Source organism: Orcinus orca, chromosome 20 (assembly GCF_937001465.1).
Source record: "Orcinus orca chromosome 20, mOrcOrc1.1, whole genome shotgun sequence".
NCBI classification, from domain to species: Eukaryota; Metazoa; Chordata; class Mammalia; order Artiodactyla; family Delphinidae; genus Orcinus; species Orcinus orca.
This window is the reverse complement of record NC_064578.1, coordinates 16,696,480-16,768,568: the sequence shown is the minus strand read 5'-3', so window position 1 is coordinate 16,768,568 and position 72,089 is coordinate 16,696,480. Positions and strand designations below refer to the sequence as shown.

Sequence of the window (72,089 nt, the reverse complement as noted above, 5' to 3'; positions counted from 1 at the left end):
CTCAGAGGTATGTGTTTATCTTTTGCTTTATTTGACATTGTTTTGGCCTTAAGCAAACAGAGGACATTTGCTTTTGTGATTCACTTGCTTATATAAAGGAAAAAGAACCACCTGCCTTTTTTTTTTTTAAAGAAAGACATCTTTAATAATTCTGTTTTAGGATTTCTTCAAGGTATGACATATACCCTAGATTAAAGGCATTCGTATAGTCAGCATGAATCTAGCCTCAGTTCATATTAATGCCTGTAAGAGTCGATTCTGTGCCAACACCGTTTCTAGGGATGGAATTAACAGCAAGGTGCAACAGCTCACAGATGTCAGAATAATAACTCACTATCTGAATGTCAAGAGTTGGTGGGAACCATATATGCTTGGGGATTTTAAATGTCCCGAAGGGTTTGTAGAAACTTGGGTCAGTCTAAATTTGACTTTGTTCCCCTATCCCCAGGTTGTTTTCATTGGGAAATTTGAGCTACAAGTTCTATTCTGTGTTTAAGTGGTTATTCCTTGCAGTATAGCGAATCGGAAGTAGGTATGTGGGAATATAGTTGAAGAAGACTGCAGCCTGCCCCGAGGTAAAGATGTTTAGATAGACTGAAATAGAGTGAGAATGGAGGGTTCTTTGGCACCCTTCCAAAGGCTCCCCTTCTAGTTTTAAACTCTCTGAGGTATTTGGAAGGAAAGCAGTATTAAAATTTACGTATTAAATAAACACTTTGCATTCTGTAATGATTCCTGAATTTTTGATTTATATTAATCAGGCCTGGTTAATATTTTTTCCCATCCATAGACTGAGAGTTCCTTAATGATCTCCTTGAGGTCAAGGATAGTGTCAGTCTTACTGTGTGTCCTTAGGGTGCTCAGTAATATTTGCAGAATGGAAAACCAAATGACAGTGCCCATTTGGCTTAAGGTAACACTTGCTTTTCCATTTTAATGTAACTGCTATTGAAATAATTATCCCCTTCTTCCTCCATTATTTCCAAAAAAGCATTCATTGAGTGATTGTGTTAGATTTTCACAAATAATACCCATCCTGTTGGCCACATTGTATTAATAATCTCAACTGGGAAGAGTTTCACATTTGAAGAGGTGGGATTCTATGCAAGACATTTGCCTGTTTCTTCTTAAACCCATTCCCTGCCCTTCTCTTGCTCTTCTGTTTATTATTGGGCCAGCACCTGCAGTCTGTTTCTTAGGTTCCGTTGCTAACTGGTTTCCAGTTAAGTTTGACCAACAGCAAGAGAATGGTGGGCAGGAGGAAGGGAGAAGCCAGGGCATGTCTTCCTGGGCACTTCTTGCTGTCTCCTTCTGCTTCAGGTTGAGTGCCTGACAGTGGCTGTGCCTCTTCTTTGGTTCCAGCTCCCACCTCATAGTCCCTTCTGCAGTGGCCTCAGTTTCTTCTGGGGGCTCTGGTAAAGCACCTCAGCCCTTTGCCCCTCTTGCTCAGAGGTTGATAGTGGCTCCTTTCTCTCTTCACTTCCCTTGTTTCCTTTCTTCCTTCTTTCCTTTTTTTTTCACTCTTCTGATTGAAATATAATTCAGATACCATAGAATTCACCCTTTCAAAGTGTACAGTTCTTTGGTTTTTATTATTATTTACTCATTTGTTATTTATTATTCACAGACTTGTACAAATATCACCAATATCTAATTGTAGAACATTCTAAAACATTTTCATCGTCCCAGAAAGAACACTTGTACCCATTAGCAGTCACTTCAGTTCTCTTCTCCTCACAGCCCCTGGCAAACACGAATTTACTTTTTGTCTCTGTGGGTTTGCCGCTTCTGCATATTTCATGTACATGGAATCATACAACATATGGCCTTTTGTGACTGGCTTCTTTCAATTAGCGTAATGTCTTCAAGGTTCATCCACGTTGCAGTATATATCAGTACTTCAGTTTTGTGGCTGGATGATATTCCCATTGTATGGATATACCACATTTCACTTATCCATTCATCAGCTGATGAACATTTGGTTGTTTGCATTTTTGGGGCTTTTATGAATAACGCTGCTATGAAGTTTCATTTGTAAGTTTTTGTGTGAACTTATGTTTTCAATTCTCAGATTGAAATTTTCAGTTCTCTTAAGCAAAAAGAGATAGACCTAGGAGTAGAATGACTGGATCATAAGGTAACTATACATTGAACATCTTGAGGAACTAGATAGTAGCTTCTTTCTGTTGCACATCTCTGCATTATTGTCCTCTTTGGCCATTTGGCTTTTCCAGCCCCTTTATGACTAGCTTCCTGTATAAAATATTCTCTATTAAAATAGAGAACTCTGGCATAAACTCTCTTTCCTGGACTGAACCCTGACTGAGATGGTTTCATGAAAGTCAAGGCTATTTCCTCTCCCAAGTTTCTTCTCTTTTGCATAACTGAGAAACCACTGTTATGCCAATAAGAAGAAACCACAAAGTTGTCAGCATTGTCAGGGAACAGGGTGTCTGGTTAGTTAGATTTTGCAACTTTATCTGGTAATTTGCTGCCATCTCTAACCTGGTGACTGTTCTTTCGAACCTACCTTGTTTCCCCAACAGTCACCAACTTTGAGTATAAGTAGTTCATTTGGAGAGAGATTCCAGGACCCTCCAAGAAAGAGAGTAGGGAAGTGAGAGGGGAGGGAAGAAGCCCATAAAAGATGGCTTGATGAGCAGGTGACTGTTGAGGGCAGCTGGGGCTCAGTCCTGCTGAGGACCTTGGAGAAACTATACAGTGCGTGTCTCAGAATTGTCTCACCTGAGGGGTATGGAAACTGAGGTATCTCTCCACTGTATTTTATTTGTCATGGCTTGATGGCTGCTCCCTAGGGAATTAATTCCCTGAGCACTTCAGGCATAGTCCTGTGGCCAGAGAAAGCCTGAAGGTAGGGTCCCAGATGCTTGCAGGAAGAGCTGGTGTAGTGTGTTTAGACATATACTCATGAATGTTGGCAGGGGTTGGGGGGATCTGTAAACTCCTCTAGGGTAGAGACCTTGCATTTGTATCTTTAAATTTTACTTGTGAATAATAAGAATTAGTTGATATTATGCATGTGTGAAGGCAACTGCCCAGGGAAGGAAACTTCCTGAATTATATATTGGAACTGTCATCTTATGTTTATACATTGGAACTCTTCTTTCAGATATTGGTTGATCTCGAAAGTATGTTTTTAGAAAGAACCACAAATTCTCGATGTGCAACCAGACTGTCAGTTACACTGTCAACACACCTTGAAAGAAGCCTCATAGAAATACAAAGTTAAAATTTCCTTGATGCTTTTAGCTGTAGAGAATACAATCCATAAGGGAAAATAGAATCTTCCACCCAAGGTTTTCATAGACACAAAGCAGAAGTCTGTGAGTCATGGACTTTGTGACTTCAGAAGTCCATGAGAAATGACAGTATTAAAAAAAGATTGATTAAAAATCAAGAAGCTTTGAGGAGTTTCTTAAAACAATGGACCAATAGAGAGAACCTGTTTAGATCAAGTTTAAAAAGGCAGTGATAAAAATGTAAATTAGTAATTGCCGCTGGATCTCTTAACCAGCTGAATAAATTTAGATGTAATCAATTCTCCTCCCTCAGATTAAAGCTGTGTTTTCATTAGGTTGAAAGCAAAGTGATAGGAAAGTGGAGAGTTTTTAAAATTATTGAGAAATTACATGTAAATGGGTTAAAGCCACTGGCATTTGGGAAGCTTCTTTCCTATTCTTGAATCTAGCCTAGGGCAGGACTGTGCCACATCTAAACCATTTTAAAGAGTTTGCAGTTTCCCCTGGTCATCCAAACGGGTCATAGTGATCACTGTTACATAAGTTAATTACAGAAACTTCACTATCCATGCCTTGATCCCTGCAGTCTGGAGCAGGAAATGCCGTTTAATCATATCTGGCATGGTTTGTCTCCCTATTTGGGAACCCACAGCAATTTATACTTTGCATGTAGCATCCTCCACTTTCTGTTTCATGCCTTCAACTCCTTTCTCCATAATCCCCCTTGTTTTCTTAAGGGCAATGTAAGCTTCAGCAAACCTTATCACCTGTTGGAATCTAAGATTCCCCAGCTGTAGAGTACAGATAATAATGGTAGCTACTTCAGAGTTGTAAGAATTAAATGAGAAAATACATGATAGCTTCATGCAGTGGCTTCACGTAGTAGTGCTGAGTAATTGGTAGCAGTTATGATTACACCTAGGCCCCACTCATGTGCCTGTTTTCTTCTTGAGTGACCCCCCATTATCTGCTGCTTAAGCCTTCCACCCATCCTCTTTTACATCCTTGGGATCTTTTTCCAGAAATTTATTTCTCTTTCTCTCTTGCTTTTAGTCCTCCTCCCTTCCCCCATCCTATTTTTCTGGTTCTTTCCTTTATGTTCTGACCCTAAATTCAAAATAAAACTAACAAACAACCCCGTTCCCACCAAGTCTGCTCCAACTTAAGTTACTGTTCTATTTTTTCCCTTTTTTTCTGCTAAATTTCTTGGAACAGTTGCCTGTGCCTGCCACATTCACTTTGCTTCCTGGTTACTCTGCACCCCCTGTGCCCTGGCTTTGACATTTTCTCCCAAATGTGACTCTTCTCAAGGTCATGAATAAGCCCCTGCTGGCGACATCCTGAGGCTTCTTTGAATTCTTTATCCTCCTTCACTTCTTAGCCCTATTTCACACTGTGCTCACACCCCCCCCTTGAAAATGTCTGTGCTTTTGGCCTCTGTGGCCTTGCTCTCCAGGTCCCCTTCCTTTCTGACCACTCCCCTTCATTTGTCTGGGTCCTCCCCTATTTCTTAAAGGCTGGTGTTTGCAAGTTTTCTGTCCCTGGGACTCTTCTTGCTCTTCCTGAAATTGCTGTCTTAGTGCATCCATGTCCAAGGCTTTGGTTGTCATTGTCTCATGGTAAGGGCTTGTTCTGAGCTCCATCTACTTACTAGTCATTTCTAACAGGCTGGGTACTGCCTCTCAAACTGAACCAATTACCTTCTGACACACACCTCTTCCTTTCTTCCTTCTTATGCTTAATGGTATCAGCATCCACCCAACTGCTCAAACTGGAAACCTACCTCACTTGGACTCTTCAGCCACTTGCACCAGGGTCCATTTCACCATTTTACTTTTTGGCTTTCAGATCCACTGCTTCCTCTTTGCTCCCCCTGCCATTTCTCTAGTTTAAGACTTTGTGGTCTCCCAGATGAATTGTTACGATAGCAATTTAGGTCATCTCTAGACCTGAAGACTCCCATTCCCCTTCACATTTCTTAAAGGTGGATTGTATCAGGCCACTTCCCTACTTAAAAACCTTTGATAGATCTTCATTGAATACAGTAGTGTTTCCCTCTTTGTGCCTTGCATGGTGGTTGAAGAGAATTAAGCGTTACTGGAATGGACCTGGCTGGGAGGCAGAGTTGCCCAGAGCTGAGTTAGGGGTGGAGGCATGGAGGATAAGAAGAGATTGGGAAGGGAGGAGGAGAGCCTTTTATCAGGTTCATTGGTGATGGTCCCAACTTAGACACATTTTCTTCTTCCATGCTCAGGCCCCCACATTTCTCCTCTGCTCCCCCTACCAACTTCCACTGGCCACTCATCCTGTGATGGGTTTCCCTGCAGCCCAGTTGCATGGATTTCCCAGGCAGAAACACCGTGGCCTTGTGCCTCAGGCTGGTGCTGGAATCTAAGGACCAAGTGTCCTAGGAAAGGTGAGAAAGGGCTGTAGCCCCAATTCCAGTTCATGTCCCCATGAGGTCACAGGGTACCGGTGCTGGAAGCTGACCCACCTGGGTTGGAGCCATGACTCTTCTTCCCCTACGGACAGTGTAAGTTTCAGCAAATCTCATTGCTTCTCTGAACTTCAGTCTCCTCAGCTATAGAGTGCTATAATATAGTGTAATATACTATAATAATAGTAGCTATTTTGAAGAAGTTGTGATAGTTAAATGAGGAAAAGCATATTGATAGCTTCATGCAGTGCCTGTACATAGCAGTGGTGAATAAATGGTAGCAGTTATGATTACACCCAGGGCCTTTTAGGCCCATTCATCTGCTCAACAATACTGAAAGTTTTGTCTGAAAGACCTGGTAATGAAACCTCCTAAAGAACCCACGTGAAGAAATTGTCAACAATATTTGGGACATTATGAGAATATACTCGAAAGATTTGCTAGAAGATCCTTGTAAGAATTTTCTCAAATTGTGAGGCAGGGGTGAATGTTATGGAGAATCTTTTTTCCATTATTCCGTTATTATCGAATAACATAAAACATTTTGAAGTAGAACAGGTTCTAGTGCTTTGGTCAGATGGCTTCTGGTGACAAGAGATTGTTGAGCAGAAGTGATGATTATCATTTTGGTTAGGAACGGATTCTCAGTTCTCAATTATATCAGTCAAGGGGGTTAAATTTATTTGGCTCTCTTCAGTTAATGTGTATAATAAATCAGGATTTTCGGCCTGTGAGGGGAGAATTGTCCTACTGATGTGGAACCTCATCTTTTTAAACCCAGTGAAGATGAGCCAAATTTCTTTCATTATAAGTAGTCACCAACAGTTCCATTCTCATCACTGAGGAACCTATTTACAGGTAGACATTTTTCACATCAATCAGATTTATTATTTGTATATTTGATTGTTGAGATACTTTCATTAAAATTTAGTAAATATTTTATAGATACCTTATAGTTCATGGCAAGAAAGATTTTCATTTATAATAATGATAGGATGCTTCCTTTTAAAATAAATTATACAAGGGAAAAAAGAGAACTGAGCTAATAACATTTTTAAATACAATGAAGTAAAATAGAAGAGTGGGTGGCTTACAGATAGTACAAAAACGTAAGCCTTACAGCATCCACGCTCCTCAGCATGGCCTCGGTACTGGGTTCAGCGGTGTTTCCCAAACTAACTTTCATGTCCATCTGGAACATCAGAATGTCACCTTATTTGGAAATAGTCTTTGCAGATGTAATTAGTTAGGGTGTGATCATATTGAATTAGGGAGACCCTAAATCCAATTACTGGTATCCTTATAAGAAGGCCATTTGTAGACACACGGGAGGAAGGGTCCATGACAATAGAGGCGGAAATTAGAGTGATGCAGCTACAAGCCAAGGAACCCCAAGTATTGCAGCAACCACCAGAAGCTAGGAGAGAGGCATAAAACAGATTTTCCCTTAGAGCCTTCTGAAGGAATCAACCCTGTTGACAACTTGATTTTTGACTTCTGTCCTCTAGAATTGTGAGAATAGAGTTCTGTTATTTTGAGGCACCTAGTTTGTGGTAACTTGTTAGAGCAACTTATATGAAACTAATACATCCTCCCTTCCCGCATCTGCTTATTATACTCTTTCATCATATTTCCTGAAGATGCATGGTGATTCTCAGGATTCTGGGACTTTTCCTCTGTCTGGAATGTGCCTTATCCTAGCCTTTTCCTGCTTCTCTCACACCATCTGTTTGTAGGCCCTGCTCAAATTTACTGCCTCAGAATCCTTTCCTCCTTGCCCTTCCACTTCATCTATGCCCAGTCCACCCTTTGTATCCCGTTGTTGTATTTTCTCTTCCCCAGATGTTGTACATAGTTTGTTCTGTGTCTGCATCCCTATTAACTCATATACTTCTTGGGAGTTGGGGCTGTTTTATCTTTATATTTCTGCTACTTGGGATGTGATGGGCACTTAATTGCTAACATTAAATATTCAATTAATGAGAGTTTCTCTTTTTTATTGATGTTGTTTGTTTCTATCTCTTAAAACCCAAGCCTATTTATTTCATTCTTTTTGGAAGATGTGTATAAAAATGAATGCTACTTTGGATATAAAAACAGGCAATTTTGAGATCAAAAGTTAAGTCTTCCTGGCCTTGCTGTTAGTAACTGCTACTTAAAATTCGTTTAATTTAGAACTTAATTTTATGAAGTTAAATGGTGGAGTAAAAGGAATAAACCAATAAATAACTGTCTTGAAATTCTGGAGATGACTTCATTGAAGGCTCTTTAGAGTAAGGTCACTGACAGCAAATCAGAGAAATATTGAGGTGAGTTCACCGTATTAAAGACCTGAAAAGTTTTTATGCCCAGAATCATTCTTCATGCCGTTTCCTGCCATAAGATGTGGGAAATGGGTTACGTGGAAAATTTGTGGGAAGAGGTAGAAAACTTTTTATAATCCATAATCAGTTGAGGGTGATAATAAGACAGCTGTCATTTAAAGACTGAGAAAGGGTTTTACTCTAAGGAAAGGAATAGAATTACAAAGGGGAAGACCAAGCATTTCAAGGACTCCATCTATTTTATTATCTTGTGTTTTTAGAACTATCTTCTGGCATCACAGCATTGACCACTAGTTATGGTAATCAATTTAATATTCACGAGAGGGAGGGAAAACCCTGACTTCAACAGGTTCTTAAACCATAAATCAAATCCCAGTGAGGTGATGCATTTGAAAAGACTGATTGTGGTTGTGTTCTTAAGTATCAGTCCTATGCAGGGAAAGAAAAAAAATTACCAAAGTGGCTTTGGTAGTAAATTTAGGTTTCCTGAAAGTGAGATATAGTTGCAAGATGGCTTTCTATGGGCTCTGTCAGAAAAAGTTTTTTTTTTTTTTTAAGAAAGCATTCTTTTAGCTGTAGATAAGAAAGGATCCACCCCTCTGCCAGAGGTGTTCTGGCTGTTTTCACTGGCTCGGTTCTTATTTGCAGTGCCTACCCACTGAGTCTAGGCTTGTCCTGCAGAGAGAATGTTTCAGGAATTGCAGTTCTCCCTTTTACTTTTGAGGATGATGCTCACTTCCAGTGTTGTCCAAAACTCCTAGTGCACACACCCCAATAAAAATCTGTTAAGGGAGGAACGACAATTTGATGAGCTGCTTCTGACAGTCTGAGGCCCCAGAGAAATACAGTTGATGGTTGGTGGGTTTAGACTCTTTTATTTATCCATTGCCCAAAACTTAAAAAAATTTTTTTTATATGATTCTGTGGGTTGAGTGAGTGGGCTTAGCTGGGTGTTTTTTCTTCCTCAGATGATGTCAACTCTGTCAGTTCTTTGCATTCAGTTGGCATCTTGGCTGGGCTAGAAGTTCCAAGGAAACGTCGCTCGAATGCCTTATGCTTTGCTGCTTCTCCACATGTCCTTTTCATGTGGCTAGCTAGGGTCTTCTTACAGCATGGTAGTCTCAGGTTAGTCAGACTTCTTATCAGCCGTCACCCAGAGCTTAGAGTCTAGGACTGAATCTAGAACAGTGTCACTTCTACCCAAGTTATAAGGCCAACCCAAATTCAGAAGGGAAGTAGACTCCACTTCTCAATGGGAAGAGTGACTTGCTTTTATAGGAAGGGAAAGAAGTGATAGCAGCCATTTTCGAAGACTAACACAGCCTCATTACTTAAATGAGCACTATTTAATTTTGTAATTTAGTTTTTCTCATACAAATTCAGCTCCCTTTATGTCAGCAATCTTACATTCATTTGCCAATTCCGGTCAGCATTTTCTGGCCCTTTAGGAAAGATGGTTCTAATTATTTTATTATTAAAAAAATTTTTTTTATTGGAGTCTAGTTGATAGTTCTCTTAGTTTCAGGTGTACCAAAGTGAATCAGTTATACATATACATATATATCAACTCTTTTTTAGATTCTTTTCCCATATAGGTCATTATGAAGTACTGTGTAGAGTTCCCTGTGCTATACAGTAGGTCCGTATTAGTTATCTATTTTATGTATAGTAGTGTGTATATGTCAATTCCAATCTTCCAATTTATCCCTCTCCCCTTCCCCCCTGGTAACCATAGATTGTTTTCTACATCTGTGACTCTATTTCTGTTTTGTAGATAAGTTCATTTGTACCATTTTTTTTTGATTACACACATAAGTGATATCATATGGTATTTGTCTTTCTCTGTCTGACTTACTTCACTCAGTATGACAATCTCTAGGTCCATCCATTGCTGCAAATGGAATTATTTTGTTCTTTTGTTCTTTTTTATGGCCGAGTAATATTCCATTGTATATATGTACCACATCTTTATCCATTCCTCTGTTGATGGACATTTAGGTTGCTTCCATGTCTTGACTATTGTAAGTAGTGCTTCTGTGAACATTGGGGTGCATGTATCTTTTTGAAATATGATTTTCTCCAGGTATATGCCCAGGAGTGGGGTTGCTGGATCATATGGTAGCTCTATGTTTAGTTTTTTAAGGAACCTCTATACTGTTCTGCATAGTGGCTGTACCAATTTACAAAATGGTACAAAAATGATCTTCTCATTTTTTTATTGGGTTGTTTTTTTTGATATTGAGCCACATGAGCTGTTTGTATATTTTGGAGATTAATCCCTTGTTGGTCTCATTGTTTGCAAATATTTTCTCCCATTCTGTGGGTTGTCTATTTGTTTTGTTTATGGTTTTCTTTGCTATGCAAAAGCTTTTAAGTTTAATTAGGTCCCATTTGTTTATTTTTGTTCTTATTTTCATTACTTTAGGAGGTGGATCAAAAAAGATTGCTGTGATTCATGTCAGAGAGTGTTCTGCCTATGGTTTCCTCTAAGAGTTTTACAGTATCTGGCCTTAGATTTAGGTCTTTAATCCATTTTGAGTTTATTTTTGTGTGTGGTGTTAGGGAGTGTTCTAATTTCATTATTTTACATGAGCTGTCCAGTTTTCCCAACCCCACTTATTAAAGAGGCTGTCTTTTCTCCACTGTATATTCTTGCCTCCTTTGTCATAGATTAGTTGACTATAGGTGCATGGGTTTATCTCTGGACTTTCTATTCTGTTCCATTGGTCTACATCTCTGTTTTTGTGCCAGTACCATACTGTTTTGATTACTGTAGCTTTGTAGTATAGTCTGAAATTGGGGAGCCTGATTGCTGCAGCTCCATTTTTCTTAAGATTGCTTTGGCTATTCAGGGTCTTTTGTGTTTCCATACAAATTGTAAAATTTTTTGTTCTAATTCTGTGAAAAATGTCATTGGTAATTTGATAGGGATTGCATTGAATCTGTAGATTGGTTTGGGTAGTATAGTCATTTTGATAATAATGATTCTTCCAATCCAAGAACATAGTGTATCTCTCCATCTCTTTGTCTCATCTTTGATTTCTTTCATTACTATCTGATAGTTTTCTGAGGACAGGTCTTTTGCCTCCTCAGCTAGGTTTATTCCTAGGTATTTTATTCATCTTGATGTAATAGTAAATGGGATTGTTTTCCTTAATTTCTCTAATCTTTCGTTGTTAGTGTATAGGAATGCAAGAGATTTCTGTGTATTTTGTATCTTGCAACTTTACCAAATTCATTGATTAGCTCTAGTAATTTCCTGGTAGCATCTTTAGAATTTTCTATGTACAGTATCATGTCATCTGCAAACAGTGACAGTTTCACTTCTTTTTCAATTTGGATTCCTTTTATTTCTTTTTCTTCTCTGATTGCCATGGCTAGGACTTGCAAAACTATGTTGAATAAAAGTGGTGAGATTGGACCTGATTTTTTTTAATAATTGGTATTGTTTAGTTAGGCCTTACTAAGTGCTCAGCCGTGACGTCTGTTCTTTATGTATATGAGCAAGTCCTTATTAACAACCCTGTGAGGAAGATATTATTCAATTTTATTGATTAAAAAAACTGAGATGTTGAGCAAGCAAGAGGCTTGACCAAATTCTCACAATTTATAAACTTGTAGAGCCAGGTTTGAAAACTGGAGGGTTCCAGCTTCAAAGCTGGTGCTTTTGCAATGAAACATGATAGTTTTTTTAGGTCCATTTTGAAACTTCTATTTGAAACTTCTGTCAAAGCCAGCTGCACCAAACTTGTTGATTTCCCTGAATTCTGCTCACAGAATTTCCCTGAAATAGATATTTCTGTTCTCTGCATGCAGAGCAGGGCAAAGGTCTATGAAGTGTTTCCGTTAATGGAAACTTCCCACCTTTCTGATTTATGCCTTCTTTAAAAGCAAAAACATTTTCTGGGGCTTCTGCAGTTCTTCAAACCACCCCTAGAATCCTTCCCATGTTCACGTACTACCCACCTGAGCAGTATGGAAGACATTTCCACATCCCCAGGTCTTAACTATTTTCTTGTCCAATATTAGCATATCTTAATTATATTTTTCATTGCTGAAGTCTTAGACTGTGGCTGTCCAGAATACAGAGAATTTTTCAGTAGGTTAAACAAATGTAAGTTTGGCTTTTACTGTTTTGAGTGTTAGATTCTTGTCATGTTCTCTTGTGAGCTTTATAGTCTTTTAAATTCTCTACTACATTCCTTTAGGCCATTAGTACTTTCTCAGCCTTTCTGTATTTCACTTTGATGTTAATATTTTATGTTTCTGATCATGTATTTACTGTTCACCATCATTAAAAATAGTTAAATTGCTCAGTTGCAGGCTTTGGATTTTTATTATAATTCTTTAATTCCCTGAAACCTGTTTCTGTGATAAAAATGACAAATATATGCAGAAACTGGTCAGATTTGGATGTTTAAATATTGTAATTCTCTTACAATAATTTAGTTATGTTTCAGAGAGTACCATGATGTAGAAGTAGAAAAGATCATAAAAAGGCCATTAAAAGTTTGACTTCCAACTGTTATAGCATGAGTAAAAGAGTTGGGCAGTAATGATGACAGCATGTTCTTGTTTCACTGCCTGGGTGAAGATTTTAATTCAAGATTGAAATTGGTACTGTATCTTAGACCTAAAATACTGGATGATGAAATTATTTTGTCTGATATTAATATAGCCACTCCTACTTTAAATTTATGTTAGTACAGAATATCTTTTTCATTCTTTTTACTTTTTACTTGTTTTTCTTAATTTGCAGCAGTGTAGAGTTTGGTGCTATCCCTTTTTTCTCCTAATCTAATTATCTCTGCTTTTTAGTTGTGTTTTAAAGACCATTTACATTTAATATGGTTATTGGTATAATTGTATTGAACTGACCATCTTGCTTTTGTTTTCTGTATGTCCCTTCTGTTCTATGTTCCCTTTATACTCCTTTTCTTTCTCAGTCTTTCAGATTAATATTTTTATGATTCCATATTGTCTTCTTTGTCTTATTAATTATAACTTATTTTACTGGTTGCTTTGGTGTTTATATTATACATCTTTGACATATCATAGTCAATCTTTGCTATTGTACACTTACTGTATAAGAGACTGGCAATAGTATACTTTCATTTCTCTTTTCTCTCCTGGCCTTTAAACTATTGTCATACATTTCATTTTTATGTATGTTGAAATCCCTGCAATACCTTGTTATTATTTTTGCTTTAAACAGTTAGTTATCTTTTAAAGAGATAAATTAAAGTTTTTTAAAAAAAGTCTTTATATTTACATTTCTAGATTCTATTTCCAGTGCTCTTCCTTCTTTGTGTACCTCCAGCTTTTCATCTGGTATAATTTTCATTCTGTTTGAGGCACTTACTTTACTATTTCTTATAGTGCAGGTCTGTTGGTGATTATTTCTTTCAGTTTTTTATGTTTGGATAAGGTCTTTGTTTCACCTTCATTTTTCCATCTATTTTCACTGTCTCCCCCTTGCCTCCCCCTCCCTGTCCCCCACTACCCTAGTCAGTACTTCAAAGATGTTGCACTGTTTTCTAGCTTACCTTGCTTCTGATGAGAAACCTGTTGTTTCTCATCCTTTGTACATAATGTGTCTCTTTTTCTGCCCCCCTGACTACTTTTCACATTTTCCTCTTTATCCCCAATTTTAAGCAATTTGCTTATGATGTGTTTTAGTTTTCTTCATTTTTCATAATTATGGTTGGGGTTCACTCAGCTTCTTGGGATTTTCCCCACAAGGAGTTTGTTTTGGCCGACCTAGGGATGGGGAGGGCCCTGTATCTAAAAGAAGGTGTTGGGCCTCTTGATGGTGAAGCATGATTGAAGCTGGTGATGTAGGACTCAGTGGAGCGGCAGAAACTTGATCTTGGAGTTGTGGAACTGCTTGACTATTGGCAGGTGGCACCTGCTGGCTGTGATCTGCTTCACCATCATGATCTGGATTGAGTGGGCCCAGGTGCTGTGCTGGGCACCTGTGTCATGATAGCATTCAGTGGCAGTGCCTGTGATGGTCAGGTCCCAGTACACCTGGTACACATGGGCGCTCTGTCAGAGTTGTGATGCAACCAGATGCTGAAGTTCTTCACCTGCAGGAGGATTTCTTGAACACCTGCCCACAGTAGATTATTTCCCCTGAAGACTTCATCTTCTTCAGCTGAGACACAAAGTATCAGCACAGCATGATTAGGTACAAAGATTTTTATGTGGTAGAGGGGTGGTGAGTGGCATTTGGGAGTGGGTGGGAGGCCCCCCCCACCACCACACCACCTCATGCTCTTGTAGTGTGCATGAAGCCTTCGTGACACTCTCCAGGCTGGCCACCACCCACAAAAGGGCTTATAGTTTTTTCAAATTTGGAAAAATTTTAGGCATTATTTTTTCAAATATTTTTTGCTCCCCATCCTTTAAGGAATGACAGTTATATTTGATCATTTGAGGTTGTCTCATGGTTCACTGCTGCTTTGTTCATTTTTTCCTTGTGGGTTTTTTTTTCTTGGTCCTCTCTGTTTCATTTTGGATGGTTTGTTGCTATGCCTTGTAGTTTATTAATCTTTGCTTCCACTTTGTCTAATCTCCTGTTAATACCATACACCATATTTGCATCTCATGCATTATAGTTTTCATCTCTAGAAGTTCAATACGTGTCTCTTTTAACACCTTCCAGGTCTCCATTTAACGTGTTCAATCTTTCCCCTGATTATTGTCAGTTTTTGACTTTTTTTTTTTTTTTTTTTTTTTTTTAGTTTTTGACTTTTATAGTTTGAAGCTATTTTGTGTTAGGAGCATACAAGTTAATACTTTGTGCATGCATATGCACATATGTATGTCCAAGTATGTATGTTTGTGTGTATACATACACATGCATGTATATCTATATACACACGTGTGTGTGTGTGTATATATATATATATATATATATATAAAATCTGTGGAATTTTCCTTTTAAAGCTTTTTGCTTTAATTTGTACTTTGATACTAAAATTACAAAAAATCACTAAAATTACTGTTTTCTTCTGGTTAGTATTAGCTTGGCCAATCTTTTCCTGTATTCTATTTTCAATCTTTCAAGGTCTGTTTTTTAGGTATATCTCTTGTAAGCACTATAGAAATGAAATTAATTTGTTTATTCTTGTTATCAGTCTTTGAATTAGAAGTATTCATCTGTTTATGGAATTTTACTCTCAGTCATCACAAGGAATCAGACAGAGAGTTATAAAAATAGCTAAAGTGGGAGAAGCATAGATGTTGAGAACTCTTACAATAGTCTTGGTCATAGGTCCCAATTTTAATGGTTTCTGACTTTCTTTCTTGAATAGAGGCTGGAATTCAAGCAACTCCCATCAAATTATCTTTATTCTTGGCATATAGACCTGAAGATGCTAGTGGAGAAAAATTATCTTACTTTCCTAAGGTTTTCATGCTTTCTCAGCCTCCTGTCTCATATGAGAATGGATCTTTTAAAGCGTTATGAACAGTATTATTTTGTATTTGAAAGTTAATTTTAAACAATGTCAGTATGTAGAAAAACTATTTCTTAGTGTATAGATTTTCTAATTGTCTCCATTTTCTTTAGTTTATGAAGTTGCTTCTTTTGGTCATTCCTTTTTAGTTGGTCATACACTAAGTTTACTTGATCAGTGTTGGGGTGAATTTTTTATTCTAATAGACTATATACTGTTCAGGGTCATTTATAATGAATACAAGGTAACATGCCTATTATATAAAAATAAAATAATTGTTTTTGTGAAATGAATTGGAAGATGTGACATAATTAGACAGTGGGCATTTGTATTCTATTATCGCTTTAGAGCTGCAAAAAAATGGAGGTAGTTTATTTCATCTTGGTAATGCTCCTTCTTTCTGGTCCAACAATTTATCAGAAATGTTAATCCAGCAAGCCGTAAGTGGGGTGGGGGAGGGGAGGGGGAGAGAGGGGATTTAAAATTAGCCTGGAAATATTGCACAACTCATTAAAAATGTAATCATGCATAAAATGAGATCAATGAAAATTTATCTAAAAGTGCAAGGAAAAGGCATTTTCTAGTATGATACTGGATTTAATAGACTGGATTTTAATTTAGTCAGTTTGCTACAAAAAAATCCCTCCAGGCTAAATAAAACAGTTTTCCCTCCCAGTTATTGTACAGACAGCTAATTTTCAGACCCTTTCCTTCTGATATTCAGTCTTATCTCTTGCTGGGTACGGGTTTCACTATATTGCAGAATTTGTTTTCTTTACATTTTCCATTACTGCTTTCATTTGCATGATAAATGATTAGAAGTAGAAACAGGAAAAGAAGCTATGCAGACATTTCTTTATTAATTTTGTTTAAATTAGAATAACTTTTTTATTCATCCTCCTCCCTCCCCATTTAACAACCAGTGTATCTGAATTATTTTAATATTTTATTGTAGAGCTAGAGAAATGGGTTGCAGTTTTTTTCTTGCACTTTCTTCATGTAACATTTTATTTCATTCTTATGTTTGTAGTTTACATTTTGGTTCCTGTCTTGTGCAGTTAATGATATTGATGAATTTTTCTCTTAAAAGATACCCTGTGTTTAAGGCTGAGTCTAAGGTACAGGTGTTTAAAATGCGTTGACACTGATGAAACTGAGTGCTTTGAAGATTTATTTTGCAGACAATATCATCACAATTCTTAAGCAATAAATAGGGTTTGTAAAATTGGGCTTTATTTATGTCTTCTGCCCCTTCTATCTTAGCTGCTTTTCTAGTCTGATAATTTAGAATGTGAAATGATGTAATTAACTAAACCCATTAATGAAAACTTTCTGATGTTTTCCTTTCCCCTGAAGTTGTAAATGAAAAGAAGCTAGCTTTATTAATAAGAACTTCTCTGGGCAAAATTTGCCTGAGCAAAAATTAGTATGTAAGCTGAATGAATGGTTCCAGCAAAATTTGTCTGTAACAGAAGAATTTTATGATTATTTTATGATAATTCACATAGCTAACTTTTCTTTTTCTATTACACAGATTTTATGTAAATACTTTCCTGTTCAAAAAAATTCAAACATTACTGTTTGTTTATTCTTCCCATCCTTCTCTCTTACCTAAAACTAACACACTAGTCCTCAGCTATTCTTCCTGACATTTTTCTCTGTAAAATAGACCTGTACCTGTAGAAATACATTAGTTTTAATTTTTGTTAAATTATTCTAACATGAATTGTGTTACAATATTTTAATTTTTCTGCTTTAAAAATTTAACTAAACATTATATCTTGGAAAATTTTCCATTTCAATACGTATAACTATATTCTGTTGAAGTATTGAATAATATTCTATAACGTGGAGCTAGGAAGATCTGGAAAGAACCTAAGTATCCATCTTTAAGGGAGTGTTAACTGCGACAAACAACGATGCAATAAAAACCTTTGTGCATACCTCTGTGCATGGTGGAAATGTTTTCTGGGGGAAGATGACAAGAAGTAGGAGAGCAGGGTCATGGAACGCCCCTAAATTTTCCTCTGAGTGCTGTTTACCTAAATCCTATGCGTTTAACAATTGTCTCATTGTCGTTCATTTCTAAGTAGTTTTTGAGTTATATATTGATTTTTCTCTTAAACATGAGTTATTGTCTAGGGGAAAGTTTCTGTGTCCATGTAGATTTTTTGGGCTATCTTCTTGATGATGATCTAAGTTTATTTCATTGTGATCATTCAGTATAGCTTTGTATGATTTCTGCTTTACAGGAGTCAATGAGATTTTTCTTCATGACCTAATATGTGGTCAGTTTTCTTTTGTGAGTGTCCCTGACTGAGGAGAATGTTCTTTGTTGTGTTCAACGTTCTACTTTATACCTATTAGGTCAAACTCATTAATTATATTATTCAAATACTCAGTGTTCTTACTTTTTGTTCATCTATTTTATATGCTGGTTCCTGAAAGCTGTGTTGTTAGATATGCCCAAAAATTCATGTGTTACATTTTCTTGGCAAATACCTCTTTTTGTCCTTTTAGTGCATTTGTCTAAAATGGTTTCTTTTTTTCTAATACTGAGAATTGCTTAGTGTATCTTATACTTTTATCTTCACTCTTTCTGTATTGTCTTATTTTAGATACATCTTTTAAATATAGTCTGTGGGTTTTCTACTGGAGTATTTAAGTTTCTTTTCTTAATAGACAGCGATCCTTCACCCAGATTATAATTACCAGTGTTTTGGACTTATTTATGTTTTCTATTTGTTTTTCTACGATACAGTGCCTTATTTGTTTCTCCCTCTTTCTGCCTATCTTTGGTTGATCAGATTATTCTATTCCATTTTTTTCACTCCGCTTGTGGTTTGTAAGTTATATGTTCCACTTCTTTTTTTCTAGTCATTACACTTAAAATTTTAACATAGATAGTGATTGTATATCTTTCTGCCATTGTATGGGCTATCCCTACCCTGTCTCTAAATAATGTGAAAACCTTGATGTAGTTTTGCTTTTGTCACTTTCCACTTTCTCCAACGCTTCTCAAGTCTTGAGTTCCAAACTGTTAACATTTTTTGTTTGTTTGAAATCAACGTTTATTTAAATTTAATTAGTTTTGCTGGTTCTTTTGTTCACCCTTGCTTTTTATATCCAGTCTCTCTGATATTTTTTTTTTCTGGAGTACATTTTTGAGAAATTCTTGTTAGAGTGAGTTTGTGTATGGTAAATAGAATCCTTGCATGTTTGAAAGTATCGTTATTTTGAAAAATAATTATACCTTCAGTAGACTTTTAGGTTCAAGTCTCGGCCAGCGTCTGGCATATGGTAGGCACTCTGCATGTTTTTTATGTGGAGAGCCTGCATAGAACTAGATTAGAGGAACATGGGGTTCTTAACCCAAATGGTCCTGGGTACCCAGCTATATTGATTCTTGATTAGTCTTCTCTGGAACAGTCTGTCTAAGGACAGATGAAGTGGAACCCCTAGAGCTGCTCTCAAATCAAGGGATCTTTTGTGGCACACATATAGGCAGTGCTCATAATGGAAGGAGAACTTTTCTGGAGTCTTTTAGGATTTCTTTCTTATCTTTGACATTCCGAAAATTTCCCACAATTATGTGTGTGTGTATTGATTATCACCCTCACCCATTCCTCTCTGTTCTTCTTTTACTCCTATTAGCAAATGTAGAATTTTTAAAATTTAGTTTAATTTTTTTAAATGTTATTGCAGTATAGTTGATTTATAATATCATGTTAGTTTCAGGTGTACAGCACAGTGATTTAGAATTTCTGAATCTATCCTTCAAATCTCTTTTTTTTTCCTTCCTGAACTTATATAGCTTTTGTGCTGTGTTTTGAGACAACTCTTCGGTTATATTTTCCCGTTGACTATTTTAGTTTACAGCTTTGTCTGCTTTTCTTTTTAGATCATGTATTGAGGTTTTAATTTCAATGATTTTTAAAAAGACTTTATTTTTTAAAAGAGCAGTTTTAGGTTCATAGCAAAATTGAGAGATGGCTATAGAGGTTCCTCATATATCCCCTACTGCCCCCCCACCCCCACCCTGCCACTGCCCCAGCCCTCTGCCCCCAGCCCCCTGCATAACCTCTCCATTATCAACATCACTCACCAGAATGGTACCTTTGTTACAACTGATGAACCTACATTGACATATCATAATCATTCAAAGTTAATAGTTTACCTTAGGGTTCATTCTTGGTGTTGTACATTCTGTGGGACTGGGCAAATGTAAAATGACATGTGTCCATCATTATAGTATCATACTATATTTTCACTGCCCTAAAAATCCTCTGTGTTCCACCTACCCACCCCCTCACTCTTTACCTCTGGCAACCACTAATCTTGTTATCACCATAGTTTTGTCTTTTCTAGAATGTCAGTCATATAATTGGAATCATAGAGTATATTTCCTTTTCATTTAGTACCTTTTATTTAGTACCATGAATTTAAGATTTCCCCCCGTCTTTTTGTGGCTTCATAGCTCATTTCTTTCTAGCACTGAATATTTCTTTGTCTGGATATACCACAGTTTATCTGTTAACCTACTGAAGGTCATCTTGCTTGCTTCCTAGTTTTGGCAGTTATGAATAAAGCTGCTCTGAACATCTGTGAGCAGGTTTTTCTGTGGACTTGTTTTCAGCTCCTTTGGGTAAATAACAAGGAGTACGATTGCTGGATTATATGGTGACAATATGCTTAGTTTTGTAAGAAACAGCCAAATTATCTTACAAAGTGGCTGTACCATTTTGCATTCCCATCAGCAATGAATGAGAATTCTTGTTACTCCACATCCTTGTTAACATTTGGTGTTGTCAGTGTTCTGGATTTTGGCCATACTAAGAGGCATGTAGTGGTATCTTGTTGTTTTAATTTGCATTTCCCTGATGATGTACAATGTGGAATATCTTTTCATATGCTTATTTTCCATCTGTATTTTTTCTTTGGTGAGGTGTCTGTTAAGGTTTTCTGTCTATTTTTAAACTGGGTTGTTTTCTTCTTGTTAACTTTTAAGAGTTTTTATATTTTGAATAACAGTTCTTTTTTAGTGTCTCTTTTCCAAGTATTTTCTCCCAGTCTGTGGCTTGTTTTCTCATTTTATTGATATTGTCTTTGGCAGAGCAGAAGTTTTTAACTTTAATGAAGTCCAGCTTATTAATTAGTTTTTTCATGGATCTTATCTTTGTTCTATCTGAAAAGTCATTGCCATACTTAAAGTCATCTAGGTTTTCTCCTACTTTATCTTCTAGTAGTTTTATAATTTTGCATTTTACTTTTAGGTCTATGATCCATTTTGAGTTAGTTTCTGTGGCGGATATAAGGTCTGTGTCTAATTCATTTTTTTGCATGTGGATGTCCACTTGTTCCAGCACCATTCATTGAAGAGATTATCTTTGCTCCTCCATTGTATTGCCTTTGCTCTTTGGTCAAAGATCAGTTGACTATATTTGTGTGGATTTTGGGTGGCTCTATATTCTATTCTCTTGATCTATTTGTCTCAGTGACAATTGTTCTGTTTACTGTATCTCTAATTTGTTTTTTCTCGTAGATGCCTACTCTTTTTTTTATGGATGCAATGTTTTATCATTTATATATGTTAAATATATTTACTGTTGACATATTTATTTATAACTACATATATATTTATAATAGCTTTATTGAGATATAATTCACATACCAAAAAATCCACCCTTTTAAAATGTACAATTTAGTAATTTTCAGTATATTTACCAAGCTGTGCAACCATTATCACTATCTAGTTGCAGGACCTTTTCATTACTTAAAAGGTAACCCTGTACCCATTGTCAGTGATTCCTCCTCACAGCTTCTCACAATCTCTACTCTACTTTCTGTCTCTATAGAGTTGACTACTGGGGACCATAAATGGGATCATAGAATATGTGGCCTTTGTGGCTGGCTTCTTTCACTTGGCATAATATTATCAAGGCTCATCCGTGTTGTAGCATGTATCAGAACTTTTTATTATCCCTTTTTATTGATGAATAGTATTCTATTGTACGGATATACCACATTTTGTTTATCCATTAATCAGTTGATGGACATGGGGTGATTATGGATAATGTTGCTATGAACATTTGTGTATAAGTGTTTGTGTGAACATATGTTTTCAGTTCTCTTGGGTATACCTCGGAGTGGAATTGCAGGATCACATGATACCTTTATGTTTAACGTCTTGAGAAACTGCCAAACTGTTTTACAGAGTACCCGCACAACTTTGCTATCCCACCAGCAATCAATTTAAGAGGGTTTCAGTTTCTCCATGTGTTAATTCTTCCTCTATTGGATACTTCTCTTCTGTGGTGTTGGTTTTCCTAAAATGTTTAGTGATTCTTGGTTGTATGTTCTTCTTTATATTGGAGATTCCCTGGTGGTTGTTTTATACAATTAAGTTTTGAGTGGTTTATTATTCAGCAATAGATGACCACAGCATTTACATGCTCTTAAATCACAATTAACCAGAATGCTCAGAAAATGGAAATGGATCTTCCTAATCAACAAAACAAAAACAACCACTGCAAAACCAAAACCCCCAAAAAACCTCCGAAATAACCACCACCACCACCAACCCCCAAGCCACCACCAAACCCACTTTGCTTAAATTCTTATGGTTAAGATTCTTTAAAAAAACTTTTACAAAAATACATGAACTTATGTTCTTGGTTTAGAAAGTGCATAACGTAATATAATACTGGATTCTTGGGGATTTCGAACATCAAAATATTACTTTTAGATCTATGTGTATAGGTGGTGCAGGCTTTTGCGATTTTTTATTTTTTTTAAAGTTGCCTTGCTGAATGGGCTGTGTGATCTCCCAGCAGTTCCTTGAGCATTTTGAGTCCCTCCTATGTCTGAGCATCCTTCATGCTGATCTCTTTGCCTACAATAGTCCTGGCCACTTTTCATGTCTTGATTCCAGGGGCCCTCCTTTGATATAGAACAAGAGTCAGTGCTAAGAGTTCAGGGGACAGGTCTAGGCTTCAGCGAAAGGGGCTATGGAGAACGATTCATGGAGTCTGGGACTGAAATAGGCATTCTGGAGACAAGGCATTGCTCAGTGTGGAACATGGCTGTGCAAAGGCAGAAGGCCAATTGAATCACCTGGACAAACATGGCTGAAGATTGTAGACTATGGATATACTTGGGACTGAGAATGACATACCAGCCCAGGGGGATCAAGATTAGGAAAACAAAGTGAATTACAAACATGAGGTACTGTAGAGCTGGACCTAAGAGATGAATCCTGAATGGGCTATAGCTGACTCACTGGATTTGTCTTCTATAAGCATAAGAAGGAAGTGATGCCCTACTAGGCCTGCCGGGATGACAATGCCCAATCAAAGCTACCAGAAAATTAAAAAAAAAAAAAAAAAAGCTACCAGAAAATAGAAAGCCATGGTAACTTTGTTATTCCTCCAACAGTATTCACACACTGCTTTTTAGTAATGATATTGAAATCCTCCAATAATTTGAGAATTCACTTTCCAGGATCAGTGGTACTTCAAGTTTTCATTGCCCTTAGAAATGTGTTCTTTAGCTAATTTATAGATAATAGCTTTCACTGTACTTTAAATGATAGATTATGTGCCTAGACTGTGAGAATGTAATAAATGTTTCCTAGGTGTTTCAAAGTTTCATCAAATAGTCACTAAATAATTATAATAGGTGGTAGTCAAAGAGTAATGTGGTTTCTAAATTACATGGGTCCCACTGGTTTTAATAAATGTAGAAGTACTAACTAAATTTTTACTAAGTGATGCATAAGGTTGTATTGTAAAATATTTCGTAAAACTAAGATGATTAGCAAACTGTTAAAAACTAGGCTTTGGTGAACCATCTGGGCCCATTGAATTCGACACACTATTTCAAACTTGAGCTGTTCCTACAAATCACCTTTAATGCCCCTCCTTGGTAATAGCCCTCCCTTCAAAATCTTATTGTGCATCTTAATGACATAATTTATACATTTTGAACCATCTTTTTCTGGTAAGCATTACTTCCAATCTTCCCATATAGCAGAAATCTCAGGATTTCATCATTTCAATCTTGTCACACAGCTTTTCCATTTCACATTCTGTAAGGTGGTTCCAAGATGGGTCCTGGAAAATTGGTGTGCAAGTAAACAATTTCCTGCTCCGGAGACCTAAATTTCTATTCTGCTCTGAACCACAGGATAGACACAATAGCTCACATTCGTTTCATGGAAGCTTGATCGTATATCTTTTTTTTTTTTTTTTCTTTTTGCGGTACGCGGGCCTCTCACTGTTGTTGCGGAGCACAGGCTCCAGACGCGCAGGCTCAGCGGTCATGGCTCACGGGCCCAGCCGCTCCGCGGCATGTGGGATCTTCCCGGACCGGGGCACGAACCCGTGTCCCCTGCATCGGCAGGCGGACTCTCAACCACTGTGCCACCAGGGAAGCCCCTGGTGGTTGTCTTTTAATGTCTCATTAGAAATATTCTACAACACATGCTTCCATATGGCTCAACTCTCAGAATCTGAGTGCCTCAGGTCTCGAATATAGGAAAAATAGGAATCACACCTTTCAATATTGCTTATGACCATCAGCATTTGACCTAAGAGTTGGCAAAGTGCTTTAGAATTTTTTGAGAACAGGCTTTTCATAATAAATGTGTGGTGTCATTATTGTCATCTCTTGATCTATTTAATGTTACTGTGAACATCAGTGCAGATTGTGTCCACTGCTTTCCCCATCTGTTCTTTACATTATCTCCTTGAACATTCCTCTGAATGGGCTACACAGGATTTGCCTTCATGGCACTGTGTACTGATTTACATTTCTCTATCAGTCCATCTTTCTCCAGATGGATTGTGATCTCACCGCTTGTTAAGATCTCCAGATACAGGTTGCTTTTACAGTTAGATTTACTACTAATTACTAAAGTGTAACGTTCTTGTTTCCTAGGAGAATGGAAAAACAAATTTTGCCAAATCATGCAATTATGTAAAGACAAAGCATACATGGTCTAGTGGGGGAAGGCTTTTTTTGTTCATACATGGGACAGTGTATTTATATGTATACATAATTTGGATACCTATTAGAAAATTGTATTTAATCTTAAGTATTTTTCTACATTATATCTATTTATCAGGGGAGTCCCATATATGATGTATCACAAAGATGACATGCTGGTGACCTACTAAAAATGAAAATGAAGGATGGGGAGAGGGACAGAAGAACCTGTTTTTTAAAAAACATATTGCTGAAGTTTTCTTCTGCTGCAGAGATAGGAATATAGACACTCCTATGTAGTTGCTTCTAGAGTAATTCTATAAACACATTTCCTTTTAGTTGAAAAGGATTCACACTGGCTCTCTAAGAGTTTAAGTGTGTGTCTGTTCTACAGACACACTCAGTAGATTTTCATGGAATTTTTGTGATTGAAGAATGTTATATTAACACTGTAGTATAAAATGGGATATTAGACTTTTTTTCCTTGCAAGCAACAGAAAACACAACTTAAACTCCCTTAAGCAAAACAAAGGAATATATTGGTTCAACTACCTGAAAAGTACAATAGGCTTCAGACACAGTTGGATCCAGGAGTTCAAATTGGGTCATCAAGACTTCAAAAACTCTCTCTGCCTCTTTACTCTGCTTTCCTGTGTTGGTCTATTCTTAGCACCTGTGTTGGCAGGATGGTGCCCAAAGGCTCCAGGCTGACCTGTCTTTCCCATTGAATCTTTTCTTTTTTGTTAGAAGTCTCTAAGGCAGAGAACTTTACTTCCCTGAAATAGTTTGTGCTTCTTAGAAACAAATTTTGTGTTTGTTGCTACTTGATTTTGAATAGAAGACGGTTAGCCGAATATGGAGAGAGAAAGTACAGACATTTACAAATTGAGTTACTGAGAGCTGTACTTAAAGTTCGTCTGTGAATGCAGTTTCCTCATAATGGTGTCTCAATACACAAACATTGTTGAGGTTGACTCTCTTGTGGATATGAAGGTAGATAATGATTTGGTGATAAGGAAATAAAAGAACACCATCAGTTAGTACTGACCCCTGTTATTGTCCTCTCCCCACCAGCGGGGGCAGATTGGTTTGTTTTCCTTGGTGTTCAGAGGGTGTGGGCAAGAATCTGACTTCTTGATGGAAGGAAGCATTTCTTTCTTTTTTTTTAATTAAAATTTAAAAAAACTATAGTTGATTTACAGTATTGTATTAGTTTCTATTTTTAGTTTTTTAAGGAACCTCCATACTGTTCTCCATAGTGGTTGCACCAATTTACATTCCCGCCAACAGTGTAGGAGAGTTCCCTTTTCTCCACACCCTCTCCAGCATTTGTTATTTGTAGACATTTTGATGATGGCCATTCTGACCCTTGTGAGGTGATACCTCATTGTACTTTTGATTTGCATTTCTCTAATAATTAGAGATGTTGAGCATTTTTTTCATGTGCCTGTATGTCTTCTTTGGTGAAATGTCTATTTAGGTCTTCTGCCCATTTTTTAATTGGGTTGTTTGTTTTTTGATATTGAGCTGTATGAGCTGTTTGTATAGTTTGGAAATTAAGTCCTTGTTGGTTGCATTGTTTGCAATTCGTGCCAATATAATAGAATCATGGAATCACAGAATGTTAGAGGTGAGAGGGATTTTGAAATCATCTGGTCATATAAGAAAAGAATGGAGAAAATGTTGTTTAGAGGTGATGTGACTTGGGCAGGGGAGTTTTTGGTCAGTGTCAGTGGTAGATGGTAAAATGGGTAAGGTATGATGTTTGGAGGCAGACCAATGTATAGTTTCTATTCCTTCACTAAGTGTGCAGGTTTGAGCCAGCTACTTTAAGTGCTTCTGATATTAAATTGTTTAGTGATAATATAGGTAAAGAACTTACTAGAGTGCTTGGCACTTAATGGGTGCTCAGTAATCACTAATGGGCTTGCTCATGGCAGGGAACATATGCCTTCCTTTAGCTTATCCCTATCTTTTTTTTTTTTAATATTTATTTATTTGGCTGTGGTGTGCAGGCTTTTTAGTTGCGGTGTGCGGGCTCTTAGTTGCAGCATGTGGGATCTAGTTTCCCGACCAGGGATCGAACCCAGGCCCCCAGCACTGGGAGTGTGGAGTCTTAACTGCTGGACTACCAGAGAAGTCCTTATTTCATCCCTATCTTTTTTTTTTTTTTTAGCTTGCATAGCATATTTATTTTTATTTTATTTTTTTAACATCTTTATTGGGGTATAATTGCTTTACAATGGTGTGTTAGTTTCTGCTTTATGACAAAGTGAATCAGTTATACATATACATATGTTCCCATATCTCTTCCCTCTTGCGTCTCCCTCCCTATCCCACCCCTCCAGGCGGTCACAAAGCACTGAGCCGATATCCCTGTGCCATGCGGCTGCTTCCCACTAGCTATCTACCTTACGTTTGTTAGTGTATATATGTCCATGCCTCTCTCTCGCCCTGTTTCATCCCTATCTTACAGTGCCCTTGTGAGCCTTCACTTTATTAAACCTAGCACAATGTCATCATGAGTGCCAATAATCCACTCATTTTTTGTTGTTGTTGTTACTGTTGATTTAATTTCTTTGAAACTAGTCCTTCTCCATGAAGAAGAAGGGCAGGCCTGAGTTCATATTTACTTGGTAAAATTAGGTGCTTTGGGTATTAAACAAACCTGTCTCCATGAACATTTCACATTACAACATGGAAGTCAATACAAATAAAAATACGGATGAATATTGCCACATGTAACATAGGGAGATTCTAGACCTTGATCAGGCCCTTGCCTACCTTTCTACCACCCGTCTACTACTTCTGTCGCCCTTATTACCAGGTTCTTGTTAAGCTGGCCTTCAGGACATTCCTCCAAAAGGTCAGATTGCTCCCTGCTCTATAACCTTGGCGATGGCTCTTACCTCCACCTGGAATGTTCTTTCCCTATTGTGTTTGGCTCCTTCTTGTCATTCAGATTTTTTGCATCCTTTGCTGATCAGCCAATCTGAAATGTCCCTTGTCCTCTATCACATCAACTGGTTACATTTTCATTATAGCACTTGTTATTTATTTGTTTGTTCATTTATTGTGTATTGTCTGTTTTCTCCCATTGGACTAGTTAACATAGTTAATTCTGTTATGAAGATAACTACATATTTACTTTGCAGTTATCACATAGTTACTATGTAGCTATTTCTCATTCCCCATTACATAATGTCTAAAGCAGTGCCCAGTACACAGGCAGTCCCTCCTTAAATATTTGTTGGATGAAGGAGGAAGTGAATTTGAAGAACCCATATAGGTAGCGCTGTGCCTTGTGGAAAAAGGTCCAGGCCAGTATTCTAAGCTACTTTTACTCTGGACTCTGTGATCTTGGGACAGAATTCCACCTTTTGGATCTTGATTGCTTTTCTAATAAAATAAGTTTAACTAGATCACATAAGGTTTCTTTATTCTCTTCCAAACTGTGATTCGATGTCTGTTTTCTTCCATGCTGGAAAATTGTTAGGGTTCAGGACATGATACCCCCAAATATGGTACCGTGGCATATTGAATATTTTAAGTTGAAATTTGAGAAACAGCAGGTACAGGAAAATCTTTCTGACCTTCCCCTTCTTTGCTGAAGCAAGTCATAAGACCCTCATGTGAGAGGTACCCATCCTGTACCCAGAGGGAATGAGCATCCTTATCTCTGAAGATGGAGGAATGCTGAGAGGAGTACAAATGAACAGGCCCTGTTAAATTTTCCCCAGTTATTACCTTTAGCCTGTACCCTTTTGACTTATCACATTCCCCCCCCCGACTTTCCACTTTTCATCACACCTAGTATCAAAACACTCAGCCTTAAGCTCTTCTTCAGGTCTTCATTTCCTTATGAAGGCTCCAGTGTAACTCAAAACTTATATTAAATAAATTTTTATGTCTTTATCCTAATTTTTTTCATTAGTTTAGTTTTCAGGTCCAGCCAGGAATCTTAAGAGAGTCGAGGAAGAGTTTTTCTTTCCCTATACAATCTCATAAGAATTTACCTTATAGGTAGGTAAAGGTGCTCTTTTAGATGGTGTCTGTGTATCAAAGCACAAACTAAATACCAGGCAGTAGCTGATGGTTCTGGAGAATCAGACGATAGGTGAAAAATAGGCATTACCTAAGAAAAAAAGGATAGTTTTATATGGGGTTAAGTATTGCACTACTGGTGGAAGATAGACTCATAAATTCTAAGGAATCTTTCTGATAATTGGAAAAAAGGTTATAGCAATCAAAACATAAATACCCATCCAAATGATTCCTTTCTATGTAATTTTAGGAAGAGTTGTAGAAAATTAATGTTTAGGCCTTTTCTTCTGTGATTTCCTTTATGAACAAATGCTAACAATTGGCAGAATTCTTTTCCTTTCCCCACACTATTTGCCTTTCAGAATAGAGAGTGGTATTTCGGTACTCTGTATTAGTTTCCTGTTGATGCTTTACTAAATGACACCAAATTTGGGAGTTAAAAATAACACAAATTTAATATCTTACAGTTCTGGAAGTCAGAAGTCTGAAATGGGTCTCATTGGTCTGAGATCAAGGTGTCAATGGGCTGCATTTCTTCTGCAAACTCTGATGGAGAATTTGTTTTCTTGCCTTTTCCATCTTCTAAAGGCAGCCCACATTCCTTGGTTCATGGCCCCTTCCTCCATCTTCAAAGCTAGCAATGGCCAGTTAAGTCTTTTTCATATCATATCACAATGGGACTCACTCTTCTGCCTCCATCTTCTACCTTTAAAAACCCTTGTGATTAAAAACGCTGGATTATAATCCAGGATAATTTATCTGTTTTAAGGTCAGTTGATTAACAGCCTTAATTCCATCTGCAGCCTTAATTCCCCTTTGCCAGGTAATATATTCACAAGTTCTGAGAAATAGGACATGGACATCTTTGGCGGGGCAGGGGGGGACATTATTCTGCCTACCACATACTACTTAAGAGAAAAAGAACAATCCCCAAGAAAAACAAGTTCCAAGGCATCTGCTAAAATGAAAGCAATGTACGTATTAATATGTGAAGATAACCCCATTCTTTTTTCAGTTGTTTAGGAAAAAAGGTGACAACATCTACCTTTTGGTTTATTGAAGAACAGTTACGATGTAGGGCCAGCAATGTCCCCAATAGTAGGCTAAAAATACCAACACCTAGGGGTTTGTAACCCAGATTTCAGAAAGCCATCTGGATCCTGGAACTCTTAATCCACTAGCACCATCTTTTATGCGTTGAGTTGGTAGAAAGTGTATGGTTCCATTTACATAGATACGTTGCCCGCAGAAAATGTTCACTGATATAGTTTGGTTGAAACCCCCTTGCCCTGCAACTCTGGCTTCAAATGATTTAGGAAATAATCTACAAATGTGACCAACCACACAATAGAAACCTATATTACTCCCCTGTGGAACAGCGAATGTAAATTTCTGCTTTGCTTACCTGGAAGCCAAATATACAGAGGAAAGGAAAGTTAACTTCTGGCCCTGATTCATCACTTTTATTGAAGTTAAATTCTTTTGTTTTAATGCATACTTGATTGAGCAAGTATTTATTGAGGCAGTTATGGTTTGTAGGAGAAAGAGACAGTTGAAGAAAGAACAAATGAATCTAATGTAAATCAAATACTTAGTCCTTTTATAGGAACTACAAAGACTTAAATGTGTGTTCTTAATGGTAATTTTTACAAAACTCCAATAGGAGAATTTGACAGTGATTGTTTCGGTGGGGAAATGGGTTTTTCCTTTCACATGCTAATCACCTACTCCTGGTGATATTTCTCTCCTTGACTGCAGTTGCAGAATTGAATAATTTATGGAATGAATTTTGTTGTAAATTTATTGTGTCACAAGCAGGTTGTAATTTCACTAACAGTTCACTTAAGTTATTAAGTTAAAAAAAATGTGTTTGATAGGATAGTGCATTTGGAGGCCTTTTTTTTTTCCCTCTCAGCAAGTTCACATCTTATATATTTTCAAAACAGAGTACTTGCCTAATTTTTATTCAGAATCTGATATGCGAGAAGGAAGCACACATTAACATAAGTGGAATCGCATTTGCACCCTATTGTTGAATTTTGGAAGTCGTAAACAAATTATTGAAGATTTTATAGAGACAGAAATAGCATGAAACCCACAGTGCTGTGGCGCTGCTGCCATTGTTCCCTGCATAACTGTCCCCAGCTTCCTGATGACAAATGAGGCGATGGTGGTGCAAAGGTGAAGATGTTCCTGGGAGGGGGAAAAGCCACATTAATCCCTTCGTATTTTGCTTCAACTCTGAGGTTAAAATAATGGTGCACTGTCACTCCCCCAGATCTTATCCAATCCTAATGGACTACAAAGAGAATAGGAAAAAAAAATCTTTAAAAATCTCTCACAGGGGTATCTGATTGGCCTCCATCTACATTTGCTACATTCTCAGGGCCTCTCTTTTAATGCCCTTTCCACTGTGATAAGAGGCAACATTTGGCCATTGCAGAAATCTCTGCTTATTTCTGCCTCCGGTGCTTCAGCATTCAGCAAACATATATTTAAGGTCGCCAGTTATTTACATTGAAATTTTTCTATTGACCCTGCCAGTGTGAATGAATTTCAAACAAGTCATTTCTTTCTTTGTATAGATGATTTCTCTAGGTTCCTTGTGGGGGTTACTTTTAATTCCTCTAGGAGTTCCCTCTATTCTTGTTAGCACCCAGAGGATTTGCTTTCTGTTATCCCCGTCTCCCAATGTGTGGCCCCCTCTCCCCGCATCCTACCCTGGGTATTCTAACCCTTGCATGGAGGATGCTGGATAATAGCCACCATTCTTGAACAGGAATACTTTTTAGGCCTTTAGAATAGACATTTTCACCATCTGTTACACAGAATCTAGAAATGTGATGAGAAAACAGGTTGTAATTAGCTAAAAAATGGGTAAGATTCTCTGTGTCTTAATGCATTTAGAATTGATGAAATAGCCTTTTAAATTTCCATGAAAAGAAATGAAGCTTGTACTTTAAAAAAATTAATAGGGTTTATTTTTTGGAGCAGTTTGGGTTTATAAAAAATTGAGGGAAAAGTACAGAGTTCCCATATGCTCCTGCCTCCTTTCTCCTGTTAACATCTTGCATTAGTGTTGTTAAAAAACAAAATTTGACTAAGTAAATTATAAAGTCTTCCTGGCTTTAGTCAACAATTAGTGAATCAGGCAGCATCCCGTCTAGCATGCAGAAAGGAGCTCCAAGGAGCTGTACAAAATTAAAGACTTTTATAGACAGAAGGGAGTGGGACAGGAATTTGTACAAGTTTTGCTCTCAGTCCAAAAATAGAGCATTCTTATGAAACCTTTCATAAGCCGAAATGGTGTAAAGTAAAAAAAACAATTACCTTAAGACATATCTTGCTAACAGATGCACAAAATAAATCTAGATAAAGCACAGACGCTTGCAGACACATTTCAAAGTTATGGCTTTTTTCTTTTTTCTTTTGCGGTACGCAGGCCTCTCACTGTTGTAGCCTCTCCCGTTGCGGAGCACAGGCTCCGGATGCATAGGCTCAGCGGCCATGACTCATGGGCCCAGCCGCTCCACGGCACGTGGGATCTTCCCATACTGGGGCACGAACCCATGTCCCCTGCATTGGCAGGCAGACGCTCAACCACTGCACCACCAGGGAAGCCCAAAGTTATGGCTTCTTGTTGCTGAGATGCTGAGTGTAGTTCCTGGGGAAAGAGCTTGGTGGTGCCACTTTTGCTGCTCTGTTTGCCTGCTGCCTCTATAAAGGCTTGCTGCAAAACAAATGCTGAACCCTGTTTTCATTTTTTGCCTTTTTTTTGTAAAAGTGAAAATCCTCTTCAGATTTCTTTTGGTTAACTAAAACAGGTACTAATGTAGATCTTTCGTAAAAGCAAAGTGGCATAAAGCAAACTTTCAAAAAGTGCGGGATACCAGTACTAGCAAAAAGTGGATTGGTTATGGCAAGGTCACTTTCCTTTAGGGGGTGGCAGGCGTCTACTAGGCAGTTTACCTAACTAGTGCTGACCAGGTGATTCCTGACTGACTGGTTTAAGATTCCATTTTTGGGAGAGGCCAAAACTGTAATTATGTCTTGGTTTGGTGCAGTGGGGCTTAGCATAAGTGATTTAATTTTGGGTCTGTTGCCTTGTTTTTAGCAGTGTGGTACTTTTATTACAGTTGATGAGCCAATGTTGATATATCATTATTAACTGAAGTCCATTGTTTACATTAGGGTTCACTCTTGGTGTTGTATCTTTTATGGATTTTGACAAACGTATAATACATTATCCACCATTACAGTATCGTATTGAACAGTTTCACTGTCCTGTGTTCCATCTGTCACTATCCTACCCATCCTTACCTGCTCCCTTCAACCGCTGGTGGCAATCTCTGTTCTTTTCACTGTTTCCATAGTTTTGCCTTTTCCAGAATGTCATATAGTTGGAATCATACAGTAAGTAGCCTTTTCAGATAGGCTTCTTTCACTTAGCAATATGCATTTAAGAGTCATCCATGTCTTTTCATGGCTTGATAGCTCATTTTTAAAAAATATATTTATTTATTTAATTTTATTTATTTTTGGCTGCGTTGGGTCTTCGTTGCTGTGCGTAGGCTTTCTCTAGTTGTGGTGAGTGGGGCCTACTCTTCGTTGCGGTGTGTGGGCCTCTCATTGTGGTAGCTTCTGTTGCGGCACACGGGCTTCAGCAGTTGTAGCTTGCGGCCTGTAGAGTGCAGGCTCAGTAGTTGGGGCACACGGGCTTAGTTGCTCTGCAGCATGTGGGATCTTCCCAGATCAGGGCTCAAACCCATGTCCCCTGGCTTGGCAGGCAGATTCTCAACCACTGCACCACCAGGGAAGCCCAGTTCATTTCTTTTTAATCGCTGAATAATCAGCTTGTACTTTTTATTGGGTAACATTGAGTAAGAATTCAGATTTTTCTCATACGGAAGAAAAGATAAGGAGACTCACCTTTTGCTCTCCTGAGTCCATCCTGGCATCTTGTATTTTCTTTCTACCACTGATGACCTTATAGTTAAGTCATCATTGTAATATATGGCCACAAAATAATGAGACTGATTAAACAGTACGTGTAGGAAAACAGACTCATTCATTTGATCATATTTCATATATTCCTGTTAGCATTTTCCCTTGGTTTATTATAAATACAATGTCTAGTCTCTTGCTAAGAAAATGAGACTTGTTCTTAATGCTGCAGGTATATACTTGATCTGAAACCAGCTCAGGTAAATTATAATTCTGTGTGTCTATATCTGTCTAATATCGGGCACATATTCAATCCACATACTGGGGATTAGGTACCAATCTGTATATCAGGAAAAGATTGGTGAACAAGATGGAGCTTACAACATTCTACTGTAAACAACAGAGGCAGTAAACAAATAGTTAACGTAATTTAGGTCCTAAAAAGTGCTATGATGAAAAACAGGGTAATGTGGTAGAGTGAGAGCATGTGTGTGTGTGTGTGTGTGTGTGTGTGTGTGTGTGTGTGTGGTGCATTCGTGCAGTGTGTGCATGTACACATCTCTGCTTGTGGTGCATATGTGTAGTGTGTGCATGTGTGTATGTACACTGTGCACATGTGCATGTGTGTGTTAGGAGGCAGGCTGCAGCTGCTTTTGCTAGGGTGTTTAGGGAACACCTCTGAGGAGGTGGCATTTAATTTGATAAACAGCAGGCATCCACGTGAAGATCTGGGGAAGGGCATTTAGACAAAAGGAACAGCAAGAACAATAGCCCTGAGCTGGAGCTGGATGTGTCCCAGGAACTACAAGAAGGCTGATGTGACTGGAACACAGCACCCGATGGGGAAATGGAGATGTAGGAAAGGCACGTAGGGGCCAGATCTTATCTGGCTTTGTGATAAGTTTTTGTTTTAAATGTATTGGGAACAATTAAACTTACCTAAAGAGAGGTCTGGCCCTTGCCTTTGGCTTCTGGCAGCTCCTTGTGATTTTCTGCTTACTTAGAGTGTCTTTGTTTACCCGAGAATCTTGAGCCACACCACATAGTCTAACAGTGTGATTTATGATGGTGATCTGGGGCCATGCAAGAGCAGCTCAACCTCCAGATAAACTGAAGACTAAACATCAGCCATGTAGGCAATCAATTGTGTCTAGGTGACTGAACCCCAATAAAATCTGTGGATATCAAGTGTTGGGTGAGATTTTCTGGCTGGCAATACTCCAAGAGTACTGTCACACATCATTGCTGGGAGAAGTTAGTGCTTTACATGACTCCCCTGGAAAGGACAACTGGATGCTTTGTGCATGGAATCTTCCTCGAGTTCCCACATTCCACTTCACCTGGCTGATTTCAGTTTATATCCTTTCACTGTAATAAACCATAACCATGAGTGTAACTGCTTTCAGTGAGTTCTATGAGTCCTTCTAGAGAATGATCAAACCTGAAGGTAGTCATGGTGACTCCCAAACTTGCAGTTGGTGTCATAATGTTGGTGATCTTGGAGACCCCTGAACTTTGTAGTTGGTGTCAGAAGTGAGAGTGATGTGGAGACTCCCTAAGTCCACAGAAGCCATTGGAGTGGGTTGGATTTCTGCTTTAGGAAGATGACATTGACTGCTGTGTTAGGAGGCTACTGCAATAGTCTAGATAAGAGATGATGGAGGCTTAACCTGGATGACAGCAGTGGAGGTGGTGAGAAGTTAGATAAGGCACACATTTTGTCAGTAAAAATGACAATACTTATTGATGAATGAACTATCATATTGTTTGTCACAGACAAGTGTCTATGACTAGCAGATAAATCCTACCATTAAATGACAACATTTTAGGCTTCATGATGGAAAGACTTTCTGAGAAATCTAGAAAACCCTTCTTGAATTTTTCAAGCCCTTTGAGCTCATTGTCTCCTTAGGACTATACCTTAAAACATGTTTAATACCATACTAATAGTGTTCAAAACCTTCCAGTATTAATTCTCTTTGTGTGTAATTCAAAGATGTGTAGTTTAGAAAAAATTGGCAACTACATGTGTTTTATATACCGAGTGTGCATTTGGAAGTAGATACTTTCTTTAAGATTGTTATGCTATTGTGTCATGCCTTGTGTCTCAGGGCATTCAAGAATTTCATGAAACTTTCTTTTATTCTTTTGTATTGAGCAAAAATGAGTGCTAACATTGAAGAAATGTGCTCATTGTCTAGCACTGGGTCTGGCACATGAAAGGTACTAGATAAGTATTGGCAGGAGGGAAGAATGAATATAAGTCATTTGAGTCTTTACATCACCCTAATAACAAGCACATGGAGAACTCAAAAGTCGTTCAGTGTTTAGGTTTTGGGGCAAACAGGTGTCCTGACTGCTACAATCTATCCCCTGGGTAAGACTCTAAAATTTGGCTCAATTGAGAAGGAATATGAATATGAATAACACCCACTCTACTATTAGTCCAAATCCATTGCCTTTTTTGGATGAAAACATTATTTTGCTTACTTACTATACTTTCATTGAATTCCTGCTGGATACCAAACACTAGGCTGGCCCTGGGGATTATAAAAGCAAAGAAGACATGATCCTTACCCTCAATAATATCATGTTCTCAGTGAGCAAACTTCCTTAGGGGGATAAGGAGAGGAGGAGAATGGGATTCATTTTCTGTAGGACAAGACGTTTCCTTGGGTGTTGAGGCCCAGGTGGCATGCCTAGAGGACAAAACTGAAAGCAGGAGGCAAATATCCTGGATTATCTTTTCTCTTTTCCATGACTCACTTCTATCAATACATTGGGTAAATAAGCAGGATCAAACATTCAAGGCAACAGGCTGTCATTTCTTTTGTAGTAGAAGACAAATTTCATACTACTACTTTTGAGCAGGTAAAAAATTTCCCTGACCAATCTCTATGAATCTTTGGTTTTTTTTGCTCCATCTTGCTCTGGGCCCTGGGAAGTCAATGCTTCAGAACTCCATTGTCCAGGCCCCCTTGCTCAAATTCTGTAGGGGCTTTAACAAGGGAAAAAAACCCAAAAAACAAAAAAACACACACACACAATGAAACAGCCCTCACATAGTTTTTAATCTATAGGGAGATAAAGCAAATTCTTGAAGAAACATATGAAGAGAATAATGCAAGTTAAATACGAAGTGCTCTAAGGGGAGAGGAAGTTCCAGGGAGGCTCAAATCATGTCTACTGTGTGCAGGGGTGGGTGCTGGGACATGAGGGGGAGGATTAGGAAGGATGACAGGCTGTAATCGGCTTATATTGCGTCTCTGCAGGCTATCGTTATGTTTTCAGGAATTTTGCCTGTGGGTTAATGTCACCTTATTAGGTTGAAATCACCCACTGTGAGAGTATTTACACCACAGAAATTGGCAAACTCTACAACTCAGGGCTCCCTCCACCCAGAGGTGATTATTAAACACTCATTAGCATTCCACTGTATGTGGAGAAACCGTGGCTCTGAGAGGGACCTGGGATGTGAAAGGGAAAACTCTCTAGGTAGGGAACCTAGCTCAAGTCTAGGCAGGGAAGTAAGAAAGGACACATTGTGTGTGCGTGTGTGTGTGTGTGTGTGTGTACAGCAATGTAAAGATCAGCATGACTGAGGGGTAGGAGAAACATTAGGGGAGTGTTAAAAATGAGGCTGAAAAGTAGCTTAGGGTCTTGAATCTCACAATATTCAGCTAAAGGACTTTTTACTTCACTTGTTAGATAGTAAAGAGCCTTGGAAGGTTTTGGAGCATGAGAGTAAGACAGAGATGATGCTGTACAGGTTGTTTGATTGTCATCCAAGATTAAGGTTACACAGTCCTCTGAAACTTAACCTCAGGTCCTTCATGTGCAATGTTTCCAAATCTTATAGCTGCCACTTTCACAATTTCTATTCCTTCCATCCCCTCATTTCCATTGTCAGTGGGAAGCTGGGAAGCAGACCTTGGGGTACAGAAATAAGCTTTCTGTTTTTAGAAGGCCTTTTCCACATCAAGATTACATTTTTGGCATTTGTAGGGGTGTACAATCTGAGGTAAGAGGTCTAATTTAATTCCCTGCCCATGGTTAGCTAGTGGTTTCAATTTATTGACTAGTTCATCCTTTCCTCACTGATTTTGAAGGTCAGGATACATATAGATGATAAAGGTTAAGATCAAAACTGATATCATCACGCTGCCTGATGCTTTTCCCAATGAGTTCTAATTATTCTAACATCTCTAACATGATCTAAAACTCTTTTCTTTAACTGCAGAGTTTTCTAACATGTCATTTCAATGGGCTTACTTTAATTTGGCTTCTCCCAGAAGCTGAATCTGAGGCACAATAGGGCATTAGGGAAGTGAAAAAAGGAAGGGAAGGTAGCCAATAAACATTTCTTTGTGATGCAAGTTACCATTGTAGGTAATTAGTTTTGGTCTTAGTCTGTATAATAAAAATTGTAGTTACTAACACTTATGTAGTACTTATTATGTACTAGGTACTGTTTTAAATCTTTTACAAATCTTAACTCATTTATTCTTCATAACAACTTCCTAATTTCTCCATTTTGTGGATGAGGAAGCTGAGGCAGGGAGAGATGAAGTCTGTGATCAGGGCCACATAGCTGATAAGTGGCAGATCCTGGAATTTGCAGGACTTTAATAGACTACAGGACTGATTATCCAGGGAAAAGTATTCTTTACAGTGAAGTGGGTAAAAAGCTAGGGCTTCTGAAATGACATCAGTGGTGACAATTGGTGCAAAGTATTGCTTTTGTCCGTAAGTAGTTAAATATTTGTGAAAACCCAGGCCTGACCCTTAGATATGCCATTCTAATTTGAAACAGAGTAGTCAATAATTTCCCAAAGAAAGCTGTTTAAAAAAATACTGATTAGAGAGTCCATTTGAATGATACTGAAATGCATTTGTTAAACTGCTGTGTGTAAAATAAGGAATGAAGGAAAACACAAAAATCTTTTGTTTTTGCTGGCATTGGTTTATATATCAAACCACTTCCCCCATCACTGTATCAAAAATCAAAATGGAGAAAACATTTTTATCTTTCTTTTTTTATTAAAAATACTGTTAGGACTCTAATGTTGTCAGAATATGTTTAATTTTTAATTTGCATTTCATTTATCTATCCCATTGATGTAATTGGTGCTCACTCACCCCAGGATACAGGTTAATAACCTCCTAACCTAAGAAAAAAAGAATGATAAAAAGAACACCTCATGGTTTAGGTTACCATTTAAGTCACTGTCTCTTTTTCAAAAATAACCTATTTCTTGCGCTTTCTGCCCATACCATTTTGCACTTTCCAAAGCTCTATTGGCCATTAAAAAAATTAATTACTTCAAGGCATTATTTTCAAAAGAATTATAAATAAATTACTTTAAAACCTTGGTTTACACCATAATGGTAAGAAGATATATTTCATGTATCTGTATTAAAATTAGTGCATTGTTGTTTGTGATTTGCAGTATACACTAAGGTATTTTTCTTATTCATATCTTAAGAGCAGTGTTAATGTGCTTCTGAAGCACATAAGCCAGTTAATCTTGTAGAAAGTTATATAAAGACAATAACAGAGTTTTAAGAAATGTGCAAAAGTTGTAGGTCAAAAAGTATGCCAAACCAATGTAGCTCCCCTCATTAAGTGTTATAAATAAAAATTTTAGTGTAAAAGCTAACATTTCTGTGTCAGCAGCACTTAGCACAGTGCTTTGCACATTGTAGCATCAAATAAAAGCTTTTTGAATGAATGGATGGATATGTGGTAGTTAATTTTATGTGTCAATTTTGCTAGGCTGTGGTACACAGATATTTGGTCAAACATTATTCTAGATGTTTATGTAAAGGTATTTTTAAGATGAGATTAACATTTAAATCAGTAGACTTTGAGTAAAGCAGATTACCCTCCATAATATGGGTGGGCCTCATCCAATCAGTTGAAAGCTTTAGTAGAAAAGGACTGAGTTCCCTTGAGAAGAAGAAATTCTGCCTCTGGACTTGAGATGAAATAGGAACTTCTTGAGTCTCTTAACTGTTACCCTGCCTTGCAGATTGGGGATTTGTCAGCCTGTATAATCAAATGAACCAATTCCTTAAAATCTGTCTATCTATCTACAAACACACACACATACACATGTCCTGTTGGTTCCTTTTCTCTGGACAACCCTGAGTAATACTGGATGAAAACCATTAGATAAATACATTAAGATATGTGCAATCATATTAGAGTTGTGAAGGTAAAAAATGTATGCTCCCAAAGTCTTGTGTTGAGATGAACATCAACTTGGTTATTACCACTGACATTTTTTGAAATGAATGTACCTGTGGTGAAATTTTTTTTCATTTCTTTATCAAAGCCTGCTGATACTCTTCTTCTTCCTTTTCCTCTCCAGAGACCCTTTGGGTTTACACTGACTTGTCTTTTTAAAGGTGTTGGTGTTCACCCTCCTATCAGAATTTGATTTGAGTCTAAGGACATAGGAATTTCTCTCAGCATTGGGTACATTCTTTCCCTGGGTTTTTCATTGAGTAGGATTGGATATTTTGGAGAAATCATTTAGCCTCAGTCCTGTTAAATGATGATCTCTAAAATGTGTTAAAGCTTTAGAAGTTGACAATACCACTAATTTATTCAATTATCTTTAAAGAGGAATTACTAGGTCTTTGTGGAATGCAGCTTACTTAACACTTAATTTATTTGTGAAAACTATCACGGCAACAGTAATTCTTTCGGCATTTGTTACTTTGTGTTCTAGCTGTCTGTGTGGGATTATAAATTAGACAAATAGAGAAAGTGAAATGAATCTTGTGTCCATTTAACAGGCATCCATGATTATACAATAAGGGAATGTAGATGGCACAATAACAGAATTGTGCCCACTAGAGGACAGAAACACAGAAAGCAGCCTTGTGGGAATTGTAGAACAACATTCAGGAGAGATACTTCACTGGTATTACTGCCCATGTGCCACTCACCCAAACCCACTATAAGGCAAGGATGTAGATACAGGTAAGGGTGTAGATTTAGGGCCAGTCATTGTGTATACTTTACATGGTATGTTATGTAACTTTATTTTTAAAATTTAAAAAACTTTACGATATATTGGGCAAATCCAAAGGAATCTTTGTTCAGGGGATTTCCTTTTAGTCCAGTAAAGCTTGATCTATATAGATTAGTGTTCCATTGGATGAGTAATTAATAAGGATATTAATTAAAGCGTTGATGAAAAGGTCCTTTTCCATATACTACTGTGGTTTCCTGTGCCTAATTTGATTAAATGTTTCATGGAGGTGAAACCTTCCCATTCGGAGTTATACATGTTAACTTAATTCTTTGAGCTAGTTGTTTCTCCTGATGTGACATCTTTACAGTGTTCTCTCAGTTGAGGGATTATTGATCAGTTTGCCAGCATTATAGATTTTCATTCAGCAACAGTGCATCCAAAACAAATGCAGAGTGGTCTTTTACAGAAATGCCTGTCCCATAAAAATTTTAAGAACTGGAGCAATGACTATCTGTTTTGATTATTTTAAGTGCTGTCGTTTTTGGCAGTCTGGTACAGGAGATGACCTCTTTGAGCCCTTTTCAGTAGTGTGATTTTAAGATTTGTTGCTGGAAAAACTTACCAAATCTCTTGCAGAAATAGATCAACAAGGGACTCATAAGTATTCGTTGTTTTACGTTTGAGAGTCTTTCGCTGCTCTGAGGATAAAGACTGGCTCATTGCTGGGGATTAAAGGGTTTCAAGGCAGGCCAAATGATAACCAGCTGGCTTAAAGTAAAGTTTATATTCTAAGCCTTTGTTTTATACCCCCCAAAGATTTTATGTTTACAAAAGCATTCAGAATGAATTTGCCATTAGTGCATGTTGGTATCCTCTTAAGTCTTATCACATAGGAAACTGGAGAGGAAGTTTAGGAAGACAAAAGGAAGGAGGTATAACATAGGAAATGTGAATGAGAATCGAAGAAATTTTACAGGACTGAAAACAATTGTGGACCTAATGTGTTTGGAAACACTGGAGGCTAGTGAAAATTCCACTTTTTCAGTAACCTAAACAAAAATTAGAGATAGTTTGACTCTCCTATACTTTTTTTTTTTTTACATTAGTAACTTTTTAATAAAGAAAAATGTTGTGCTTCAGAGGGGGAAACATAACCTGAACAAGATGGTTTGTGCACAGTTCTTCAGACATGATGATCTGGGATATTTAGCTGAGGATCAACATTGCAACAGTTGAGAGAGCAGCTATAACTCTTGATTTCTAGGCAAAGACAAGGATTGCTGTTGTTTCTTTTTGGGAGGGATGTATCCACTGAGATATAAGTTCAGTCCCATTTTCATGAGGAAGTTTCACTTTGATATTTACTTTTTGCCCCATCAGGATTCTGAACAGAGTGCCAGGGCAAACCTTGCTTCATTGTGAATGTTCTGCTGCAACCTCTTGAGCATACGTGAAATAGACACTGTGGCTTTGAGGCAGGGGCAGAATCAGGATTAGTGGGGCTTATATGATTTTAGAGCCCTCTTTTAAGAAAACATAACATGGTGGATACAAAACTAAGTATGAAAATAAATATTTAGATTGAAAAAAGAAGACAAAATTACAAAGCTTAAAAAGTGGACAAATAGAACAAAACTCACATGATCCAGGAAAATAATATATCATTTTTATTAATTAACTGCCCAACACAGCTCTGTGATACTTTTTTCCTTATGGTTTTTGACTGCATAGTCTTGACAGTGATTATTTTTATTTTTCCCCCAACTTTACTAAGATATAATTGATACATAATATTGTAAAGTTTAGAGTGTTCAACATGATTTAATACATGTATTTGATAGTGATTTTTAAATAATTTTGCTTTCTATTGAGAGGACAGAAAGATAGCTCAGTCTTTTTTTTTTAGCATGGTTGATTGACAATTTTTTAAAAAAATTGTTGATCTTAGAAAAGTTTATTTTAGTGTCCTTACTCTTTACTGGTAATGCCATGTAATATTTTAAGAATGTTTATAATTCAAATTTAGGAAAATTGTCCCCAGTTTTCTTTTCCGTATGGGATATGAGATTTGAAGGCATTTCTTGGACAGTGAACAGTCTTGGTCTTTGAATTGACAACACTCGTTGTGGATATCCTTGTGCATTGCAAGGTCTGTTATTTCATCAATATCAGAGCTTCCTATGGAATCAGGAAGACATTTAATCTTTCCCCAAAGTGTTCATTTGAGTTCCTCCTCTTTATTAATTTAGTGATCAAACAATCCAAGAATGTATTCATTTTGACTAGGCAACATTTATTTCTTCCTGTAATGAATTACTGCTTTTGGTATGATTAAACATTTTTGATACAGTTCTTTTCTTGATGTCAGAGTAATTTCTATTGATTTCAACACTCATTTTACCTCTTTTGTTAAATATTCCATTATATTTATCTGAATTTTCAGCTCTTTAATAAATAAATTTAAAGAAGCCCAAAGAAGATATCCTTAACGTACATCTAAATCAGGGGTCTGTAATTTCTTCCTATTTATTAAAATCTTATAAGACATCTTTCTAAATTATGGTTAAAATGGTATTTTCAAGCTTTCCTATTAAAGAGAAGAAAGATGTGTATGATGTGTTTCAAATTGTACACACTGTATCATTTCTGACAGGAGAGAGCTTCTATTTTGACTGTGCATTGATGAGAATTGAATCCTCTGTTTGCAATTTTATACATCTAATGATTGGAAGAATTTTTTACAGACTAGCTTCTGGCTTCATACCTTTCAAACCTTGTCATGTCATGATACAACTCCTGACCCTGCTCCTTTATGTAGCTGGGTGAGTGGGCACAGTGGGAAGTAAGGAGTATTCCTGGAAGCCATTCCTCCGGGAAGATGAGCGAGTATACATGGAAGGGACAGCAAAACACATCCTATAGCCCATAAACCCCAAATCAGTGTGTTCCTAACTCCTTTACTAAACATCAAAAATGCCTACAGTCACTCTAATGCCATCTGACGCAAGGGGAGTGTGACAGGGAAGTCGGAGTGGAAAGAGACAGTGTCTTAACTAATTATGGTTAAAAAATATCTTGACTTTGAAAATTTTATAAAAACATATTTCTAAGGCCTGTCCAGAGCTTTGAAAGGGGCCTGTACAAGTGAGAGGCCCTAAAGCTGAAACTTTATTAGCTTCACGGTAAAGATGCCTTAGCTGTAAAGATAAAACACAATTTTATACGTTCTATTGAGGTATTCTCTTGGTCATTGATATGTCTTTCTGGGTCATACATTTTTCATATGTTACCTATGTTAATTTTTGCATTTAAATATTTTCTAGAATACTTACCTCTTTCTGTTTTTTGGGGTTTTTTTCCTTTTTCGGTTCCCTTTATCCATTTGTTTATCTTGAAGGAGACATCTCTCTGAGCCTCATGTACTTAATGTGATTTTAACTTGAGTGTGAAGCCAAGTATTTTCTGTGTCCTTCATAGTTAAACTTGAAAATGGTTCATTTGGTTGAGTTTCAGAGGCTCCCTTGAAGCTACCTTAAGCATCATAGACATTGTTTTTTGCTGATTTTCATGTGAAGTTTAAAGATACTTCTTCAAGTTTAATTCTGTGTTGAATTTTTGATTACAGCTATTAACAAGTTAGATGTACAAATGGCTAGCCCCCGTTGTGTATGAGGATATGACAACTGGGATGATGGTCCTTCATCAAAGATTCACCACATAATTATAAACAAATGGTCTGCCTCTGTGAACTATGTGATTGTGACTATAAAGGCATGTTGTAAAGAATCTTCTAGGGGTGATATGAGGGTATCAGGAGAGGTTATAAAAGTACCAGTGATGGAGATTTATGACACTACTAGCGAGCGAAAGCCACAAACTTCAGAGAGCCCTTGGCTGCCTATTCCTTGGCCTTTTGGTCTATACTTTTGTGATATGACTCCACAAGTTTTCACACTAAGCTAGATGGCAGCTGGGTGTTACTTTCTTCACTAAAGAAAATGATATTTTTCTTAATGCAGTGAAGTTTCTCTTTATAGAGAAGTTTTTCATGTCTACTTGTCCAGGGAAATAATAGCCAAAGAGTTTTAAACAGATAATCCATGGGACTTCCCTGGTGGTCCAGTGGCTAGGGCTCCACGCTCCCAGTGCAGGGAGCCTGGGTTCGATCCCTGTTCAGGGAGCTAGATCCCACATGCTGCAACTAAAAGATTCCGCATGCTGCAACTAAAAGATTGCTCATGCTGCAACTAAAGATCTCGCATGCTCAACTAAGACCTGGTGCAGCCAAATAAATAAATAAATATTTTAAAAAACCCAGATAGGGCTTCCCTGGTGGTGCAGTGATTGAGAGTCTGCCTGCCGATGCAGGGACACGGGTTCGTGCCCCGGTCCAGGAAGATCCCACATGCTTGCGTACCGCAAAAAAAAAAAAAAAAACCCAGATAATCCATAACTAAGGAAAGCAATATCTGATTATTACAATTTTTTTGTGGTTACCTTCGTAATTAAAAAACAAATTCTCTTATTTTCTAGGAAATTCATTGTAGTTCAGACGTGAGAAGCCAAGTGAACAGTGTCTATTTTCTCACTGTATTACTCTAATCTCTTTCTTTAGGTCAAGGTTAAGCAGGTCTAGAGAAACAGACATCTGTGTTTGTAATGCAGTAAAGTGTAATGAGTGTGGGGACTTTTTCTAATTTACCTCAGCTGGATATGCAAATGAAATGATTAAACTTATAACCCATAACTCTATGGGGGAACTGATGGGTAACGAAAGTGCAGAGTATTTACTGTAGCTAATGGGAGAGTTGTTAGATGATAGGAATGTAATATGTTCTATTTGCAAATGTACTAAAGAGTTAGTTAGCAGTATAAATGAGGATTTGGTTATTTAGGAATAAATATTATCGTGCTAAATCGTGGTTATTTAGCACGATTTAAATTTTAAAAAATCAATCATTTTATGGTGTTTCAATTTACTAACTACAGCTTGTTGTGTGTATTTAGAGATCTACTTTTATAAATGGGAAATGAGTAGTCTCGACATAACACATCTATGCAGTGTATCGTTCTTTATTTTTATGTAATAGTTTTCTGCAAGAAACTCAAATTCTTCACAATGATCAACTGGTTAGCACCATAACACATTTGTTAGGAAGGCAAGGTTTGGGGTTATAATAATAACTTTATAGATGTAAAAATTACACATGCAGTCATTTGTTCAAATTTTATCATTAAAAACACTGAGTGAAACTTAGGTATTTGGTCTGAGTCAATATGTAGACAAAACAGTGATTTTCTTCCTACAGCCAGTTATAAAGTTTTCTATTTTATAACCTTATATAATTTTTATAACAAATCTCCAGCCTTCAGGGGTTACCGTCTCCCTTTATACCCAAATAACCTGCCCTCATATATTCTATAGTTAGAGGTATAAATGAGTAAACACTTGCAAAACAGTGTGAAAAAGGTAACTCTATCATGTTAAGGAAGCAGAGAGAAGTCCCTCTTTGGACTCAGCTTGAAAGAGGATTGCATAAGCCATTCACAAATTATGAAGAGGTTAGAAGAGGCATTAGGGTTGATTTTTGTCCACCTTCCTCATAATGATGCATAGATTGCTTTACTTTGTAACATCCTCCTTGGCCAGGGATCATCTGACTTAAGCACTTGGAATGTCAGGAAGCTAGCAGGTGTATGAAACTGCTGATATGCAAGCATTTTTAACAAATACAATGGCAGCATCGTATGGTTTATTGTTACATAGGAATATTATAAAAACGGTTCAGGAGAAGAGTTTTAAACTCTGGTACACTATTCTGTTTCACATTTCCTCTGTGTTTTTTTTTTTTTTTTTTACTCTTGGTGAGTATTAAAAAAAGCAATTGAACACATTACTTCAAAATTATACCTTTTAAAAATCATCTCTATTTCCAAAATAGGATTGTTTTTTGTCCCAATTTCCTTCAGTTTTGTTTATACTCTATTGATCTATATACTCTAGTGAAGATAAAATGAGGTAGTGGGATAGGATTCCACCACCAAAGTCTTCTCTGAATTTCCCTGAATAAGAACCATGTTCTCTCAATAAAGCTGCGGGGGGGGGGGGAAAAGAGTTGTGTTCCTCCCTATGTCTCTTTATTTCTCAAAGCAACTTTCCAAACACTGTAAGACAGCACCATAGTATAAAGAAAGCTTCATGGATATGGAAAGTAAGTCATCATTAAAATAAAGTAGGATTTGCTTAAATCTTTTTTGAAAATGTTTTACACTCATCTGAGTAATAATTCAGTCAAGAATTGTCAATGTATGCTAAAACTATTGGGACAAAGTTTAATGAGGAACAGGATATTGACATGGTCTCAAACTCTCTTCCTACAAATTATAAAGGGAGAAAGAATAACTTTAGAGTGAAGAAACCTGACAGACACCACTTTAACCAAGTCATCAAAGTTAATATTACCAACAATGGGACAACGTGATAGTGTGTGCTTCCTGATATGTGATACCCTTAGGACACCATATCAGTTCAATGGTATTCCTGCCAAAAATGTATTCCATATAACCTAAATCTAATCTTGAGGAGGAAGCATCATCAAACTCAGACTGAGGGACCTGTTGCAAACTAATTTCTCTATTATCTTAAAAAAAAGTCTGTATCAAGACAAAGATGAATCTCCACATTAAAAGAGACTAGAGACGCACGGCAACCAAATATAACATGTGAGGCCAGATTGCGTCTCATATTGAATGCTATACAGGATAGTAGTGAGACAATATGAGAAATATGAATATGGACTACTTAATAGATAATGATATTAATATTAAATTTCTGACTTTGTATTTCCTAAGAACAAAGATATTATCACTCTAAAATATTTAAGTGCTGAAGGGGCATGATGTCTACAACTTATTCTTAAATGGTTAAGAAAAAAAATTTTATGGAAGTTCTTTATACTATTCTTACAAACAAAATTTTTTTAATTAAAATTAATTAAATTAAAATTAATTTTAATTAAAATTTTAATTAAAAATTAAAAAATTTAAATTTTAAACTCAAAAAATTTTCAGAATAAAACGTTTTAAGGTGTTCTCCATAAAAAAAATCTACAGATTTGCTGGAGTTTCCCACTTTGATTTCATATAGGCTCATATAAGCATATTAACTGTTTTAAACAATTAGTATATTAGCTGCTCTAAGAAAGCATGGTAACACATAAAAAAATGGTACCATATATTACCAAGGCCAGGGCACTTTTTTGTACTGTTTTATTGATTCTAAGATCATATTTTAACCTTTCAGAAATCAAGATCAATCTTATAATTGATGGTGTGTACCATAGTTTGTAGCTTTCTTTTTTTCTTTCCTGGTGTTACATAGAATAATGATTTGAGGAATGTCAGATCTGATAAAATATGGTAGTTGGTGGTCCAGTAGATCCTGGGTTAATTTAAAAGAAGACAGTAAGTTGGCAGGTTTTATTTTGTTTGGGAAATCCTTGAGAGATCCTATCCCCTGTGTAGTACCTCAGGCTTCTCAAAGAATTATATATGTATTATACATATCATTCTAGGACCAAGAGTGATACATATATAACAAAGTCCTTAACTAAGCACAACATCTCAGTTTTCTGATTTCAGCCCCTCCAACACAGCATCCTACTTATCCTCCATAACATGAGGGGGACATGGAGGTGAGGGTGGGGAAAGAACATTATCAGAAGAGACAAGATCATTTTGAAATTGCAAAGGTTTGTACATTTTCCCAGTGAACTCCTGGCTTCTTGTGACTTACTAAACATAACCCCTAAAGAGTCTAGCTTACTAAAAAAAAATTTTTTTTTTTTCGGTACGCGGGCCTCTCACTGTTGTGGCCTCTCCCGCTGAGGAGCACAGGCTCTGGACGCGCAGGCTCAGTGGCCATGGCTCACGGGCCCAGCCGCCCCGTGGCATGTGGGATCTTCCCGGACCAGGGCACGAACCCGTGTTGGCAGGCGGACTCTCAACCACTGCGCCACCAGGGAAGCCCTACTAAAAATTTTGGTGCTTGTGTCCTTCCTGCAAGTCCAGGTTCAATAGATCAGAGACTGTACACATTATCTAGGGGCAGTGGTTCTCAACATGTGGTCCCCAGACCGGCAACATCACCATCATTTGGGAACTTGTTAGATAAGCAAGTTCTTAGGACCTTCCTGTCCCTCCCCCGAGACCTACCGAATCAGGAACTCTGGGACTGGAACCCAGTCATCTGTGTTTTCACAGGTCCTCCTGGGGATTCTGATGCATGCTAGACAAAGTTTGAGAACCAGTGATCTGGGAAAATGAGAAACACGAAGGGAAACAGGTTGTCACAGGTGATTGTTCTTAATAGAGAAGGAAATATGAATATGAGAACGATCATAAGACTGCTTATCTCTAAGCAGCAATGACCCTAGGCCCCCTTTATGCTTAATATGTGGCCCAGGACATATACTTACTCTAGGAGGAGGAATAATCTGCACTTGTTTGCTTGAGTTCATAGCACATCACAGGTGCTTCACTGAGGTGAGAACAGTGGCAGGTGTCTCAGGAAACACTCGCCATTGTGTGTGATCCCAGTGTGTGCTGGTCATCAGTATTTTCGCGGGCCTCTCACTGTTGTGGTCTCTCCCGTTGCGGAGCACAGGCTCCGGACGCGCAGGCTCAGCGGCCATGGCTCACGGGCCCAGCAGCTCCGTGGCATGTGGGATCTTCCCGGACCGGGGCACGAACCCGCCTCCCCTGCATTGCAGGCAGACGCCCAACCACTGCGCCACCAGGGAAGCCCGGTCATCAGTATTTTGAAGTAGCTCTTTTAAGTTTTTTACCGTTTTCATTGTAACTATCACTTTTTTTGGGTGGTTTGTTTGTTCTTTTATTTATTTTCTTTTTAAAAATCTTTTATTAGCATATAGTTGATTTACAATGTTGTGTTTCTGCAGTACAGCAAAGTGTATCAATTATATATATACATATATCCACTCTTTTATAGATTCTTTTCCCATGTAGGTCATTACAGAGTATTGAGAAGAGTTCCCTGTACTATACAGCAGGTCCTTCTTAGTTATCTATTTTATATATAGTAGTGTGTATTTGTCGATCCCAGTCTCCCAATTTATCCTCCCCGCCATGATTTATTTATTTTCTATGGTGTAGAGATGTTGTGCATTATATAAGCTTAGTAGGTTTGATCTATTAGTGGTTTGGGGTTTTGTTTTTTCAAAAAGGAGAAAATTTTATGCTATGCAAATGAGTTGGTTATAAGAACTCTCATGAGAATTTAGTCCCTCAGTTGTTTCTGTTGCTACGGATTTTGGTTCTGGGTTGCAATGGATTAGTTTTCTCTTTATTATGGATCCTGTTTCCCTGCTTCTTTGCATGCCTGGTAATTTTTTACGTGCAGACATTGGGAATTTTACTTTGTTGAGTACCGGATATTTTTGTATTTATATATTATTGAGGTTTTGGGCAGTTTGTTAATTGTGTTTTGGGACATAGTTTCTTGGAAATTGTTCAGTCCTTTTGGCTCTTTTAAGATTTGTTAGGAAGGACCAGTGTTGTATATAATCCAGGTCTAACTATCCTCCACTACCAAGGCAAGACCCTCTGAGTTCTCTGTCCAAAGCCCTTTGAATTATGAAGCTTCCCAGTTTGGCTGATGGGAACAGGCATTATTCTTGACCCTGTGTGAGCTCCAAGTTTTGTTCCCTCTAATCCTTCAGGTGGTTTTCTCCCCAGCCATGTTTTTTTTGGTAGCTTCTTTACACTGTGTGCTGGTCAGTTCTCCTGAAAACCTTGATGAGGAGCCTGGAGATCTCTGAAATTCTCTCACTAGGCAGCTTTCTCCTCTCTAGCACCCTGTTCTGAGAACTCTAGCTGCCTGGCCTCTCCAGATTCTCAGTTGCATCTCTTTAACTTAGCAGATCACTGGGCTGTTCCTGGGTTCTGTGCTTCATGCTGTGTGACCTGGAATCTCTCTCCAGGCCCCATAGGGCTCACCGTGTTTGTTTCCCATTTCTCAGGGATCACTGACTTTTGTCCTCTCATGTCCAGTGTGTTGAACACCGTTGTTTCACACATTGCATCTCATTTATAATTATTTCAGGTGGGAGGGTAAATCCCGTCCTTGTTACTCTATCTTGGTTAAACTCTTAATGATTTTATATATGGTCATAACAGTTAAAACAGTTCATAATTTTAAAAAGATGTTGTCTCCATTTAAAAAGTATCCAAAAATACTTGTTCAAGCTTAGGGGATATAAGACAGTTAAAACACTATAAATTACTGAGCAGTCAAACAAGCGTGAGTGTGTGTGTGTGTACACATATGTAAAATGCACTGCTTTGGTTAAGTGTTACAAGTGCTAGTACTCTGAATTGTATATTCATTGTAGCAGAATCTTCTGTGGAGACACATCTCCCCTCATGTTTACCTCTTTAGCTTCTCATTTACTGATGCTTTCTTTAGGTTATATTTGGACGTACAGTTGTGTCATGTTCCTAAAACCGAAGTCAAAGCAGAATGAGAACCACAAACCTTTCATTATTCTCTTTACTTTTGGTTGTCGTGTCATTTTTTAAATCAATCTCAAATAGCAGAATTTTCCAAGTTTGTATAAAGAGACCACACGTCAAACTATTAGTAAGACAATCTGTGAATCTAAGTGGAGGTCAGGAAATGGGCTGGAAAAGTCAGATTAGGGCTTTGGAAAACACCTGAGACAAGTAAAAAGTGAGAAAAAGAAGAGGGTGCAAACACATTTTAAGTTTAGATGGGCTGAACTCTTAAATAGGAAGAATATACAGGTAATTCTACTTACAAGTGGATTTTGCTCTTCATCTTTGTTTTAATCAGGAATTACGTTACTTATAAGTAAAAACAGACATGTCTCAAAACATACTATTAAGTTAGTAAAATGGTTTGTTTTTTAGTGAAAACTGCCATGTGAATTGATGGGGTGTTTCATGTATTTCTGCCATTTAGTTATTCACATCTGAAGTACAACCAACCACTGAACTTATATTGTAAATAGTCACTAAAATTTGCCTGGAGGCAGTTTCTTAAATACATAGTGGTTGGAGAGAGTTAATTTACTTCTTTAAAGACTTGATTTGAATACTAATTCAGGATGTAAATGTCACAGTTTGCCAGCTTCAAGAGTTACAGTGATTATTCCACAAGAACAATATTTGAATAATCATAATATTTTTTTCATTTTAGAACAGATGATCATTAAGCCAGCCATAAGTACCAGCAGCTATACTCCTAGTCTCAAATATAATCTGAATTCATTGTTTTGATTATAATAAATAGGCATTTTATAATTATGTTAATTACTAAATATGGTTTTCCAGTTTTGATCTCTGACTACAATGAATTTGTAGAGTTATATGCTAACTAAATGATGACTCAGTTTCTTAAAATAATTCACAAAAATGGCACTTGAAAATAGGAATTTTAAATTATATCCAACTTAAGATAAATATTGACTATTTTGTAGGTGTTCTCTATGCTAATGAAAGTTTGATTATCTGAATTGTCTTATAAAAGATATGAAAGTAAATCACTCCTGTGACTGACTTTGAAAGCTCATTTTACTAGATTAAAATTGTTTACACAAGATAGTTATATATCTAAAATGTTTCTCAGTGTTGTTCTTCAGATCAGCTATATCAGTGTCACCTGGGATCCCTGTTAGAAATGCAAATTCTCCAGCCCCACCTTAGACCTACCAAATCAGAAACTCTGGGGATGGGGCCTAATCACATGGATCTTAACAAGCCCAAGGTGATTCTGATACTTGCTAAAGTTGGAGCACCTGTGATCTGAAAGAACACTTCTGGACTGCAAACACATGCCAGAAAAGCTGCTTTTCACAAGAATTTCCCCCAACGTTTTTTCTCATCTCTGAAAACTCCTGTCATAAATCTGGTTTTGAACTGTTAGTTGAGGCTAATTAGGAGTTTAGAGTGAATAAGTGCAGCCTCCTCAAACCATTTTTTCAATTTAATGCCCAAATGATTATTTCATTGCCTAAGATGAAAGTAACTAATTTGTCTTATGATTTCCAAACTGTAACTAACTCAAGCTAACCAGGAGAGTTTCATCTAATTGGATCAATTCTTGATGGATAAACTCACCAGAACTAATCTGAATGTGGAGATGTTCTTTTTCATTTGTCTTTCTCCACCCACAAAAGGGGGAAAAGGACTAACTGCTGATAGTTACTGCTTTCATCTGTACCATTTCCAGCTTGCATTTACTTTCATGAAACGCATTTACATTTGCTTCGAAGTAGATTTGCTTCACCATCTTTGAATAATTGTTGCAACCTAGAAGACTGGGGGTGAGCTCTTACCTCTAGGAGAACCCAAGTTGATGGGCTATTTTAAAGCCAGGAGGAGGAAAAAAACTGTTACCCTCTGCCAGGGGAAAAGAAAGAGCTTTGAAAGGTGAGTTTGAGAATTTTTCCACCTTGTAGGACAGAAGTTTCTTAAATTAAATGCCATATAATCTTAAAGGGCTGATAATATTATGAAAATATATGGATGTGTGCATTAAAACATTGCTTGTGATGAGAAATTTCTCCTGTAAGTTGCAATGAAGGATATTTATGCTCTTTGAAACTTGCAGTGAGTATTGGGTTATTAATACTATGAAATTTAATCTGAGATTTAGGCAGTTGTCAATTTCTATAATTTATTCTTATTCGGATGGCCTCATGAGATTCGTGCTCTGATAAGCACTGAAAGTTAGTGGTGGCTAAAGCTTAGCCTGAATTTCAGACATATCTACGATTCCTTCTTGTACTCAGAGGTAGCTGGTATGTGCAGGTGGCTTCTGAAAAATGGCTTAATTTTGGTAGTCCTCTGCCTTTTAGATGAAACATTTCAAAGTAGCCATTAAAAAGCAACGAGGTTGAAAAAGCAACTTTCTGGGAGATACAAAGGGAAAATGTGTAGGTAATTTTTTTCCTGATACTTCATGTGTGATTATCCCGGGATATATTGCTATTTGGTTTTTATTTTTGCGATAAAATGCTAATATAGTTATCGGTTAAGGCTTCCAGTAGGTTTCCCAACATATAGTGAATGCAATTTTTAAGTGTCTGGATAGATTTAGGATTATAAATTTGTAAGTATATTGCTGTCCATTCCCCAGTTCCACCTCTGAAAAGCAGCTGCTTCCAACTCCCTTAGCTATTTTGCTCGGGATTTTTCTTCTAAACTGTATACATTGCTACTATTTTCCCTTCTCCCCTTTAGACATTATCCTTGACTTTCTGTAGGAAGATAAGGAATTTTTAGCCTTTTTACACTGCTCACCTCCCCATCCCATACCCATACACTACCAAATATAGTTATGCCATCATTGTTGGTTAAATTTTAATGTTTCTATTATTTTGACTGTGTAAATAATATTCCTAATTGAGACGTATAGTATTACACAATTTGATTTCCTTTCTGGGGTCACATTTTTGTTTTCCTTGAAATAATCATTGTCCTTTTTCGTTTGCTTAGTTTTCTGAGTATGTGTAACTAAAACTTTCCTCAAAGTTTCTATTTCAGTCACCTGTTTTGTTCACCCCGTTTTCTTTCTTTGTTTTAAAAAATAGCTTTGTTGAGATATAATTCACACACCATATACCTCACCCATTTAAAGTGTATAATTCAATGATTTTTAATATTGATATATTTACAAATATATGACCATAGTCAATTTGAGAACACTTTTATCACCTCAAAAAGAAACACTGTACTCTTTAGCTAATCAACCCTCGTCTTCCCACTCCCTGTTTCCTGCCACCCCCAGCCATAAGCGTCTGCAATGTTCTGTCTCTTTAATTTGCCTCTTCTGGACATTGCATATGGAATCATACAATATGTGGGCTTTTATGACTGTCTTCTTTCACTTACCATGTTTTCAAGGCTTATCCATGTTGTAGCTTGTATCTATATTTCATTCTTTTTTATGGCTGAGTAATATTCCATTGTAGAAATATCTCATATTTCATTTATCCATTAATCAGTTGATGGACATTTGCGTTGTTTCCACATTTTGGCTATTATGAATAATGTTGCTGTGAATATTTTTGTACATGTTTTTGTGTGGACATATGTTTTCAGTTCTCTTGGGTGTATTTCAGTTCTCTTTTTTTAAACTTTTGAGGAATTGTCAGACTCTTTTCTACGGTGGATGGATCATTTTATATTTCCACCAGCAGTGTAAGAAAATTCTGATTTCTCCACATCTTCATCAACACTTGTTATTATCTGCTTTTTGATCTTAGCATCCTATTGAATATGAAGTGGTACCTCATTGTGTCACCCTGTTTTTCAGATCCTGAATCTCCCTTCATCTTGGTTTACTTTCTTGTTTTGTTGGAGCATAACCTCCAGTAGCTTTCTGAGCAACAGTGAACAGGAGGTGAATTATTTTAGGTCTTGCATATCTTAAAATGTTTTATTCAAGTGGTATGGAGTGGCCTGGGGCATTTTTTATTCATAATTTTGTATTCTTTTTCTAAAAGAGAGCCTTATAAATTCTGTAAGGTTCAAGTTACAGAAAACCTGGACCTACAGTTGGGAAAAAGATACCATATAAATCCTTCATCTGTCCTATGATCACATGTGTACCTCTAAGTCTAAGGAGAATGGAAGACTTCCCAAGCTAGGTTCCAAGTCCCCTCCACTGCTGATCGTAGGTACCCAAATATAATTGGGGTGAATGTAATTGGAAACCCACACAATCCATCATCTAAGCAAAACTGAATTCAGATGAACATTATGCAGCCTTGTAATCAAATAAATAATTATGTAAAAATAAGTTAAAATATTTACAGCTATCTTTTGAAACCAACATTCCTAGAAAGACTTTCTCTTTGCACAACTTTCCTTATCAGGTTCCACGTTTGCAGTAGCTTTATTTATGGTACGTAGGTTTCCTGGGAAGGTAAGAACAGAGGACTTTGCATTAGAAGTCCCCTGAGCAAAGCTTTCTAAGACTTATCTTTTGCTATCTCTCTCCTTTCCTGCCGAGCAGATGTTAAAAGATGTCTTCTTTCTATGAGTCTCTTTGCCATCCTGTCTCCAATGCCTGCATCCCTCTAGGATGTCGAGGAGTGAATCCTCTCAATTCTCTCCCTACCTGCTTCTGCAGACACATGTTTCAGCTTCTCCATCTACTTTTCATCTTCCAAACTCTTAGGACATCTTTCACTTGTGTTTTCTTCACCCATTTTCCTTGCCCTGATCACTGTATACATATCTTAAAATACTCTGTTAGTGTCACTTTAATGGACTTTTAGGAACAGAGATGATAAGGCATCTTAATCAGAGACCCTCCATACAGACTCCCATCTGGCCTATCTGTCTCTATACATTTGGTTCTCTACCTTGAGCACATCAGAATCACCTAGAGCGCTTTTTAAACAGCAGTATTGGTTTCACCCTCAGAGTTTCCCAACTCAGCAAGTCTGGGGGGAAGGCTCAGAACTGCTTTTCTAACAAGCTCCCAGGTGATGCTGAGGCTAAAACAAATCTGCTTGTTTCATGCCCTGCATAAGTATTTCAGTGATCCCTGGTCACACATGGGATGATGTCCAAATTCCTTGGCATGTCCTGGGTGGTAATATAATTTGAGAAATCAGTTTGGCTTTGGTTGGCTCAGAACTTGTCCCTGCACCCTGTGGGGATGGTAGCCAGACCTCTGTTTTCCTTTGCCTCAGGGGAAGTTGGAGCTGTGGCCAGAAAGTAGAAGATACACACACAATTTTTTTTCTGACCTTTGTTTTCCTGAAATGGATATACTAGAAGAGTATGTGAGGGGAAGAGAAGGGAGGAGTAGAGGGGAGGGAGGTTCTTATAGCCTGGGAAGGTATTGGATGGAGGCTCACCCTTTGGTCTGGTGACCATCAAGTTTCTTTTGATACTGAATGAAAGATGGATTTTAATTAGAAGAACATTCAATATGAAACAATATGCAATTTAGAGTCAAATACAGTAGTTATTAGAATTTGTTGGCTAAGAGGGTAATCTGGGTCTTGGGACTGCATCCTTGATGCCGTGGGGGCAGGGACAGGGGGTTAGCATGGGCACACAGTTCCTGAGGACTAGTGGAGGGAGGTTCAGAAATACTGAGCCGTGCTGAGTAGGTTACGTAGGCTTTTCACGAAGTGGTAGTTGCTGCTGCTGCTGTACTTCCTCTCTTTCTGTTCTTTTCCCTCCTTTCCTTCTCTCTTCATTCCTGTTGCGACTCCTCATCATATTCTTAGCCCAGTTACTCAGTTATTCTGTGGGGCCTGGGAAGAAAGAATTTATTTTGAGTTATAAAATAAGGAAGGGGTTGAACATTTGGATAACACACTTACACAGAATATAGTTTCTCTTAGTTTATGCATCTGCAGCAAAGCAGAATGAATTTACATGTATAGAACTTCCATAGGAATTGTGGCATTTATTCTTGCCTCACTGGGTCTACTACTTTATGGGCCTTAGCTTTGGCCATGGGACTTGACAGTGGGATAATAGCAAATATGATGTAGAGGCTGGAAAAGTACTTGTGATTAGGACTTACAAGTAAGTCTAGTTGCTGAGAGCCCTTCTGCCATTGTGTGAATAAGCCCCACTAACCTCTTGGAGGATTAAAGACTATGTGTACTGACACCCAACCATCCAAGCCATCCAGTGGAGGCCACAGACATGAATGAAGCCATCCTACATCACTTAGCGCTGGCTGAGCCACCCCACATCAGAGTCATGAGAAACAATTAATGTTTATTTTATGTCATTAAGTATTGAGGTGTTTGTTCTACACCAGAAATTAATGGTATAGTAACCCCTATTGCATATCTTTGCTGTATGAAATATTGCTCATATTCTCTTAATTTCATATGCTACCTTTGTCGTGTTTTAACCAAGTTGTGTAGATTGGTCATTAAGAATGTGGGCTCTGTAGCTGGACTACCTGAATTTAAACTTTGATCCATCTGTTAGCTGCATGACTTTTGCACAAGTCATCAAAACTCTTTGGGCTCAGTTTCCTTATCAGTATTGTTGGGTGGATTAACTGAGAATGCATGAAAGGCACTTCATATTGTTCCTGACATATAGTAAGTGCTCATTAAACATGAACAATTAGAAGTAGTATGCAGTATTGCTAAAGGTGCTCGTGGGTAGCTCAGTACTCTGACCCTAATTCCTCATAAACTTCTAAAAGGTTTCTTAAATGTCAATTCTGTTGTGAAATGGATTTTCATGAATAAACGTCGGGGTTGGTGAAGGACTCCAACTTTGTTAGCATTCATTACATTTTTTCTTTGAACATCTCTTTCTGTAAGTTCTGGTTTCCTCAGGGCAGGGACCAGCAAAAGCTGTATTATTAGCATCTAGCATGCTTTCTGCCATGCCGTGGAGTAGATAATAAGTGGCAGTTGAATGACTCCACGTGTGTTTGGCAATGCCCATCCCCTCTCAACACTCACCACCTTGGCAGCTGGGGCCCTCTACCTTGGACCCTCAGGATCACTTTCATCAAGCCTTTATCCCTGTTTATGATGGTCATAAACCCAAAGCTGTAGAAGGCATTTGAGTTTGTGACCCCTGACCCAAACCCCATCAAACATGAACACTCAGTCATATCTCTAAACTTCCTTGTACCTTATGGTAAAAGCCATCATCATATCCCATTTAGAGAAAGGTATCTAAGGTCGAGAGCTATAAAGTGACATGAGTCTGCTATCAATCAGGAGGACCTGACAGGACCATGAAGAGAAACTAGGTTTCTGGAGCTGTTGGCCTGACTATGGTAGTGAAGATAGATGAACCAATGCAAGTGGCAGATGTAGCAGACACCCTGTCCTGTGTCCCCATGGCTTACAATTGAACCCATTTTCGGCTACTGTGGGTGGTTCCTGTGTATTGTGACAGCTTCCATCTCCGGTCCTGTGTCTCTGCTTCTCCACCTAGGAGATTTCTCTTGCACTGTGCCAGGCTGTCCCAAAGCTGGAGATTTTCCTAGGAGCAACTCTCAGCTCCTGAGGGATGGGAGGCAGTGAATACATTCTCCTGCTTTCCCATCACTGGGAGGGACATTTCTGATCTACGTGACAGCTCAGAGAGTCCCTAGTGGGACTGAGTTCCAGTTGCCTATTGCAATAGCCCCTCATAAACACACCTTTTTTTGGCTTTTCCTTCTCTGTCTCATTTCCCCCTTTTCCTCAGTTGTGCTTCCTGAGATTACCTCCAAAATCAACTACATATGCTCAACTGCTTGCCTGCTCAGGACCTGTTTCCCACACCAGGACTGTCTGCCTTGCTTTTTCCCAAGGAGCATTTAAGTCAGAAGTAAGAGTACTTATTCTTCCATATTAAAGCGTGCAAAAGATAGGTTTTGTTCACAACAGAAAAATAAGGAGAACAGCTGGCAGTATCATGGGCCAGTGATTTCTACAAATCTGGAGATTTCAAAAATCTCCAGAGCAAATCCCAGGGTGGCAGACATGTTCATTTATTTTCTGCATCTCCTCCAAGCCTGCGCATATATTACACCAGATACCCCTGCCCAAATGAAAAAATAAGCGAAAAAATACTGCAGTGGAGCAAAGTTAAGAAATCTTTCGTATTCAAAGTGACTGCTATTAAGTGTCAAGTAATGTGCCCACCACCTAGGGAGAAATCTCTGTCCTTACAATATTCCTTGAACCCAGTGGGTACTTAATATATTTTTGTTGAATTATGCTTGAGGATCTTACATTCTAATTAAGAAGGCAAGACATTCCCTCAGTGGTTAAACACTTCTTAAAGGTGTTATTTAATTAAGGACAATAATTAACAGAATAGGTTATAAATGCTTAGAGTAATTCCTCTAAGGTCTGGAGGCTGGAGTGAGTAGAAGAAAATTATAAAACTGGTTTAAAATGATCTAGTCCCTTCTCTTGGTTTTATAGATGCTGAAACTAAGAACATTCTTTGCAGAGTCCCTTCTCTCAGTTAAACATACATCTGTGATTAAATCTGGTTAGCAGTATTTAGTGCTGTACTTAGAGCATAAACCTCAGTCAAAGGGTGGGATGTTTCTAGGATTAGTAGCCTAACCTTCTCTCTATAAGTCTATACTGCTTATTATTGTAGTTGATGTAGGATCTTCTAATGAGTCAGGGAAGTGTCAGAACTGGCTATTAGTGTCTTGACTTTTCTTTTCCTACTATTGACTCATCACAAAAAAAAAAAAAAAGTATCCTTTCCTATGCTCTCATTCCAACAGGATGGTAAGCCTGAGTGTTCTGAAAAGCCCCAGCATTTTAGGGGCAAAGAAGGAGAGGAATTAGGGAAAAAACACTGGAATTTGGGAGTGTTTGACTTGTTTACTGGGCAGTATAATACGATGGCTTGTTCCATGTCCATATTGAAATCTCTCTGCTGTCCAAGGTTGGTGAGAGGTTCAGTATCATTTTTGCCTTGGACTGAGCCCAGGGCTTCTGCCATTCAGAGCAAAGAGGGTAGAGATCTCTGGCCAGGTCCACCTTATGCACTGCTGAGACCATGCCCTGGGGCAATTCATAGGTACGCTGTCCTGGTGGTGTCCACACCAAGCTTATTGGTTTCCTATTGGCTCCCAAGACTGTGGCACTGAATATGCATCGTAGATTTCCACACAGCCACTGCCATTTGAAGTTTACCTCTAAAGTGCTACCACCCATGGAACTGCTAGTTGTTTGTCTGGGAACCAGTTCTCACTTGGGGGGAAATAAGCCTGGACATCAAAGACATTTGGGCTGGTTATCCTCCTGGAATAAGGGCATGAGAAGTGAAAAATGCCTTTTAAGTTTTTGCTGATGATCTGAGAGTAGGAGAAGAAAAGTTAAGACATCTGTTAATTTCTCCATATCTCCAGAATGGGAGACTCTTTTTACAGAGTAAATGAGGGAAGTTGTGAGGGGGCCAGATTAGAGAAAAACCTTGATGACCAGAATACAGAAAACTTTGATTTCCTCAATAAGGATATCTGGACTCTTTCCTAAAAAGAATGATGCATTTTGAATGGGGGGATTGATATAACGAAATCAGTGTTTCAGATGCTTTAACCTGGTGTTGTTTAGGATGAATTAGAGAAGAGAGAGTGTGGAGTTGTTCATTGTATAGGAGGGGTTATAGTAAGTCCTGGAGTGAGATGCCTGGCTGGTGGCAGTATGGTTAGAAAGAAATTCGGAGACGGATAGACAGAATACTATTGACTTATTACCTACTCTGTCAAAAGCATAGGTTGAATAAGGCCTACAAGGTCCCTACTGTCATGGAACTTACCTTCTAGAAAGGAAGACAAATAAATGATAAATGAACCAACAAGCAAAAGTAAATGAATAAGAATTTCAGATGGTAATACATGTTCCAAATAAAATATAACAAGATGATGTAATAGAAGGTGACAGGGGAGTGGGTGAGGATTTCTACTTTATATTGATTGGTCGCCAAAGGTCTTTCCGAGGAGACAACCTTTGAGCTGTAATCTACCTTTCTCCCCTCCCATATGTGTGAACTCCTGTGCACAAATGCATGCCCATTAGTATCCTCCATCAGAGCACTTAGCACACTAAGTTGTGAAGATGCATTGGCTTGTATATATACCCCACCATGCTATTATGAGGGCAAGGATTTGTCTTACTTATCGTTATAAACCTAACACCTACCACAGTACTTGGCAGGTCATAGACATTTAGTAAAAGTTCGTTGAATGAATAAATGAGTGAATCAACTCATCAAGAGAAAGAGTCTAAAGAGAGGATGGTGGGTAAAGGATGGAGCTTTGGGAAACTCCCATAGTTGGGGATGGGGGCAGAAAGAAGGGGGGCCAAGAAGGGGAGTTTGATTCTTGTCTTCTGTCATTCCTGCCCAGTTAGCACATTATCCTGTGCCTACCTCAGTTGCTTCTCCTTGCAGTTTCTTTATCTGTCTGGAGCTGAGCTCTTCAGTATGGTAGCCACTAGTTAGGTGTTGGTTACTGAACATTTGAAATATGATTAGTGCTAGTTGAGATATGCTGTAAGCATGAAACACTCACCAGACCTCAAAGACTTGGCTTACTTTTTTTTTTCCCACTGTTTAGTGAATACTTTTATGTTGATTGTGTTAAAAAGATATTTTAGATAAATTGGAGTAAATAAATATATTAAAGTTAATGTTACTGTTTATTTTTACTTTTTTAATGTGGTTACTAGAAAATTTAAAAATAAGAACTTGGCTCACATATTCCTATTGCATATCATTGGTCTATATACTATAATAAATAGATTAGTTTGATATTAGCTGGTCATTTCTGAAATGGGTGGTGCAAATAGGAGTAATGCCTGGCACTTTACTTCATTCTCAGCAATATAAAAATCCCAACAGTTTAGAAAATGGGGGCCAGACATAGGAGGAGTCGCATACATTTTGTAGCCGAGGAGACATGACCCAGTGCAAAACGTTTGGGAAACACAGGTTAAACTTGTAAATTCAGAAGTAAATTCAGCTTCCTTTATTGGAAAACAGCTTTTAAGTTTTTGGGGAAAAACCCTTATAATATTTACACTGAAAAGTCCCTTTTCTAATTTTATTTCTGATTTATTCCTACTCTTTGATATTTCAGCCAGATGATAACTGTATGACTTAAATGTGTTTTTTTTTTTTTTTTTTTTTTATGATGGACTACAATCCCCAAAGATGAAGTCATTGATGCCCCAGTAGCCCATCTTGTCCTGGCCTCACATAAGTGATAGCAATATGAAGACACTTAAAAAAGAAAAGCAAAAAAAAAAAAAAAAAAAAGGCAGATGTTAGTTAGATGCTCTACTTTTATCCTACTGATAACATTTTTAAGATTGAGCTCATAGTGCCTGGATGTTAAAATTCTTTCACAGATCCCAAATTAGGAATGCTCCATGTTGCTTTAATCCATTCCATTGCAATGGCTTTATTAGATGAAACACCCTGCTGAGCATCTGAAGAACAGTGGGATTATCACATTTCCCTTTGAAAATCCAGTAAAGACAAAATAAATGGTTAACAAAACAGAGCAAATTCAGTTTGCAGGTGTTCATAGGCGATGCAACCCCTGACTGAATGAGCATCTCTATTCCTCCTTGCTTGCAAAATGCCTTTTAAGCAGGCCAGAGAAATTCTGGAGGAAAAGAGAAATCATGGAGCAAAACTTGCTTTCCTCTCCTTTTGATGTACTGCTAATTGTATTGTGTCAAATGCAGAGATGGTGCCTCGGAAATCTGAAAACTTGATTTTGTTAAGCTTTACTTTTGACTACACCCTGGGTGTGCCAATAACAGTTCTTTATCATGTGTATCTCCTAGAGTGTTGACTCTTAATGATTGATTTTTTTTTTCTTGGAAAATCTAATTAACTATGTGAAGAATTTCATCAAGTGGCACCCAGTTACTACACACACTTGGTGGGTGGCTCTTTGAGATTCTCTTAAAAACTCAGTTATGTCCCAGCACTCTAAAAATTCTCATCTGCCAGAGCAATTTGAATTTTGTTATTAGTGTCTGCTGGAAATCATAATTCAATAAAGACTAACTCATTTAGAAATGTTTCATACTGGGCATGCATTAGGTAACTTGGGTAACTTAGGAGACACAGAAAAACATATAAATGTTCAGGTCTACACAGGAAATTGGAGTGGTAGTGAACAATTTGAAGAAGGCTTTTTGTATTTTTTTAAGAAGCTGTAGCTAGGTTAGGAGTGTGTGTGTATGTGTGTGTGTCTGTGTATGTGTGTGCACACATTTAAATCAGCGGACACAGCAGTCTTTTCTTTTGCTCCCCTAATAGGCTAGCATGTTCCACCAATCCCCAAATGCAAGCTGGTGGGTATAAAAAGAGCCTCTATCAACATTTAAAATAACGATAAACAAGGACCCCTGCATATTTCTTTGTGTAATTCTTGTGTGACCCTGGCTTCTCCCCTTGAATGAGATTGTATTCATCTCCTATGCTCTTTCTTTCTCTTGTTCCTTTTATGGACATAGGATTATTGCTATAGAAAATATGGTCGTGCCATAGGGGAATGTACCTCCTGCTCAGGGTGTTTTTTTCAACTACATCTGCAGACTGCAGCTGCCACAGCCTTTGAAAAAAAAAATCTGGGTCCTTATGAAACTGTAATTCTTGAACAATGAATTCTTCCTCACAGGACACTGTACTTTTTCACTGCTGTTTAGCACGGTCTGCTATTAGTCTTCTCTGCAGTTTATTTGCTGCCCAAGTTCACCATTTGACATATGTAGGAATATTTAAACAAATTTTTTTTCCCCAGAGAAGTTTGTTTCATCTTTGGAACCATGGGGCTTCCTGCTGACTTCACAGGACCCCTCATACTCTTCCATCCTTTTTTTCTGTGCGCTGCTTATCTGTGCCCACCCCCCACACGTCCCTTTTCTTTACGACAAGGTCTCTCACACTGTTTTTCATTTGCCTCCCAAACTGGATTCAGAAAATATCACCCCTTGACCATTTCCCCCACTTGCTATCTGTGTTCCAAACCTCTTCGTCTTTTGCAAAATATCAGCAGAGTTGAACTTCCAATTTCTCCTTCCTTTTTTACTGTTTCAGTATATTTTGTCCTTTTACGAGTTGTAATTTCCCTTGCTCTTAAACCCAATGCCTAGAGAGATTATGAAGGTTTTTTCTAAAATTGGGGAAAAATAAAAATATATGTATTTTATTTTGGTTCATTTCCTTTTTTTGTCCTCTAAACATTACTAGATACTTGAAATATAAGGGGGACCCACCTTCATTTGATAAATGGAAGTCTGCAGCCTGCAGATTAATAAAAAGACAACTAGATTATGGTTGATAATTCATCATATAGAGAGATACATTTTTGTTTCTTGAACTTTTTTTTATATGTATCAGATGAAATCATATATATATAAAACAAAGTTTAATTTAACAAATTCAATTTAACAAAGTTTAAAAAAAATGCGTGTTTTCAGAGACTAGTTAGTTCTCCTTTCTCCTTTCAGTTCAAAAGCAAGTAAAACCAAACTGTTGATTGTCCTCTAATGATTGCAACTTATCTCTTGTAAGTCCTTTAAAAATAAGAATTAAACTGAGAAAGAAATCGAAAGTCGTTATTTTCTGGTTAGTACAGATGTCCATGCTAACATTCAAGCTTCTTGTCAGTTAATATTTTTATGGGGAACTTTTGGTGCCTTTTCTTTTTAAGAATAATATAGAGAAAGCAGTTGGCATGTTGACATTAAGCTGTATTGGGGAAAGTGGGTCCCTACTCTCCACATCTGTTCAGTGTTTCTGTTGCCTTTCATTTTCTAAAGTGTTACATATGGAATACATATGTCTTTCTGTTCTAGTACCACAAGAAAAAAAAAAAAAGAAAAGAAATAAAAAAGAAAAATCACAAAGAAATCAATAAACACCTGTTATTCCCAGATCTGTAGTTATTTGGGCTCAGAAGCGCCTGCAGGCAAAGTTAGAACAAAAATCCTAGGATGTCTATATGCCTTCATAGATTTCTCTTAGCCTGTATGAGAGTTTTTAAATTTTTATTTTATATTTATTTCATTTCATTTCATCTTATTTTATCACAGAGTGGACCCTTCACCTTCTGTTATTTTACTGCCCTGGGTTTGTTCTCTCCAATATATATTTCCTCTTCCCTATACACCATATTTTGTATTCAGCAGAGTGGAGATTTTTTTTCAAACGGCTCTAGAATGCAGCCTTGCTTTAGCTTTCACCACTTCCACAGCAGGTTTCCTACGTTAGATTGCCCCCTGCTGCTTCTGGAACATTAAAAATAAAGCTCAAAATAAAATATGTTTGGGGACATACCATTATAAAAGTATACAGTGAAATATACTGGAACCTCATCATTTGAAAACAGGTTCAAACATAAGTAATAATTGGTAGATGCTTTGACATGTCACATGGAGATTTTGAACTTGAGAGAGCGTGCACACACGCTTGCATGTATATTTGTAGCCAGTTCACACATTGCCCCTTTCCACTAAGTTAGTTATGAATTAGGAGGTATCGTTTTCAATAATTATGAATTGTGGTATGCTTTTTTCCTTTGTCTGTTGCAGGCAATGTAGTTCCCATAAGTAGGTCTTACCCAATTGTACGATTTTTTTCCTTAAGGTGTTTCTTAAGGGCAGGGACCATATCTTGTTTGTTTTTGCATCTTTGGTCCAGTGCCTGTCACATAACAAATTAACTATTTGTTAATTTCACTGGATTCATTCATTCAACAAAGAGAGAATAGGGTCAGTCAGGGGCTTCCCTGCTGGTGCAGTGGTTGAGAGGCCTCCTGCCGATGCAGGGGACACGGGTTCGTGCCCCGGTCCGGGAAGATCCCACATGCCGCGGAGCGGCTGGGCCCATGAGCCATGGCCACTGAGCCTGCGCGTCCGGAGCCTGTGCTCCGCAACTGGAGAGGCTACAACAGTGAGAGGCCCGCGTACCGCCAAAAAAAAAAAAAAAAAAAAAAAGATCAGTGAGGATTAACTCCCAGCAAAAGTATAAGAAACTTTTAGTAATCCCTACTATCAGGACAGATTCTACATTAGTGGCTTATATTATTGACTTTCAGAATTTGCTTTCTCTTTATTGCTGTTTCCTTCTTTCCCAGCTCACATTTTATATATAGACTTTACCTTCTCTCCTGGGTACTTCTTCCTGACCCCACATATATTTCTAGGATACCCCATTTAATACTTTGGTTATTAGAACTTGTCTGCATTCTCTGATAAATCTGTGAGTGACTTGAGGGCAGGAACTATGTCTAATTCATTTCTTCATCCCCAGCGTCTATGCCAGGAATGTCCATTTGCTATTGAATAGTTGACACTGAAATGGGATTTATATAGTCTCAAAGAAAACAAACATTTAAAATATGAATAAAATATTAAAAATGGAACTAAAACGATATTAGATGTGGTGTCTAGTTTTACGGGTAATCCAACGAAAAACAAAGGATTGCAATGAGGTATAAAATGACTGTGGTGCCAAAGGCAAGGATAGGATAGTGGAATGAAAACATGAAATTAATTGTGATTGGTTGCCCTAATCTCTATCCTCCTTCCCCACATGTAATCATTACAGCATCTCTAGGTACATGTTCTGTTATTTCTTCTTTCCTTCCTCTTAACAGTTGAGCCCTCTGGGTCTGGCATTTTGATTGACCAGCACTATGACTGATGGCTTGATTTTAATAACCATAAGAACTATGAGACTCTAGGGTAGGACTGAGGGATGTTGGCTCTCTCACTTACCTAGATACCATTAGAAATTGTAACCATACTCTAGACCTTTTGCTTCTCGTTGATCCCTGGCCAGGAAAGGGTGAGTTCCTGGGGTATAAGTATTTATTGAGGTAGTGTGAGGAGAGGCCAGCCCCCTTGTGCTGGTGTATGCCCAGCCAAGAAAGGTTCATCCTATAAGACACTAGGGGTGTTCTCTATTACCTTTGGTTTCAAGTATGTGCAAATTAAGTTTATAAAAAATTCAATTTTTAACCTTTTGCTATCTAAATAAAGAAGAGCTTATTTAAGAAAATTCCTTCAGGACTCATTCTTCTTTCTTCCCAGCTAGAAGTAACTAGCATCCTGAAAAATTTTTTTGTCATTATGTTGCCCCTTAAAAAAAATAAGTTTACCACTATGTGATATGGAGGGATGTTATGTATGTGCACCTGAAAATATTCTTTAATTTTGTTTATTTTGAAACTTAATAAGAATTGTGTCATTTTTTAGGTACTTTCCTGCAACTTGCATTTTTCAGTAAAATTTGTATTTCTAAGGTTCATCCATGTGATTGCACAGAGCTATAATTCATTCTTTTTCACTCTTACAAAATATTTCATTGAATCACTATAGCACAGTTTATTTATCGAAACCTCTACTGATGGACTGTTGGGTTCCTTCCACTTTTTGCTATTTCTAACATTGCTGCAAGGAACATTTTTGCACACGTGTAAGCGTTTCTTTAAGGTAAGTATCTAACATGAGAATTTCTGGATTGTAGGGTACGCATGTTTTCAACTTGATAATGCAATATTATATACCTAGCTGGTAGCACTAATTTATATCACCATTAGTAGGATATAATAGTTCTTATTCTTCCATATTCTTGCCAGCTCCTGGCACCATCAGAGTCCCCAATTTTTGCCCATCTAGTTATCTAAAATTGTTATCTCCCTGTGTTTTTAATTTGTGTTTCCTTAATTATTAGTGAGGTTGAGAATCTTCTATGAATAGTGGCCATTTGTGTTTCCTCTTTTGAAAAATGCCTGTTCATGTCATTTGCCTACTTTTTTCCTAATAAGTTCTTTGTCTTTTTCTCACAAATTTATAGAATTTTCTTAGATATTCTGAATGCTAACCCTTTGTTAGTTACGAATGTGCAAATAAATGTCTTTTTCTGTTCTGTGGCTTGTCTTTTTATTCCCTTTATGGTTTTATTTTTTTCCTTTATGGTATCTCTTAATGAAGAGTAGTTCTTTATTTTAATATATTCCTATGTATCAATCTATTGTTTTCTGGTTTGGGTTTTTAGTGTCTTGTTAAAAATATCCTTCCCCGTACTGAAGCCATAAAAATATTCTCCTATATTTATGGGATTTTAAGAATTCTGAAAATTTTAGAGTTGTGCTTTTCATGCTAAAATCCTTAATCAACCTGAGATTGGTTTTTGTGTGTGATGTAAAGTAGGGATCCGAATTCATTTTTTTCCTTATATGGACAATCAGTTACTTCATCACCATTTATTAAATGCTCCATTCTCTCTCCACTGATCTGCAGAGCCAACTCTGTTACCCATCAAGTTTTCATAAATATGGGGTCTGTTCTAGGCACTCTATTTGGTTCCACTGGTCTATTCATCCATCCTCTGCCTTTCTGGATTCCCTTTCTCTTCTGTTTTCTAAGACTAAAAAATAATTGACCTTAAAAAATAAAGCCATTGTTTGCATCACCTTTTGTAAAACTGCCTTAATGCTTAATATGGAAAGAAGCAGTTGAAAACTTTGTATTACTGTATTTTTGTGGCAACTATTTTAGGCATATTTTTGTGTGTCTAGTGCCAATATAAGTTTTTTTGTTTACCAAATCCTTATGTCAACTATCCAGTCTCTTAATATTTCAGACTCAGTCTTGAGTTTTTGTCATTGTGATTGAGTTTCCTAAGTGAAACTTATGGAACTGTTGGATTTTGCTCTTTTATATCCCTCTGCAGAAAAACACATAGAAATAATGTTGCTTCCACTAATTAAAAGTCAGTAGAATCTTATTATGATACAGATATTGGAAAATGAGTGTAACACCTGTTCTGTTGTAGACTTACTGGGTCATAGTGTGAGAAGCTCTGTGTATGTGGGAAACTTGGTGGCACTTGATTCATTTGAATCCTTGCAACAGCAAGGTGCATTATGATTGTTTTTGTTTTTACCATATATGTAACATTTTAGGAAATAAACCAGATTTAATTTTGGAGGGAAAGGATTTCCTAAAAAGGGAATCTTCCATTAAAAGATTCATGTGGCTTCTTTGAGAAGTGTTTCTCACTTGAATTTTAATGAAAGGCATACATTTTTATTTCCGTTCTCCAGTAACTTGTATGTATGTACTTGTTTTCATTTTGATAAATCATAGGAAACTTGTGACTAAGGGATCCACACATCTCAAAGGTCTAATGTAATCATAAACTACTCAATCTTGACTCTCTATGATAATAACTGAAAATTCATTGATGTATATAGTACTTTTGCCTTAAGTCATAGCTGTGTGTGTACAGGTGCAAACATACAGATTTCAACAGATTATGGTCTCCATGCACTCTATATATTCAATAATAATTTATGCAACAAGTTTTGTGACTTCATGTACCACTCGACCTTATGAATTGAATTTAATTATTTTTGCTTGCTCAAGAGTAGTTTTTCTTTCAAGGATAGTTTTGTTCCTGATTTTTAAATATAGTATTTGTTTTTCTGTTGAATTGATATCATCACCATTCTGATTTTAGGTATGATGGTCATTTTAAGAAAGGCATTATTAAATGTATGATGTCTGACTTAGAAGCCGTAAAAGTAGAAAAATAACCAATCGCTGGGAATCAAGAAATCTGGATTTATATCCTTGCTAGAGGTACTGGTGTTCTGCTCTAAAATCCTTTCTCTCTTAAATTCATCCATTGCAATAAGGAAATATAGCTGAAACACTCTTGAGTTCCTTTTAAAATTGAAGGACAGGGAATTCCCTGGCGGCCCAGTGGTTAGGACTCTGCGCTTTCACTGCCAAGGGCCTGGGTTCAATCCCTGGGCAGACAACTAAGATCCCACAAGCTGTGTGGCATGGCCAAAAAAAAAAAAAAAAGTGAATGGCAGTGCCAGACTCTACTAAAACCATAAACTGTCCAACATATTATGTTTCTTTCTCAATTCCCAACTTTTCTGAAAGAAAGAATGTAGGTGAAGTGAAGACCCTAGTGGTAGGCAAAGGGTCTTCCTTTGGCTTTGAATAAAGGTCAAGGAGTGGGAGTCCAGTCTGGGACCAACATTTCCTGTTTCATGTTCTGATGTCCTTTGTGTAATCAAGAAAATGCAAATCCAAACCAATGTTCTCAAGGTGTGGTCCCTGAACCAGTGGTACTAGTATCCCTTGGGAACTTATTAGAAATTCACATTCTCAGGCCTCACCTCAGACCTGCTGAATCAAAATCTCTTGAGTGCTAGACTTAGCAAATTGCTTTAACAACCTTCTTGGTGATTCTGATGCACACCAAATTTGAGACCCACTGATCTAAACTATATCATTAAGTATTTAACCAAATTTTCCCTTGGAAACACAAATTAAGCACCTCCATATACATGAAAGTTTATCAAGTATGTCTTGTTATTTTATCATTGGTAAATAATGGAAGAAAAAATGGTCCTCATTTTAATATCTTTTTTATTTTTACATTATTCTTGCAGTACTCTTTCTTTTTTGGCTAATTTTGTTGTTGTTCAGTCTCCTATTTCTTTTAGGTATTATAAAATTTTATATCAGTTTGACTGGTCACTTGATCAATTCAATTTTCTATCTGAAGAGTGCCCTATTGAGTACTTTAGAAATAACAAAGGAGAGAAAACAATCTTTTTCCTTAGGAAGAAGGAAAGCTTGTTAGTTTCAAGTCAAGGAGCACCAATTCCTTGACTTGAAACTTCTCTACAATTATTATAGAACAGCATAGACAGGGAAGAGCTATCTGAATTAGGGTAGACAAGCTTTTTACATGAAATAAGTTAGTTCTTTGCATTAAAAAGTTTTTAAATGGTGGTAAAATAAACATAAAGCATACCATCTTAACCATTTTTACGTGTATAGTTCAGTAGGGTTAAGTACACTCACATTGTTGTACAATCAGTTTCCAGAAATTTTTCATCTTGTAAAACAAACTCTATACCCAATAAGTAACAACTCTCCATCCTCCTCTTCCCCAGCCCCTGGCAACCGCTGTTCTACTTTCTGTCTATATGAATTTTACTTGTCTGGGTACCTCATATAAGTAGAATCATACAGTATTTGTCTTTTTGTGCTGTCTTATTTCACGTAGCATAATGTCCTCAAGATTCCTCCATGTTACACCATGTGTCTGAATTTTCTTCCTTTTTAAAGCTGAAAATATTCCCTTTTATGTATATACTACATTTTGCTTATCCATTCATCTGTTGATGGACTCTTTGGTTGCTTTCACCTTTTGGCTAATGTGAATGATGCTGCTGTGAACATGGGTGTGCAAATTCATCTTCAAGGCCCTGCTTTTGATTCTTTTGGATATATACCTAGAAGTGGAATTGCTGAATCATATGGTAGTTTTATTTTTAATTTTTTGAGGAACCTCCACACTGTTTTCCACAGCAGCTGCACCACTTTACTTTCTCACCAACAGTGTACAATTGTTCTAATTTCTCCACAGCCTCACCAACACTTGTTATTTTTTGTTTTTTGTTTTTTGTCTTGGTAGTAGTCATCCTGATGGGGGTGAAGTGATACTTCATTGTGCGTTTGATTTGCATTTCCCTAATGAGTGATGTTGACCATCTTTTCATATGCTTGTTGCATGAAATAAGTTTTAATCTAAGCTCATAGAAAATGATGGACTTGGGTTGTTGAAAGGGGAAGTAAGTTTCCCAAGTGAACAGAGAGCCATGAAGGACAGGTGATAATGAGATAGGAAGGGTGGGGAGTCAGTGGTGCTGGGTGATGGAGGACACTGCTGATCACATGTGCTGCACTATGGGAAGCTCTTAAAGAGTTTTGAGCCCTGAGATTACGTGATAATAGTAATGTGTTACTAGGTGTGTTATTCCAGCAGTTGTTGATTGAATCTCAGTGGCCAGGGATAGACCCAAGAGACTGTTCTTTACAACCGTCACCCTCATACAAGTTTGAGGTTTTGAATGACAAATCAGTGACCTAAAGAAGAGTGTTAAATTATAGTAAGTAGTCTTTAGCGTGTTTGTGTAATTTTAAAAACTAAATGATCTCCAATTTAGATCTTCCAATCTGCTACATTGGAAACTTTCAATTAATATATGTGCAATAACCATATGCAAGTTTTTAAAAAAGCTCATC

At 37.4% G+C, this 72,089-nt stretch overlaps 1 pseudogene; it reads right to left on the bottom strand.

Moving 5' to 3' along the window:
* Nucleotides 1-13,805: 13,805 nt before the first annotated feature.
* LOC101280912 (60S ribosomal protein L18a-like) lies at nt 13,806-33,463 on the bottom strand (annotated as a pseudogene).
* Nucleotides 33,464-72,089: the final 38,626 nt, after the last annotated feature.